The sequence below is a fragment of the Sphaerodactylus townsendi genome, linkage group LG10, assembly GCF_021028975.2.
Source record: "Sphaerodactylus townsendi isolate TG3544 linkage group LG10, MPM_Stown_v2.3, whole genome shotgun sequence".
NCBI classification, from domain to species: domain Eukaryota; kingdom Metazoa; phylum Chordata; class Lepidosauria; order Squamata; family Sphaerodactylidae; genus Sphaerodactylus; species Sphaerodactylus townsendi.
In genome coordinates, this window is record NC_059434.1 from 48415605 (window position 1) to 48483456 (window position 67852).

Genomic DNA, 67852 nt, shown 5'->3' on the forward strand with positions numbered 1-67852 from the left:
TTCTGATTTGGTATCTTCTTCATCTATTCAAAATAATTTTGTGGAGATACTTTTTTCCAGTTATAGAAATATGCACACATTTACTGCATGACATTTGTTACTGTGGGGTGTTTGAGGTAATTTTACTCATCAGAACCAGAATGGAGTTTGGGCTACAATGCTAATTGCCCTAGGAATTAGATTTTATAAAGACGAGAGGAATGGCACTATTTTTTTAAAGCATATTAATGATAGCAGAAAAACATATTTCTATGACATGCTCAGTCTCAGTTGAAAGATTATACTTATGACGATCCCAAAGGTTCAACTTCCCATTTCAAGGTATATAAAATAAATCCTGTTCCCAATTCATAAACTGGGTTCCAACAGTCAAGCTATGTTCAAATAAACCTACCTAGTCAAACATTCCCAGAGCTTTTTGTTTAGCACTCCCAGATGTACTCATAAAGATTCATTCATTGCTCTGTATAATACATAGCCCCAAAAGAGAACCAAATAAAACATTTTTTACAATCTACACTGAACAATTTTGTATAATAAAAGCAGAAGACCCTCTGCATTAATTCATCTAGAAACCCTGAAAATCATGCATTTAGTATTTTTTTTTTACACAGATTATATCTGGAGAATTTGACTAGTAAGTGAGTCAAATGGTTGTGGTTGCATTGTCTTTCTACACCTGTGTCATGAGATTTCAACTGTCATTTTGCTGTTTGCCTAGCAATCTCATAAATATTGTTGAGATTGCCAACAGCCGCCAAAGTTGCAACATGGGCATGTGGAAATGGCAGCATAGGAAGACGGGCAAGTGAAGCTACAGCAGGGAAGGAGAGTGTCAGGGCAAGAGGGAATGAGATGAGAATAGAGCAGTGACCAGGCACATTGGTGGGGAAGGGAGGTATCAGTACAGACAGCATGGGGGAGTGAGGCAGTGGTGCTAAAGGTAGCTGGGATGGAAAGGAGGCCAGTGGAACAAAGGCAGCAAAGAAGCCGGTGGCTGAAGCACAGACCAGCAACGGTGTGGGATTTCATCTCCTCCTATGTCTGCTTCTGATCGTAAATATTGTTACTATTTTGTCTCATTTCTTTTTTTCCCCTTGTTTGTTCCCTATGCCTAACAAATTACACGTCTTTACTGTTAAACTCCAGGCATCATAACTGATAAATCTGCCATCTAGCTTGTACCTATCCATTTCAGGGACAATCTGTGTTGCTGTCCTGATCACATCTCTTCAGTTCTCTTCATCCTCCTGTAAAAGGTGTTCAGTTACTGAAAGAGCTGCATTGCGTTAGGCCAGTTCTGGCGAACCTTTGGCACTCCAGATGTTATGGACTACAATTCCCATCAGCCGCTGCCAATTGGCCATGCTGGCAGGGGCTGATGGCAGGGGCTGATGGGAATTGTAGTCCATAACATCTGGAGTGCCAAAGGTTCGCCACCACGGCGTTAGGCTATGGGAGCAAATCCTGCCATGTTGTCCTTACCTTTTTAATTAGCTGGTATTTGGCTTCTAATTATTCTGTTCTGAACTACAACCGGGACAATACGAATTCTAACAGTTCTGTAAATCTTTGGCTTCCATTATTTACCTCTATATTTTAGCCTGTTTAACTGATATGAATATTCCTGTCATAATTTAAGGGTGCAAACATGAGAAATTGGATATTTATTAATTTTCAGTAAAAAAATGACATAGGAGGTAGATTCTGATTTAATCAGGAGGGCATTAATCCCTTTCTCCCATGCATTTTCCCTAATCTAAGATGCTGTTTAGCTTGCTAGTAAAAAGGCTAAATATTTGGCAGTAAATATATTAAATGGCAGACTTAATCAGTTTACAAATATTTAGTTGGATCCAGACTGAATTTTCCAGTACTCTACAGAGTACTGATCTCTATAAAATGCTACTCCTGGGCAATTGGGTGGCCTGAGGAATGACATGCAGGAATGTAGCAGGTAGGAAGAATTGGTGGAAACATAGGTCTAGTGAGGGTGACCAGAGAGGACAGGAGCCCCAAATGCCACTCCTGAGGGTCAAGTGAGGGTACTTTAGGCTGCCCTCCCTCCCCCCAGAAGTGAGACAAGGAGTAGGGGCTGCTACTACTAGGCTGAGGCTCACCCCCAACCAGAGGACGGAAGCAGAAGAATGCCCCTGGGTGACTGGGCTTGCCCTTTATGAAGCAGCTTGCAAGCAAAGATTCAGGGCTCAGTTGGGAGGTCTGGGGCCCTGGCAGAGAGAGCCCCCAATGGGCAAGGGAGAGCCCCATGGGCAGCCCCAATGGAGGGTGCAGCTAGGCCACAAATACCCATAGCAGCGGCATGCCCCCAGCCCTTCCCCCCTCTCTCCTGGCAAACCCACTCCACCCCTGGTCTGACTTGCAGGCTGAGGCACATAACAAGCTGCTGCTCTGGTCTGATAAGATTCGGGGAAGTCTGCATTACTTTCTTCACCTTAGAGTGATCCAGAGTGCATGCAAAGTGCAGCATTGAATCTCCCCATGAAGCAATGGGGAGGGGAAAACAACTTCAGGCACCCCTCAGTTCCATAAGGTTCCCCTTTACTTATTTACTTAATTTATATTCCACTTTTCTCTCCAGTGGAGCCCGAAGTGACTTACATCATTCTCTAATTTATCTGCACAACTTTATGAAGTAGGTTAGGTTGAGATTGTGCAACTGGCCCAAGACCACTCAGCGAGCTTTTGGGGCGGGGGCTTTACAGGGGTTTCTGAAACAGTCATTAGTGAGGTGTTTTTTTAAACCCCAATCCTAAAAGAGGAAGAAACGGACACTAAAACTCCTCACATTGTAACCAACTGTTGATGAGATCTCGGAGTGGTATATAAAAAAAATTCTAAGTGCTAAAGTCTTTAGAAACAGGAAAAGAAATAACATCTTGCAATGCTTATTGCTTATAATGGAAATGTTTATAATATCTGTCAAAATCTATAGAAAAGAATCATATTCTGAACAAAGTTGCTATAGTATATTATTTTGTTTAATGTCTGCATAAAGAAGAAGAAGAAGAAGAAGAAGAAGAAGAAGAGTTGGATTTATATCCCCCATTTCTCTCCTGTAAGGAGACTCAAACTCCTTTCCCTTCCCCCCTCATAACAAACATCCTGTGAAGTAGGTGGAGCTGAGAGAGCTCAGAAGAACTGTGACTAGCCCAAGGTGACTCAGCTGGCGTGTGTTGAAGTGCACAGGCTAATCTGAATTCCCCAGATAAGCCTCCTCAGCTCAAGCGGCAGAGCGGGGAATCAAACCCGGTTCCTCCAGATTAGTGTACACCTGCTCTTAACCACTATGCCACTGCTGCTCCTTGAATCTTGAATGGGCTACATTATAGTGTGTCATATTCAGCAGAATTATATTTGTGTGGCAACAATCTGATGTCCCAAAGAAGAGCAAATGTCATTCCAGTATTTAAAAATTGCTAGGAATTTCCATTTCTCACATCTGTGATATACATTCCCTTCAAATGAAAGAAACCATTGCATTTTTATTATAAAAGGTATTGAGAAATTACTTCCCACTAGTCTTTACCTAAAAAAAAACAGTTGATGGATAATTTTTACCATTTTTCCATGATGCTTCAAGGAAAGAGTTACTTTTGCATATTCACTTTTAATTAGATTTTAGGGGGCAGACGGGATCCTTGTGGTTAGCAAGTAAGAGCCCGACATTTGTTTTTAAAAGAATTTAGCTGACAGTAAAGCCAGTTTAAATATTTGAAAACCACACAAATTGATCTTTCTAATGACACTAAAAATGAGGATGAATGAGCATAGAACTATTGGATTGCTTTCAAAATAATTCTCAATTTACATGTTATTATTTTACAGGACTGCTGTAATCATATGCATACTTGCTTGAGAATAAGTGGCACAGAGGCAACATCTCTCTGTGCAGTTGTGTGATCATCTAGCATACATATAGTCTAATCGGATCTATATTTACTCGAAAGTAAATCCTGCTAATTTCAGTAGGATTTTTTCCTAAATAACAACTTTAGAAGGAAGAGAAGTGCCATTGAACTCAGAGGGTTTATCCAAATGAAAATGTGTGCGTGGCCAAGAAAAGAGTTTGCCCCATTGAATAGACTTCTGAGACAGTGGAGTCAAGATGAGGGGAGGGGGTTCCATTTTCTGTAGCTACACCCCTGGGTGGAAATTGCCAGTTCAGTCTGGACCCAACTCATTAGTTTTAAAAACAACAGCCCTGTGTTTTTTTGAAGCAGCTTCTCATAGCTTATCACACTACCCAGCCTTTTACATTACAGGATCAACTTTTGGCAATACAGGGTGGGAAAAGCACAGTTAATGGAATAATAGCCTGCAAGGTTTAGCTAAATTAAATACGAATATAATCAACATTTGCGATGACTCTTCAAAAGTAATCCCTTTAGCTTTCAAGAAAGAAAAGCTACATGAAGGAAATCTCTGTAGACTCCACTGAAACAATATTGCCTTCATATTTCCATGGTAGGTTTGTCACTCACTGTGAAGTTTAAATTTAAGGTAATGTCCACAGTATATTCATATAAGCTGAGAGCAGTATCTTTGATTTGTTGAAGTGTTACATTAGCTACTGAGGGTCTATGCCGTAAACTTTGACACATCCTTTATGAACATAATACTGCTGACTCTTTTCTGAATAGAATATGCTGGAGAAAGTGGTTTGCACAGTCAAATTCTACCCATTCATTAATCTTAATTTTAATCAAACTACCAAATAAACCTACCACAGTTTCCAGACAGACATTCCAGATAAATAAATCGAACCAGCAACATTTGACGAGATTTTAAGACATTATGTTACTACCGATTAGGTGAAATACAAAAGCAGAAAAACCAGAAAAACGTATAAGCACAGAATATGACTCTTTGCAAGTTCTGACGCCCAAGGTCCATTGAAATGGGTAGGAACTGTACTCCTTCCGTTCATTTCCTTAGGGCTTCTTTCTGAGGTTCCTGGAGGGAGGTGGTGCTTATTGGTGACTGTGGTACTTTGCTCCTGTTATATTTTTATTTTGTTTTGCTAAAGCTGCCTACACACAAAAATACGACAGTTCAAAAATGAAAGCCAGCTTCAAAAGAGAATAGTGAAATGGGTCTTGTCATCTAAATTGTGCCAAATTGAAGGTACAGCATATGCTGTCAAATCCTGGTCAAGTTTTATAAAATGTATGTTACTATGGAAATAGCATGTATATGGTTCACACTTAGACATATTGAAGTGATAACTCACACACTGACAAATAATAGAGTTTACATTGCAACAAATGGAATTATGTAAAATGAACATGAACATCTTGCAGATCTAAGCAACTTTGCGCAACACCACTTGAGTTTTATTTTATGTATTATATTTGGATATTTGAAGTATAGCAAACACAATAAAAGTACTTTAGCTATTGATTTAATTTTCACTGAAAGCTCTTTGTTGCCAGGAACTTTTTATCTGTTACCTTGTGAACATCCAGGCTGATATATACAATTTGGAAATTTTGTATTTTACTAGAGTGTTACAGAAAGACAAATTAATGGGCAAATTAATCAGAAAAATATATTAATTTAGACCACTTAAAGCACCAGTTTATCAGGATGTTCAATTGTTACTTAATCATTAGATTGACGTTAATTGACCATATGGTGGCATCTCCGTGTATGGAGTTTTATGCAGTAACAATAAGAGACCAACGCCTGACAAGGATTTTGCTATCTAAAATTAGACATAGATAATTTGAAAAACATTAGAAGGAAGATGAAGGCAAATACTTTTTTAAAAGAATGTGTTAGATTAGTAAATCTCCTTCTTAGATTGAATTCATACATGGCTACTACATGTTACTTAAATCTTTTTGAGCCGTTCTCCCACTTGGTGAGCACAATCCTGATGGCTACATGGCAAAGGTGGCTGGCACAACAGCAGAATCACTGATCTGATCTCTAAGGATAAATTACAAAAGCTGGGGACCAGGGAAATGCTTATATATACATATACATATACATACACATACATACATACACACACACACACACACACACACACACACACACACACACACACGTATACGTATACATATTATATGTATATATATAGTGAGCCAGAGACAGTACCTTATTAAAAGAAAGGAAAAGAACCTGTCTGGCTCTAGTGCGAAATATACAACTCTATTTTAATGAAAATAATTCAAACATCTACCTACCAGAACAACTCTTAATCAACAACATATTGTATACAACAACAACAACAACAAAACAATGAACAATATACACATAGAGGATCCCAAATATAATAATAGGCAAATGCCCCTGCAGTGGGATTTCACAGGCAATGAATTTGCTGGCATCCACATCAGTCACACCCACAAAACATCACAGGGGCACAATGGTGTGATGACGACAAGGGAGGGAACCAATCAACCACAGCGGAACCCCAGGAAGTCTGCACTGGAGACACATGAGAAGAAGGATTGAGGGGGGCAGTCCCTCATAGCACACAGGCCATGCCTGCAGCTCCCACCTCTTAAAGGCATAGGCCTCTGCCAAAAAGAACAGAGTCTGCAGAACAAAAAGGGAAGGGGACCCTTCCACACACCAATATCCAAAATACATGTGTAAACCCAGGGCCCAGTCAAACACAGATCACCACACATAGTACCAGGAACACAGAGTAATCCCAGCTGCTGCCACTGCTGAAATAGGAGGAGGGTCGCTGCGGCAGGGGTCAGTACAAGATCATGGAATGTCACCAGCATGTCTTCAAGTCATCCCTCAATGCATGCCTGCTGTCCCTCCATGTCCCCACCAACAGCCACCATCTGCTCAAAGAGAAAATGAAATCAGGAAATGATTAAACTTTTAATTTAATGATGATTTGCTGAGCTGATCCCATTTACTATGGGTGAGAGGCAAGCAGGGTGTTTGATTACCACAAGAATCCAGAATCTCAACACAGAAATGTGTGCTGCAAATAGTTCATTGCTGAATCACAGATTATTCTATGACACTTTTCCTACTTTTTTTTTACCTCAGCAGTGGGATACACCCTCCTTCTTTTCTCCCATCTCTACGTGACAGTTGCAGTGCAGGCACAGAGAAGAAGGGATCCCTTAGATTTGTTCTGCTAATGATGGAGAATAAATTTACATTAATGCAGCTTAGGTTTTAACGATATTTTGCAGTTTTTAAAGATATTTTGGTTCTGGTATGTTACTGCAATAAGAAATGAAAAAATATTAAATATGACTTAGTTTTATGTTAAATTCCTTTCATTATATCAAAATGGCACCCATGCTGAGGTTTTGGTTGTATACAAGTTTATTTCATTTTACTTGATTAACTGGTTAAATCACAGACAATTAATCAATCAACGATTTCGTAGTCAGTTCAGCTAGAGTGCTAACAGGTGCCACAGGGCCAGCCATTCTAAAAATGGTGCTCCTATTTTCAGTCATTTCTTTAAAGACAAGTGGAGTCTTTCATAATGTTTATATGAATGAACCTTAATCTCAGACACTATCAATGGATTTTAGTATTGTTGTCAATGCTTAGAAATCAACAACAGCATCTCTATTCTGCTTGTTTTATAGGGGAGTCGGGTACAGCTGCCCTTCCAGAAATAAGCAGTGGTAAGTAACAGAACTATTAGTATCTATTTGCCTTTTTCAGCTGTTGAATAACAAGATAGAGATGGTATATACTACTAGTCTTTTGTATGTCAGTTCATCTTCCACCTTCAGTGCAGCCCTCATTTGGACTGCACATGTGCAGGCCGGCCACAGAATAGTAGTTTCTAGTTACTGAGGAACCATTGGGAATATCCCTTTTCTCTAGAGACTGCACAACATTTTTTCCCGCCCAAACCAACATATGCTCTGGAGAAGTAGTGTCCCCTTCCCTCAGTTCTTTTCTTACCACCACTGGGATGGGAGCTTCTTCTCTTACCTCTAGCCATTTTTTCCATTGCTTTTTCTCTGTAAGAAAAGGAAAACAAAGTGAAGGAGTGTGCCGTATCAAGTTCTTTATACCAGTTACTACTTACATGCCCATTGGTTGAAGCAGCTGACGCTGACCAACCCACTTTTTAATCCAAAGGCCAACAAATCTCAATTTATCTGTGAGGTTGCCCCCCCCCATCCCTGCTGACCATCTTCACAGGGCCCAGAATGTCAGTCAAGGCCTTGATCAAAAACTGCACGTCATATGGCACAAAAATGACTCATAGCAATGAGCATGGCCTCTGTCTCAGGCGTCTGGGGGAGCCTCACAATGTTCCCAACTATAAGATGCACCAGAAATTACCCTGCAAAGCGAGAGGTGGCAAAGCCTTTAGGTTAAAATCTGCATTATGGTAGAGAGCTCTCACCTTCTCCAGTACTAGGAAGTCAACCTTGGGATCTGAGCCGCAACCAAAGTCATCCTTGGTCCAGAGGTGGAATCCAACCAGTTCTCACCACTTCTCTAGAAGTGGTTATTAATTTTTTCTGAGTGCCGAGAAGGGGTTACTAAAGCAACCTCCCTGCCCAATAGGGACTGGAGGTGCGTGTGTGCGGTGGCGCCACTGTTTGAATCCCACCACCATTGGAACCTGTTATTCAAAATTTTGGATCCCACCACTGCCTTGGTCCAATCAGTTCCGTTGCTTCCAGGCCCTGAGCACCAGTCTAAACCACCATATGCCAGATCAGTTCCAAGCACAGAGCAGCAGTGCCAACCTCTGTCAGTGAGATGTCAGTTCCATCTGTTCTGATCTCAGGCTCTAGGCAACCTCACTCTCTAGCTCCATCACATTCAGTTCTCCATCTTGTGAGGAAGTTTATAGATCTTTTTGGTGCGCTGAAAATGCAGGGCCGGGTGCAAGTATGTCCCAGTCAAACCTATCAGAAACTGGCAAGATGGGGCAATTCTCTAGGAATAAGATGCAGCCTCCAATTTTCCTTACTTCACAGTCATAGAAGTATACATGGGACTGCATTATTGCGAGTTAAACTGGTCCATGTAATTCAGGTACCATGCTCAGCCTCCATAAATAAGTCACCCTGGATAAGTGGCCCACTTACATAGGGAGAAATCTTGAGCAGCTCTGCTCAGAGCTTTACTCAGGTCTTTCAGTGCCGCTTACTCCCAAGAAAGGATTCTTAGGATTGCATTGTTGATTATACTAGCAGTATCTTAGCATTTTACTTCAATGTGGATTTGCTGTGTGTGTCATAAACAAACTTTGGTCTTTGGCTTCAGTACATTCCTGTCAGCAAAAGTATTTTCAAGAAGGTAGTTAGAAGAGAGCTCAACCAATTCCATTTAATGCAAATCCAGTTTGCCTGTGGGTTGCTAAATCGCTTCTGCAATGGGGTGATTATAATGCTTGTGTGAAGTTACATTTGTGTGTAATAGGTGCACGCTTCAAATGCTTCACAAAATGTATGTTTATTAGAACCATTTTAAATCAGTTCTAGAAAAATGGGCTGGATAATTAAATAAGTTGCCTTCTGAATGCACTTTTTATCCCAGCCAGAGCAATGTGCAGAGTAAGCCGTCTTGTGCATCATCTTTTAAGCATTAAGCATTCTCCAGCCCACAGTTGATGCTGTTACTGCATTCACCAGAAGTAGCAGTGTGTCAGTGACCTTGGTAAAAAGCAGATCTTTGGATGTTTCATCATAAGGTGCCAGAGGCTTGTTTTGAAGATTTTCTGGTAGAGTGTGCAGGGGGTGGTAGTATCTTGGGCAGCAGGGGAAGGTTATAATGGCATGCCCAGCTCTCTGTGTACAGATCAAGCAGGATTGCGCTTTATGATAGTTGTTTATGCTACAGTGAGTACTTCAGTATATATCTTTCACAGATGCCAAGGAAGAAGCCGCCATTACACAAACATCATGAAAGTTATCTGCTTTTGAAGAAACTGTGTGGTACATTTTTAAAGTTTTATGCATGGCATACATTTTTCAGTGTATACTGATGTCAACAAAGGCAGTTTAACGTGCCCTTCAACATACTTTTAATCTGTGTTTTACTCCCTCCAAATAGATTTCTGTTCCTCATGAAACTAGTAAAGACACATAAGCATTTAATCACATTTAAAATATAATAGTTTTTTTCACAAGTATCAAGATCATTTCACTTTGGTTTCCATTCCAGAGAGTTACGCCAGATTCTGAAGCAGAGATGTGAGTGAGGGAAGATCCTTGTTAGAAAAAAGACATTGCAAATCTGAATTTCAGCTTGGAATGCGAATAGGTTGCACAAAATTATCACATGTCCAGACTATTCAAACACATTTTATATGTATAATGGTCAGCATAAACCACAGACTTGCTAAATAAAGTGTATGGTATGTTTATATTTGACACCATGTACTACAAGACATCAGTACCATTAAAATGAATGAAATTCAATACCTTCTAGGACTGCTGTCTGAAGGTCTGTTATATAATTGAGTCCTCCTTTGCGTCTTATTTGTCTAACAAGATGCTTCAAAGAGATTAAACATTTTCTCATGTGTATCAGATAATTACTTTGTATTTTAGAAACACAAATATTTGCAATCTTGCAGCAGGGGCACAGCACTTCTGATGCGCCTGATGACATTAGAGCCAGTGCAGGGCTGCATGAGAGCCAAAATCACCCAATGAATTTGTCGATCCCACAAGGTTGCAGCCGTTGTCACTGTAGCATGACCAGATCATGCTGTAGCATGAGGACCAGATCACAGAAGTACATATAAATTCATTCTGAATATGTACAATCCAAATTTTAAAATTCTGTTCAACTGTGGGGGAGCCAGCATGGCATTGTGGTTAGGAGTAGTGGGACTCTAATCTGGAAAAGAGGTGACATGATAATCATAGTTAGATATTTGGAGGGATATCATGTTGGTGAGGGTGCAAGCTTGTTTTCTGCTGCTCCAGACACTAGGACCAAGAGTAATGGGTTCAAGGTGAAGGAAAAGAGATTCCACCTGAACATAGCAGGAAAAGCTTCCTGACAGTAAGGGCTGTCTGACAGTGGAATGCACTACCTCGGAGTTTGGTGGAGTTTCCTTCTTTGAAAGTTTTTAAAGAGTTGCTGGATGGCTATATTTCAGATATGTTTTGATTATGTGTTCCTGCATTGCAGTGGGTTGGACTTGATGGGCCTTTAGATCTCTTTCAACTCTATGATTCTAAGACAATTCATTCTGCAGTATTTCCCAGTACTAAGTATATGGGGCGGGGGGGGGGGGGCTGCTTTTCTGTCATGCCTCTGCTTGTGATGCTATCTTGAGAAACAATAATATAATTTGTAAAGTATCTAGCAGTAAAGCCCATTTTAAAATGAAATAAAATGGGTTCTAGACAGGGAGGTGGATGGCCCCCCCTCCCCCGTCACAGCCACTGTTGCTGCCGCCTTGTTTCCTAAGCCCTGCACGGTTTTGGAAACAGGGAAGGATCTCCAATCCTCCCATGTAGGGTTCAGAAAGCTGAGCCTTCATGGAGGATCAGGCTGTTTCTCTCCCCCCCCCCCTTCATTGTTTCCCAAGCCCTGTGCAGCTTGGGAAACAGGAAATGGCCCCGATCCTCCATGCAGGGCTCAGCTAGAGAATCAGGTTCTTTCCCCCGCCCTCCATGTTTCCCAAGTTCTGTGCAGCTTGGGAAACAGGGAAGGAAGGTGGGGGTCCGATCCTCTGTGCTGCACTCAGGACGCTCCCCCCCCCCAACCTCTCTTACCAAGGCCTGCAGACCTTAGGAAGGGACGTGGCGATGGCTGGAATATGAGGGACCCACTTTCAACAAATGGCTGCACAGGACACACTTTGTGTGAGTCCTGTATGCCCATTGGCTGGGGGTTCATTGTCAGACATTCCAAACCCTTAGCAAATTATAAGGATGATTTATTTATTAATTCATGTAATTTTTATCATGACATTGCTCTAAGGAGATCAGGGCAATGCCCTACTCATGTCACCCCAACTCTGGAAATAGGTTTTCTGGCCCTTGTTCAGTGGTGGGTTTCAAATAATTTAACAACCAGTTCAGTTGAGCAGGGGGTCCCCCCTCATTCAACCAGAACCAGCTTCTGCCCCTCCCCCCTCTCTGGATCAACCTGGTGACTCATTTGACTGGCAAGTTTGGTGCCACCTTCCTTCCTTTGACAGCCAAACAAGTCCCCACATGTTGAGGGGGGAGGTGAGGCTACGACTTGTTGCCAGCTGCTTCCTCTTCCTTCTCAAACTCCATCGGCAATGGCCCTGCTGCCTCTGAAGACTAGGTAGCAAGGCCACCACTGATGGAGTTGGAGCCGGGGCAGCAGCCGCTGGCTGCAAGCCATGGGCCCACCCCCTGGCTGCTGCGGGGCTCCACAGCTCAAGTGAGCCACGGGGGGCAAGGGCCAGGGGGGCAGTGGTGGAATTAGCTACCGATTCCACCGAACTGGTGTGAACCGGCTGAATACCACCAGTGCCCTAGTCCATCCCATTAGCTTCATGGAACTGTGTGTGTTTGAACTCTGTCATATTTTAATGTATGCTTAAATAGCACTTAAAGAGTTCAAAGTGCTTCATATAGTAGGATTATTATTCACATTTTGTGTATATGGGCAGTAGTAATGCTGAAGAAACAGTGGTTTGCCTAAGGCTGTTTGGTGAATTTACAGTAGTGGCACTGCTGAACCAGAAACTTCTGGTTTTTGTTCAGTATTATCGCCAGCGTGAGAGTCACCAACTCTCATTACCATCTCCTCCCTTATTATCTCATTGACTAATGTTATTGATACAATGTGATGGAGCCACAGAGGAAAGGACCCTTATTAGTCCACCCTTAATTCTTCCAAAGCCTTTATACCATTTACAAATTTTGATGAACTTTTACTTTGCGTCTCCCAAAATCCATTTTAAGAAAGTAGTGTGTTCAAAATCTTATAAAACACTAGCGGCCCTGGCCACGCTTTGCTGTGGCTTTAGAGGGGGGGTTGGGACAGAGGAGGAAGGAGAGAGCTGTACCAGGTTTTTCCCACAGCTTGGCTGGGGACATCCTCCTTGGTCTCCCGGGGTCCGGCAGCAGGGGGTTTGTCGGCGTGAATGCGCACGCCACGGCAAAGGCGGGCAAGCCATGCCCACCCCGGAACGGCGGGCCCTCATTGGGCCAGCGGAGGTCTGGGGAAATGGGCAGTTTATGGGGCTCAGGTGTGACCTGGGACCCCAGTGAAGGGTGCATTACCTGCTTGCCACGGGAAGGGACGTCACGTGAAAATTTGGGGGCAATCTGTCCAGCCGTTTCCACGTTAGACAGTCACCAACAAATGGACGGTTAGCTTTTTATATATATAGATTTGGTGGTGACAGCTAAAGAAATGCCTGAGGCGGTAACATCAAAGCAGAATTGGGGCAAGATTTATGACTTCTAAAACTCCTCCCGGCAGGTTGCAATTGTAGAAGAACTCTGAGCTAGCACACACTAAATGTTCTGAGAAGGATGTAAATACTTGCTCATGCACATTTTTCAGCAATATTATTATGAACTACATTCTCATATCAAGTGGAAGATAGGCAGATTTTTGATAATTTCTAAAGTATAAACATTTATATGTAAACTGCAGAGCTTTCCATAATAGCAATAAATAGATCTCTAACAGATTAATAGTTTTCAGAAATTTGTGGGCTCCATAACTTCCTAATCTGCTATCCTGAAGACTGTCTGGACATTTTATAATACAGACCCCAATTTTGTCAGTAAGCCATCCATCAATGATCAACAATCACACCAGCAAATTGGCGTACAATGCCAAGAACATTTTGGAAGGTATTGGGGACAATATTAAATCTTAGGAATGTCATCCTAAGCAGTCTAGCATTTAAGACTTAAGTTCAGCAGTCTAGATTTAAGACTGTAGGCTTAAAAGGGTATAATTCTGCTTAGGATGGCACTACAATACACTTGTTGATGGAGGACCAAATCAAAACAATGTACTGTGTCATGAAGATGATGAAACCTCATGGGGAGTTCACAGGGAACAATTTTATTCGCTAATTTGAACTTCCTTTATTCACTGATTTATTCACTAATTGGAACTTTCTTTATTCACTAACTTGAACTTCCTTCCTTCTTGAAACTGATTGGCATTCTCAATAGCAAACAGCTGTTGAGCAGTGGCGTATCTGCCTAGGGACAAGAGGGAGTCAAATGTCCCCAAGCGCCCCCTTGTGGGGGGCACAAAAATTGCAGGTTTGTTTGTGCGTGTTTTGGATTTTTTGTGTTTTTTTCAGTGTTTTGCCTGCAGGGGGCGCTGTTGTTGTTGTTTTTGCTAGCAGCACCAAAATTTCAGGGATTTTTCAGCAGACTCTCCTGATGATACCACCCAGGTTTGGTGAAGTTTGGTTCAGGGAGTCCAAAGTAATGGGCTCCCAAATGGGGTACCCCATACCCCATTGTTTCCAATGGGAGCTAATAGGGGATGGAGACTACACCTTTGAGGGTCCATAACTTTGGATCCCCTGAACCAAACTTCACCAAACCTAGGTGGTATCATCAAGAGAGTCTCCTAAAAATACCTCTGACAGCAGGCCCCCCCAAAATTTCTCCAGATTCTCCTTTTAAATCCACCCCCTTCAGAATGGGTTTAAAGGGAGAATCTGAGGTCCCCAGTTTAAACATTAAAAGTGATGTTGTTTCAGGGTGGGGGAGAATCTACCCCAAAACAGCATCACTTTCAATGTTGTTTTAACTAGGGACCCCAGATTCTCCCTTAAAGGTGGATTTAAAAGAAGAACCTGGGCTCCCTAGTTTAAACACCATTGAAAGTGATGCTGTTGGGGTGGATTCCACTGGAGGTGTTTTGTGAGAGATGATGCTGACATTTGTTTGGTAAATGTTTTGCTGGGGTGATTTGTGAGAGATTTACATGCTTAATACCCACTTGCACTGGCTTGGAGCTGTTTCTCAGGCTAACAACGTACCTCATAGGGTTGGTGTGAGGTCAGAATTAGGAAAGAGAGTTGGTGGGGAGAGAGCCATGTATGTTTTGCTGGGGGTGGGGGGTGATTTGTGAGATATGATGCTGACAAATCACCCCCCACCCCCAGAAAAACATACGGCTGTCTCCCCACCAACTCTCTTTCCTAATTACCAAATTATGTAGGGTGGTGAGAACCGCAAAGGATTGTGAAGAGCTCCAAGCAGACCTTGATAGATTAGGTGAGTGGACTAAGAAATGGCAAATGCAGTTCAATGTAGCAAAATGTAAAGTGATGCACATAGGGGCAAAAAATCCAAACTTCACATACACACTACAGGGGTAAGTGCTATCAGTCACAGACCAGGAAAGGGATTTTGGGGTCTTTGTTGATAGTTCCATGGGAATGTCGACTCAATGCATGGCAGGTGTGAAAAAGGCAAACTCTGTGCTGGGGATAATTAGGAAAGGAATTGATGATAAAACTGCAAAGATTGTCATGCCCAAGAAGAAGAAGAAGAAGAAGAAGAAGAAGAAGAAGAAGAAGAAGAAGAAGAAGAAGAAGAAGAAGAAGAAGAAGAAGAAGAAGAAGAAGAAGAAGAAGAAGAAGAAGAAGAAGAAGAAGAAGAAGAAGAAGAAGAAGAAGAAGAAGAAGAAGAAGAAGAAGAAGAAGAAGAAGAAGAAGAAGAAGAAGAAGAAGAGGAGGAGCAGGAGGAGGAGGAGGAGGAGGAGGAGGAGGAGGAGGAGCAGGAGCAGGAGGAGGAGGAGGAGGAGGAGGAGGAGGAGGAGGAGCAGGAGCAGGAGCAGGAGCAGGAGCAGGAGGAGGAGGAGGAGGAGGAGGAGGGGTTTGGATTTATATCCCCCCTTTCTCTCCTGTAGGAGACTCAAAGGGGCTCACAATCTCCTTGCCCTTCCCCCTCACAACAAACACCCTGTGAGGTAGGTGGGGCTGAGAGAGCTCCGAAAAGCTGTGACTAGCCAAAGGTCACCCAGCTGGCATGTGTCGGAGTGTACAGGCTAAACTGAATTCCCCAGATAAGCCTCCACAGCTCAGGCAGCAGAGTGGAGAATCAAACCCGGTTCCTCCGGATTAGATAACACGAGCTCTTAACCTCCTACGCCACTGCTGCTCATAAAGCAATGGTGTGACCGCACTCTGGTCCCCACATCTCAAAAAGGATATCAAAGAGATAGAAAAAGTCCATAGAAGGGCAACGAGGATGATTGAGGGATTGGAGCACCTTCTTTATGAGGAGAGCTGCAGCATTTGGGACTCTTTAGTTTGGAGAGGAGATGTCTCAGAGGGGATATGATTGGAGTGCCATCTACTCTCAAGCTTATAGTTTCTTACCCAGTGGTAAAGGAGCCATGATACCTTCTAAGTTCATAAGGAAAGAAGAGGGGGCAATTTCACACTTGTACCACACCAAGCCCCTTGTACTGCTGAAGGTTGAAAAGTTGGCAATTTTATGTGATTTATGTGCATTCATGTGTCACCTTTGTTGAGAAAAGAATGTGCACTGTCATGTGTGATTAATGTAACCAATTCTGCACCTCAGTAAGCAAAATATTACATTTGACTACCAGTTAAAGGTATGCAAATTTTCCTATGTAGAACAGCATTAGAACAGTGGGAAAACCATCATGTGTGAAGTGGCTCCTAGCAGAACCAACTTCAGTACTTAATTTGAGGAAGGCTTTGACTTGTATTTTGAAACCAAGCACTGATCCTGGAAACAGTGTCTAATTCACACAGTAGTTGGTATTTTTATTACCCTGCAGATACATATTGTTTAAGAATCACATAAGATGTGTCCCGATTGTTTCCATTGCAAGTTTCTTAGAATCTTAGAGGAAATTAAAGGAAGATGAAGAAGAGGGTGGTTGAAGGCTGGAATGTAACCTCCACATATAAAGGTTGTATGCTTCAAAACGCTACTTGCTTGGAGTTCGTAATGAGGGCAGCTCTACCTTTTGTGTATTGTTTACTTCTCAAATATATCTGGTTGGCCACCATACAAAATGGGCTGCTGAAGTAGGTGGGCACCAAAATCAGAGTTTTTCTATGATGCCAAAAAACCTTGAGTCAGTCCTGAATGAGTCTCTATACCAAGTAAATTTGGATTTTTGGGGTTACCATGCAAAAAAAAAAGTTGGGATCCAGTAGTTTGTACAATCAGATCAGAGTATTAGCTGTTATCTCACTAAGATCAAATTCAGAGTGAAAACAATGTTTCCTATATGAATTCCATGAGTAATTCTAATTAAGCATGTTTTATAAATGATCAAGGATCCCATATAAATGTAATGTTTTTTGTGGCCTGGAAATCACTGGAAAAGCGGAGAGCCAGCATGGTGTAGTGGTTGCTTACAGACTCTTATCTGAGAACCAGGTTGGTTCCTCCCTCCTCTTCCACATATTAGGCCTGCCGGGTGAGCTTGGGCCAGTCACAGTTCTCTCAGAACTCTTTCAACCCAACTCACTGCTTTCAAGGTGCCTGTTGTCAGTGGAGGAGGGAGGAGAGTTGCAGTTGTCAGCCACTTTGATATTACCTCTTTGGGCAGAGGAAGAAGGTGGCATAAAACCCGCTCTTCTCTCTTTTGATGTGACTGAGATTTTCATGTAATGGAGCTACTTTTGCTGCACTTGATGTGTTTGCCTTAAGTTGTAAAACAACACCATACAGATTACATTGAATCAGATACTTGGTCCATCGGAGATCAGTATTCTCTGCTGAGTTCCGGCAGTGGCTTTCTGTGGGTTCAGGCAGAGGTCATTCACATCACCTTACTGTGCGGATCCTCTACCTGAAGTTGTTGAGGATTAAACCCAGGTGACCTCCTGCATGTCAAGCAGATGCTCCACTGCAGCTGACCCGTGAGGCTGCTTCCCGTTCAGCAAATGAGAGCTAATAACATTTCCAGAACTGCTCTTCTTTTTTTTCACCTCAGTCTCTGTTGTGAAGGTGCGCCTCCTTCCTAAGCTATTAATAATTTTAGAGTCTGCCAATGATACAATATTGTTGGATAATTTTAAATATTGTATCATAGTGTATGGATCATTTCTGCATCTCTTTCTATGATATAGTTTTCAGTGAAAATCTAGTGAGAGAAATTCTAGTGAAATGACTTGGAGTGAACATGATCTGTAAAAGGTAGACATTGTAAAGAAGACATACATCATGGAAGCAAATTGTGAGGGAATATTTTTTAGTCTCCTGAACCAGAGTGTCACCCACCAAATGTATAGAATATAATCCAAATATGGTTTCAAGGTGACAGTTTTATATATGTTGGCTGAACCCAAGGAAGTACTCAGCAATGACTCCTCTTCATGCTGGAGAGAAATGACTAGTGGGGTGCCAAAGGGTCCTGGTGTCCTGGGCTCAGTGCAATTCAATATTTTTTTATCCAGTTGACTTGGATGATGGAATAGTAAGTATACTGATCAAATTTGCATATGACAATCAAATTAGAGAGAGTAGCTAATATCCCAGAGGACAGGATCAAAATTCAAAATGACCTGGACAGCTTAGAGAGCTGGATCTCAAAACTAAATAACAACATGAATTTCAACAGAGATAAATGTAAATACTAAATTCTAGGGCAAAAAGTTGAAATGCATAGATATAGAATGGGTGACACTTTACTTGACAACAGCACTATGCGGTGCTGGCATGGAGTCTTAGTAGACCACAAACTGAACCATGAGTCCCAGCAGTGTGTGATGCGGTGGCCAAGAGAAGCCAATGCAATTCTGGAGCTGCATCAGTAGGAGTATAATGTCTAGGATCTAGGGGCTGACGATAGTACTTCTCTTGTTCTGTGACATTAATTAGAGCCTCACCTGCAATAATAGTAGCCAGTTCTGGGCACCACAATTTCAAAAGGATATTGATGAGCTGGAACAGGTCCAGAGGAGGGGACCAAAAATGATATACAAGATGCGCCCTTGCTGAGCCAATCCATGGGTCAAGTTGGTTAGTATGATCTTCAGAACAGATTATCAGTTTCCAGCGCCCTTTTACAACCAAATCTTGTTAGCTTAGTGTTATTCAAATATTTTTCCTCCATCTCATCCACTCTGGAGACCTCGGAGACATCCAGGTACATCCACTTTCAAAAGAAACAGCCAACAGAAGGTGAAGTAATGGCACCAGTTAGGAATAGATATGACTGACATTGCTGATGAAGAAGAAGAAGAAGAAGAAGAAGAAGAAGAAGAAGAGGAAGAGAAAGAAAAGAAGAAGAAGAGAAGAAGAAGAGGAGGAGGAGGAGAGAGGAGGAGGGCAGGAGCAGGGAGCAGGAGCAGGAGCAGGAGGAGGGAGGGAGGGAGGAGGGAGGGAGGAGGAGTTTGGATTTATGTCCCTTTCTCTCTCCTGTAGGAGACTTTCAAAGGGGCTTACAATCTCCTTGCCCTTCCCCTCACAACAAACACCCTGTGAGGTAGGTGGGGCTGAGAGAGCTCCAGCTATGTGACTAGCCAAAGGTCACCCAGCTGGCATGTGTCGGAGTGTACAGGCTAAACTGAATTCCCCAGATAAGCCTCCACAGCTCAGGCAGCAGAGTGGAGAATCAAACCCGGTTCCTCCAGATTAGATAACACGAGCTCTTAACCTCCTACGCCACTGCTGCTCATAAAGCAATGGTGTGACCGCACTCTGGTCCCCACATCTCAAAAAGGATATCAAAGAGATAGAAAAAGTCCATAGAAGGGCAACGAGGATGATTGAGGGATTGGAGCACCTTCTTTATGAGGAGAGCTGTAGCATTTGGGACTCTTTAGTTTGGAGAGGAGATGTCTCAGAGGGGATATGATTGGAGTGCCATCTACTCTCAAGCCTATAGTTTCTTACCCAGTGAAGTAAAAGAGGAGCCATGATACCTTCTAAGTTCCATAAAAGGGAAAGAAGAGGGGGCAAGAATTTCACACTTGTACCACACACCAAATATATGCCACTTATTGCTGCTGAAGGAGGTTAAGAAAAAGAGTTGGCGAATTTTGCTATGTGATTTATGTGCATTCATGTGTCACCTTTGTTGAGAAAAGAATGTGCACTGTCATTGTGTGATTGAAATGTGAAACAGAGAGATTCACTGCACCTCAGTAAAAAAGCAAAATATTACATTTCCCAGACTACCAGTTAAAGGTTATGCAGAATTTTCCCTATGCTGAGAACAGACATTAGAACAGGTGAGAGGAAAACCATCATGTGTGAAGTGGCTCCTAGCAGAACCAACTTCAGTACTTAATTTGAGGAAGGCTTTGACTTGTATTTTGAAACCAAGCACTGATCCTGGAAACAGTGTCTAATTCACACAGTAGTTGGTATTTTTATTACCCTGCAGATACATATTGTTTAAGAATCACATAAGATGTGTCCCGATTGTTTCCATTGCAAGTTTCTTAGAATCTTAGAGGAAATTAAAAAGGGGAGAAAGATGAAAGAAAGAGGGTGGTTAGAAGGGAGGCTGGAATGTAACCTCCACATATAAAAGGTTCAGTATGCTTCCAGCAGCTTCACTTGCTTAGGTTAAGTTCAGTAATGAGGGCAGCTCTACCTTTTGTGTATTGTTTACTTCTCAAATATATCTGGTTGGCCACCATACAAAATGGGCTGCTGAAGTAGGTGGGCACCAAAATCAGAGTTTTTCTATGATGCCAAAAAACCTTGAGTCAGTCCTGAATGAGTCTCTATACCAAGTAAATTTGGATTTTTGGGGTTACCATGCAAAAAAAAAAGTTGGGATCCAGTAGTTTGTACAATCAGATCAGAGTATTAGCTGTTATCTCACTAAGATCAAATTCAGAGTGAAAACAATGTTTCCTATATGAATTCCATGAGTAATTCTAATTAAGCATGTTTTATAAATGATCAAGGATCATATAAGTAATGTTTTTGTGGCCTGGAAATCACTGGAAAAGCGGAGAGCCAGCATGGTGTAGTGGTTAAAAGCAGCAGACTCTTATCTGGAGAACCAGGTTGGTTCCCCCTCTCTTCCACATGAAGCCTGCTGGGTGAGCTTGGGCTAGTCACAGTTCTCTCAGAACTCTTTCAACCCAACCTACCTTTCAAGGTGCCTGTTGTCAGGGGGGTGGGAGGGAGGGATTGCAGTTGTCAGCCACTTTGATACCTCTTTGGGTAGAGAAAAGCAGGGTATAAAAACCTGCTCTTCTCTTTTGATGTGACTGAGATTTTCATGTAATGGGCTACTTTTGTTGCACTTGATGTGTTTGCCTTAAGTTAGAAACAACACATACAGATTACATTGAATCAGATACTTGGTCCATCGGAGTCAGTATTCTCTGCTGAGTCTGGCAGTGGCTTTCTGGGGTTCAGGCAGAGGTCATCCACATCACCTACTGTCGGATCCTCTACCTGAAGTTGCTGAGGATTGAACCTGTGACCTCCTGCATGTCAAGCAGATGCTCTACCGCTGACCCGTAGCTGCTTCCCAAGTTCAGCAATGAGAGCTAACATTTCCAGAACTGCTCTTCTTTTTTCACCAGTCTCTGTTGTGAAGGTGCGCTCCTTCCTGCTTACACAATTTTAGAGCCCGTCAATGATACAATATTGTTGGATAATTTTAAATATTGTATCATAGTGTATGGATCATTTCTGCACTTTTCTATGATATAGTTTTCAGTGAAAATCTAGTGAAATCTAGTGAAATACTGGGAGTGAACATGATCTGTAAGGTAGACATTGTAAAGAAGACATACACCGCGAGCAAATTGTGGGGGAATATTTTTAGTCTCCCAACCAGAGTGTCACCCACCAAATGTATAGAATATAATCCAAATATGGTTTCAGGTGACAGTTTTATATATGTTGGCTGAACCCAAAGGGTACTCAGCAATGACTCATCTTCATGCTGGAGAGAAATGACTACTGGGGTGCCACAGGGTGCTGTCCTGGGCTCAGTGCAATTCAATATTTTTATCAGTTGACTTGGATGATGGAATAGTGGGCATACTGATCAAATTTGCATATGACACCAAATTAGGAGAGGTAGCTAATATCCCAGAGGACAGGATCAAAATTCAAAATGACCTGGACAGCTTAGAGAGCTGGACCAAAACTAACAACATGAATTTCAACAGAGATAAATGTAAAATACTACACTTAGGCAAAAAAAATTGAAATGCATAGATATAGAATGGGTGACACTTGCCTTGACAACAGCACTATGTGAAAGGGCATGGAGTCTTAGTAGACCACAAACTGAACATGAGTCAGCAGTGTGATGCGGTGGCCAAGAAAGCCAATGCAATTCTGGGCTGCATCAGTAGGAGTATAATGTCTAGATCTAGGGACGTGATAGTACTTCTCTGTTCTGCATTAATTAGACCTCACCTGCAATACTGTGTCCAGTTCTGGGCACCACAATTTCAAAAGGATATTGATGAGCTGGAACAGGTCCAGAGGAGGGGGACCAAAATGATATACAAGATGTGCCTTGCTGAGCTAACCATGGGTCAAGTTGGCTAGTATGATCTTCAGAACAGATTATCAGTTTCCAGCTCTTTACAACCAAATCTTGTTAGCTTAGTGTTATTCAAATATTTTTCCCTCCATCTCATCCACTCTGGAGACCTTGGAGAGTTATCCAGGCATATCCACTTTCAAAGAAACAGCCAATAGAGGTGGTAATGGCACCAGTTAGGAATAGATATGACTGACATTGCTTTGATTGTAAACTAATAAGACAGTAACTAAGGAACCTTGAGTTACAATTACTGTTGGAAAGGAGGGCTATATCCAGATGTGAGAAAAGAATGATGAAGGCTATGTGGTTAGAAATAAAGAATAGAAAATCTCATCCAGTCCTTGTTGATGTGTAGAGTCCCCCAAGGAGAAATCCTCCCCCAATCATGTTTAACATCTACAATACATGCACCCTCTTGCCAAGTTGGTTTGGAGCTTTGAATTGGGATGCCATCAATGCTCTGACGACATCCAGCTGTATCAGTTGATAGGTGGCTGACTGGATGCTACCCCGGTTGTGTAGGCCAGTTGCCTGGAGATGTGGTAAAATGGCTAAAGTAGAGCTGGCTGAAACTGAATCCATTGAAGATGGAGGTCCTGTGACTGGGCTGGGGAGGTCCAGCACTCAGACCCTTGACAGTGCACAGTTAACACATTTGCAGGCCTTCAAGAGTCTTACACGTCTCTTTATTCATGGAGGTTCTGGTCAAGAATGAGGTATGCCTGGGATTTTTTTTCCACCTTGTCCAGTAGAAGCAGCTGGTGCCATACCTGTCCCAATCTGATCTAGTCACAGTGATCCATGAAGCAATCACCAACAGACTGGACTGTGTAACTTGCTCTATACAGGGCTGCCCTTGAGGTTGCTCTGGAAGCTTCAGCTGGTGCAAAATGCAGCTGCTCAAGTCTTGCACTCATAAACAACTCCTCCAGGTGGACTACTAGACCCAGGTGGACTACTAGACCCAGTTCAAGGTTCTGGTATTAACCTTCAGAACCCTAAACAGTCTGGGACCATTGTACCAGTAAGACCACCTCTCCCAGTAAATTCCCCAAAGAACAGTTCACTGGTGGTAAACATTGTCCAGTTATCCTCAACCAGGGGGAGGGCCTTTTTAGCTCTGGCTCCAGCCAGCCTGGTGAAATGCTCTGTGGAAGCTATTACAGTTATAACATGGAGTTATTGTTGAGGACTGCAACAAGTGTCCAACTGGCCTCCTTCCCCCTCTTTCCTCCTCCCCTTTTCCATTCCCTTTCCCTCTCTGTTGATGTGGTTTGGTGTTTATTGGCGTGTTATCCCTCAAGTTTTAGAATGGCGCAGAGTTATGTCAGGTATTATTGGTTTTATTGTGTTGGAACATGTTGTAAGCTGCCCTGTGCCCTTGTAGGGAAGGGCAGCCTATAAAACTAATAAACTAAACTAGACAAGAATATAATAAGTAAGGCTCTCAGTTTATATGGCAACAGTTAAAACAGAAATCTATGGGGTTATTTTTAAAAGGCATGTGTGTGTGTGTGTGTGTGTGAGAGAGAGAGAGATCTCCTGGAGGTGTATAGGCACTTTTTAGTTTGCTAGACTCAAGTTCCATGCTAAACCCACATCCATACCAGCAGCTCAGTATTCTCCTGGGCTGTAGCTGTCTCACACATCTTGAAGTGCAGGAAGGATTAGAAACTGAGACACTTCACCTGGAAATGTTTGAACTGAAACAACAAGGCAGCCAAAGCTGTCCTTCCTGTCAGCCAAGGGAGGAAAGCTCTTGTTGCACTCTGTCCACCTGTAGTTTCAGACCCCATCAACACGGAAATATTACAGAGTTGTGCTCTCCAGTGACTTGAGGAGTTGTCATTCAGTAGCAAGAGCATCTTTTTTAAAATCAGAAGGCCCTACATCCTCATTCAATCCCCAGCATCTCCAGTTGAAAGGATCAGGTAACAGATGAAGAGAAAGACTCTGCCTAAGACTCCAGAGAGCCTCTGCCAGGCTGAGTGGATGACGCTGACCTTGATGGACCAATAGTCTACTGCAGTATAAGGCAAAATCCTTATACTGCAGATCGTCTTGGAATCTAGTGTCAATGGAATAAATAGAAAGTATGCTCCTCTCCATGTGATGCCCCCTAGGGGCTAATGGTTTGAAACCCAATAACAGTGGTATGGGTCTGGGAAGCAACAACCAAGATAAGCTATCCTGATTACACCTTTCTAGTTGGGCACCCTCTGCCAACTGGATGTCCCCAAGTACCCACTGGTCTGGCTTGAGTATTGAACTACCTTTTGCAGGCTAGTGATGATACATGTTCTCTCTCCTGATGGATATTTTGCTACTTTATAATTAAAAGAAACCTGGATAGTTAAAGAAAACCCACTACAATCTTATGAAAAAGTGTGTGGGGAAAAACATTTTAAAAGCAGATATGCACAAGAAAAAGAACCATACAAGTCTGTGTCCCTTAACCTGCTAATGTCTTCCCTTCCACCTTATCAGGGCATGGATGAGGCCATTCTGATATACCCTTTCTATTGCTGTTTAACTTCCCTGACTGGGTGTGGAGCAGAGGGTTTCTGGTGGCATGAGGGGGAGGTAGCTGTAAATTTCCTACCTTGTGCAGAGGGTTAGACTAAATGACCCTGAATGTCCCTTCCAAATCTGTGTTTCTGTGCTTCATTGTGCCCCTGGCATATTGTGATTAATATAACTCACCAGGGAAAGATGCTTGGAACACCCAATATATCCACAAGAAGCCCCTAACAAACATTTTAATTTTCACTTGGAATTTTTAATTTTTTTTGTAGAAAATGCAATAAGAATTAAATAATGCAAAGAGTATACGATTCAAATGCTTGCCTTCATTTTTTTAAAAAGGCCTTCTCTGTTCCATAGAAAGCTAGCATGTTTGTTTGCTTGTTTGTTTATATTTTTATACCGCCCTCCCCAGAAGGCTTAAGGCGATGTACAACATTATTAAGTATAAACCCAACAAACAAAACCCATAAAACAATAAATTACGTTCCACAATTCCACAATGTTAGAGAAAGGACTAGTCTGGAACAGGCCCCTTTGAATATATTTCCACGGGCAGAGATTTGTGATGCAGGGGAGCATTCAATGAGGTGACCTGTGTTTTTGAAATGATATTCTGAGAGGATGTGCTTTTTCTAAAACTGTAAAGCAGTCAAGAGCCTCACAGTGTTCTTCTCCACAACGTTTAATACCTTTATTAACTTTTTCTTATTTAGAATTTTCTAAATCTGGCTAAATAGTCTCTTAGACGTCCTATTGACATAATGAACTAAAAGACGAGACTTACATTGTTCAATGTTATCAAGTCCAAGAGTTCTGTTTAGTCAAGGTATCTTTTGTAGATAAAAAATGTTTCTGGGAACAGGGGCAGTTTTTGTTACCAAAAAAAGATATCAACTGTTCTTTGTAGAACCTGACTACCAGTGTTTAGTATCTGTATTCACCCCAAATTCCATTCGATCAAAAAGACCATCAGATAACAGCAACTTCATTTCAGTAGACAGAATTAGAACAGCTGTACCAAAAACTGCTTTGAGTCAAAGATGCTTTACAGGAAAGTGGTATGAGAAATCTCTAGAGAAACATATATCTTTGCCCGAGCACTCTCCATTGTTCAAATAGATCCATAATTGTTTCAGGAACAAAAGAACTGTTACACGGGTGCTGATAGCTTTCTTTTTCTCTTTTTTCTTTCTGAAAAATAAAAGTATGACATCATTATAATTATGTATATTATATTGCTATATGCAATATAATGAGGTGTATATAGCATTATATAGAGAATTTTTGGAGAGTCGTCTCCAGAGGTCGTAGACATTGTTTCTTGGTTAGTGCAGATAGCTTTGGATGTTTTTAGGTAGTGTTGGTATTTAGTCAGTGTAAGTGTTAGTTAGGAAATTTGTTTATTGCTAGTGATTAAAGGTAGTGTTAGGTAAGGGTGGGAAGGGATTGACTAGTTGCTAGCTTTAGTATAATGTATTAGACTAGCACTGTAGTGGAAATTGCTAATCCTAGGTTATGGGGTAGTTGATTAAGTCACCATCTTAATGTGTTATTCATTTGAAATTATGCTAAGCTGTTGTATCATTGTTTCTATGTTTTTATTATAATATTTTGATTGCTCTTGCTGCTGTTATCATAATAGATGTTGTGATGTTATGATATTTTGCCCTGTGATATTGCCCCCTTTGATATTGTTATTATGAAACTGTTATCATGTTTCCTATGCAAATGGTGTTATGTTGGATTAACTTGATGGGAAAGTTAGGTACTGTTAATTTGATTTTGTTAATTTTATTGATACTGTTAATGGGTCTACTGAAATTGTTTACTGTTGTTGGGATAATTAGCTTTGTTATTGCATTATAGTGTTATGTACTGTATTATGTTATGATGTATTATATTTTGATGCTGTCCACCACCCTGAGCCCTTCGGGGGAGGGCGGTATACAAATTAAAATTCACATCAAAATCAAATCAAATTATAAATAAGAAAATGGGCTGGGTCCCATGGACAATTTCCACGTAACCTAACTGGATCTTGCCGTTTAAATCTTGCAGCAGCAGATTCTGTTTAGTTTCTCTGTAGGTCCTTTCTTAAGACTACTGAGGCATAGACCTTGAATTGTTCATTCACATGCCACAAAATGGTTATAATAGGCCAGAGTTGTAGAGCAACCACATTATGAGGAATGGTTAAAATGCTTACGGCTGTTTAGCTTAAAAAAAAGGTGGGTAAATTATGCATGGTGTGGAAAGAGTGGAAAAGGAGAATATTTTCTCCCTCTCTCATGATATTAGAATGCTGGGTCATCTGCTGAAGCTGAAGGGTGAGAGATTCAAAACAGACAAAAGGAAGTAGTTCTTCACACAGAACTCCCTGCCCCAGGATGGGGTGATGGCTGCAACCTGGACGGCTATAAGAGAAGAGTGGACATGTTTATGGAGGATAGAGCTATCCAGAGGCGTAGCAAGGGGGGAAGCGCCCGGTGCACCAGCACGTCCTCCACCCCTGCCCTAGACCGCCCCCGCCATGCTCCCACAGGGATGCGTGCCCCCACCCTGCCACCTTGGACCTACGCCTTTGGATATCTATAGCTACTAGGCGAAAAGGATACTAGCCATGATGCACACCTATTTTCTCCAGTATCAGAGAGCATCCCTGTTATATTAATTGCTGTGGACCTCAGGCAGGATAATGCTGCTGCAGTCGTCTTGCTTGTGGGCTTCCTGGAGGCACCTAGTTGGTCATTGTGCAAACAGACTGCTGGACTTGATGAGCCTTGGTCTGATCCAGCAGGGCTTTTGTTATGTCCTTATTTAACATCCTCCTGGGGCAATTAGCACAAATTTTGAATGTGGTATTTGTAACCAATTAACAGAAGAAAGCTTAGATTTTTCTCTGGTTGTTCTCACCTCCCATGTTGAAAAGAAAAGCTTTGGCTCATTCCGCACATGCAGAATAATGCACTTTCAAGCTGCTTTCAGTGCTCTTTGAAGCTATGCGGAATAGCAAAATCCACTTGCAAACAGTTGTGAAAGTGGTTTCAAAATGCATTATTTTGCGTGTGCGGAAGGGGCCTTTGAAACCTAAAACCGGACTTTAAAACTATAATTAGGAAGGTGATTACAGTGGGTTGAATTGAAGGGCTCTGTGTTGTGTTTTGATAGTTGCAGTTTGTTTTGCATTGTTGATGTTTAGAAATTTGTCCCATTAGGGAGACTGTATGTTACTGGGCATGACTGGAGCCCTCCATACTGAAAAGAAAAAGAAGAGTAAAGGAAGGAAAGAAAGATGGGGGAAATGTAAAACAGGGACTGTACGGATGATAGAAGAATAAAACCTTCTGTTGGGAATCCTGCCTTATGTTGTCTCCTTGTCTCCACCAAACTACCCAACATTCCTTTTTTTCGAAGAGAAGGGGCTTCCATTAATGGAGAAGAACTCCTCAATTAGTGACAGGGAATCCTTGAATCCAACGTGGGGTACCAATCTGCAATTGCCTTATTCTATAAATTTGTGTGGACTCTTTAAAAAAAACCTATGCAATAGCATTACAATTTTTGTAATGTAGGTGTAAACAGTCAATAGGTACTGGAGATTAACAAAGTACATTTGTGATATTATTTGCAAAGGGGGGGTGTCACTGTGATCTTCTTTTGTTACCTAATATTTATTCAGCTTCCACTGGATCTCTGCATGCTAGAAATGGGTTCAGCATCAACTGATTCATTCCGGTGCTCAACTGCCCTGAATTTTCCACACTATCCCATGGATTAGTCACACATTTGCTGTGGGTTGATGAATAATCAGGCTGTGGAGTTCACTTTGAAGACTGTAATCACTATGCTGTCATCTGCATGAGAGAGAGGAAAAAATAGGTGAGACACACATCCATTATGACAGGCAGTTTCAGAGTTACCTGGCTGTATGAGCAATATCAACACAAATTGCCCATTTAGAGCAATTACTTGGTTCCTCATCTTGAAGACCAGAAGTCTGTCACTTAGTCTTTTCCTAGGTCATTTAAGCACAGAGTAATGGTTGTCCTCATTTTGAGTGCTATGAAGAAGCTGCCCATTGAACGAGGTTAGCACCAATAAACAGCCAGATAAAAGGCCACAGAGATTCACTTCTGGTGGTCTTACTCAGCGGTCGCCAACCTTTTCTGAACCTGTGGGCATCTTTGGAAGTCTGACACAGGGTGATGGGCACAATTTCAAAATGGCTGCTTCAGACTGTGGAGCCCATTACAAAATATCAGGGAATAAGTATAACTCTTAACTCTTCAGCATTTCAGGCAGAAGCTCTCTATAACAAGGTGCCTTTTAAAATGAAGATATAATTTCAAAATATTATCTTGCATTCATCTTTGGTCATGAAGAATCTGCTGTTGTGGCAGCTGCTGTCAAAACAACGTCTGAAAAATGTTCCACTTTCTGAAAACCCTTGGCGGGTGCCAGAAAACATGTTAGGGAAACCACAGTGCCCACAAGCACCATGTGGTGAGTTCCTTTATCTTTCCGTTCAGAGAAATAACCCAGGTGTAAAACAAATGAACAACAAAAACCTGGAATCAACAGTGAAACTCTACTCTGAACTGTCAAGGCACAAGCAACATGAATTATACAAGAGTAATCCATTGGAATGCAGGTTGCTTCCATCCAGGGACAACTCACCGTTTTGATGCCATGGGTTCTGCACATGCGGAAGTATTTTGTTTGCAGTGGCAATGGAGCTTCTGTGTTGGGATTTTGCAGAGCTTGGGAGCTAAGCAGGGCCATCCGTGGTAAGTAGTTGTATGAGAGACCTTCCAGGAAGACTGGGGTTGCAGAGGGAGGAATGGCAAATCTGGAGAAAAGCCATATGTGAAGCAAACTCTCCATGCAGAAACACCAATACAAGGATTAGATATATTTTCATTTAAAGAGAAATTGAGATACTACTGATGCTGTTGTGATCTTTCCAGTAAATATCAATACGTTTACTTTCTGAAAACCAAGAGTTAATACAAACAGGAAACAAAGAAGGTTTTTTTAAAAAACAGTCACGTGATATGCCACATTAGCATAAATTGACTCTGATCTTTCTGCTTCAACTGGCAGTAACCGTCCTAGATCTTAGGCAGAGATATTTTCCGCTACTCAAGATCCTGTCAACTGAAGACGCGAAGAACCTTTTCATGCAAAACATGTGCATTGCCACTTTACTATACCCCTTCCCTCCAATAATATTAAAACGAAGTTATGTCATGTAAGAATCAACAGCCTACTGCTAAAAAAACATTCTCAGAAACAAATCTTACTATGTTCAAAGTGCTTCGTCCTTACTCACAGTTAAGTGCGTGTAAGATTAGAACCTAGCTGTACCATCTTAAGTACGGTTATACCCTACTAAGTGCATTGAAGTCAATGGGCTTAGAAGGCCACAACTCAGTTTGGAATGGCATTGATACAGTGCGAACATAAAAACACTTGCGGGCAGGGTCAGCTGTATTGAGTATTCAGTACAATTTTGAATAGATGTGGTTAGAATGGCTCTCTAATCAGAAAATCCTGAACAGAGTTATAACCTTCCATTGAAGGCCACCTCTCTTTATTATTGTACTAACATTTTTATTGAACTAGATTGGAGCAGAGGTTGGGATTGTGTAATTAAGATTTTCAGACTTTCCCTCTTCATTTTACAACTCTTAATACACCAAGAGCCCCAGCCTTACAGATCTTTTGGGAATTTAACATGAAATTTACTAACCCACAGAAGTTTGATAGGATGTCCCAAGTTAGCCATGTAATGCTATTGAAATGCAAGTAGGTAAACATAGCAGTTAAAAAGGACTCTATGGACCTGTGACATTTGGGATAAGGGGTGGGGGGCACAATATTCTGCAGTGGGGCCATGTAGTACTTGTGGCTTCTGTCCAGCTTCCAGCGTCCACATTCAGAACTACACTTTCTGACAGTGCATTGAGCAAATAAGGATCCCATAAGGAGCTGAAGCAGCAGTCAGTCAGTGGCTTGGTAGATGGCCAGATGTCAGGCACATCAGAAGAAAACTGGCAAGTTAGGGATGACCTGATATTGATTTATAACTTCTGGCCATCACAGTTAGCTTGGGGAAAAATGTGTTACATTCCTGGTGTTTTGGGATATGCTAAATTCTTGACAAGTCAGTTTTACTTTTTCTTAGATGTTATTATGGTTCTTCCGTTGTCTTTTTTGTTCTTCCCTCTGGGTGCCCCTTGAAGGGAGGGAGAGAGAGATAGTCCTGGCAGCTTTGGCAGGTCACAGGCAGGGCAAAGAGCACTAATGGATGCTCTGTTGTGCAGACCTTTCCTTTTCCCCCGCAAACAGCAGAGCATCGATTGCTTTCTGCACCAAGCGTACCCGTGCATGGATTCACTCAGAATAACTCAGCCCACGGGCGCGCCATCCCTGCCCCACTGAATTGGGAGAAGAACCTGCCCTTCTAGGCCCAGGACTCTGGAGGGGACCGGCCAACCTTCCTGTCTGGGGCCTTGGGAGGGGGCGGCCGGGCGCCTGGCTGGCTGGCTGGCTGTGCCTAGCCGAGGGGCCTGGGGCGCTGCCTGGCACCGTGTCCTGCTGCCACCACCCGTTCAGCTGTCACCGCCGCCTCGTTCCGCTCGTTAGCAGGCTAATGACGCGCTGCAGGACTTTCGCCCGCAGGAATGGCCTCGGCTGCAGCAGCCTCTGCGGCCACCCCGGCTGCCTCATCCCCCCCCCCCCCCAGATGGCCCCGCAGAAGCTGTCCGGGGGCGAGGGGCGGGTGCCGCAGTGCACCGACTCACGGCCCGGCTCAGTTTGTGAAGGGTCGCCCGTGATTCCTTAAGGGTCCGGGCTGAGAGGCTCCGTGGCCATCATCGTAGGCACTGGTGGCCCCTCAGGACGAGCGATGCCAGCGGAGCCGCCTGGCTTTGCCTGGCTTCGCCTGGGTCCAAGTGGCGCGAAGAGGCAGCAGGAGGGCGCTGTTGGGGGGGGGGGGGCGCCTGGAGTGCAGTGCGAACCGCCCGACCTCCTCCGGCTGCCCACGTCCGAGGCGAGGTCCTTGGGAGCCATTTGGGGTCCGTCCGAGGGGGTGGCCATTCAGAAGCCTTCAGACCTTCGTCTCCAACTGCATCTGTCTGGATTGGGTGGGCAAACGGGTTGCTGTGTCGCTTGCCTGACGGTGACTCTCCCAGGAGGGGGACTCCAGTCGAAGCCCCCCGCCCCGCCTGGAGCCACTCGCTTTGGGACTGCCCTGCTCACCTGCTCCACAGCTGCTTGGGAGGGCCGCGTCGCCCCTTCCCTTAGGCCAGATTAGGAAACCTTCGGAATAGTGCAAGGTTTCGTTTGTGCTCCAAGCTGAGGAAAAGCCCCCCGCCCGCCCTGAGCCGACTGCACCGGGGACTCCCCCCCCCCCCAGCCGCCTCCGGGCTGGCCGCCTGGCCTGTGGCCGCCCCCTGCACGGAGGGGCTGGCGCGGCTAATGGGGAGCCGCGGGGGGGGGGGGGAGCCGGAGGCTGCATGCAGATTGCCCTTATTTATCTGCGCTAGTGAAATGCTTGTTGCAACTCACCGACAATTTAATGCCCCGGCTAATGGGCTTCCCTTTATTATCTTTCACTGGCATAATATCCTCCAGGAAAAAAGGATGACAGAATATATGGATTTCTAGATAAATAACTGGGGTAATTTATTGCCCCTGATGCTCTTCTGATGGAATGGTTGATAGATAATGTAATAATATGTACATAATTAAGCGGGTTTACTGTACCTCCGTCAAATTAGGTGCAGCTGCGCAGGGTGTGCGTTCCCCACACACACACCCGCGCCCTTCCCACACACTCCAGGCCAGGCCAGGCCAGGCCAGGCTAGGGGTGCCCCGGCCAAGCTTCCCCGAGGAGGCCGCTTCATGCTGGAGGCGAGCCTGGACCAGCCGCTCAGCCCGAAACAAAGCCCCTCCCGCCTACGGCCACTGACTCCAGAGGGCGGATCTCCGCCACGGATCGCCCCGTCTGCACAAAGGGGGGCCCGCCGCACCCGGCTCCTGGCTGCGGCTCCGGCACAAAAGAGCTCAGAAGAGGAAGAGCCCAGGGAACAAGCGCGGGGCGGGGGGGGGGGGGGCTGGCAGCACACGCCCCCTGAGCCCACCAGCCCCAGACGCCCCCCCCCGGTCGAAAAACAGGGGTTTGAAGTTCATCCTTTGACAGCTTTCACTGTGGGGGAGGCTCGCTAGCCCAGTCCGGTAAGAGGCAAATGGGGCATCTCCAAAGAAAGGGCAGCAGGATGAATGAATGACCCCATGCAGCGACAAGGATCTCTTGGGAACGCGCACACACACACACTTGGAGAAGCAGGGGTCCTCAAACACACAGACCCTACAAGGAGAAGAAGGAGGAGAGTTTGGATTTATATCCCACTTTCTCTCCTGTTTAGATTTATAGTCCCCCTTTCTCAAAGGGACTGACAATCTGCTTTCCCGCCCCCCCCCCCACAACGAACACCCTGTGAGGTGGGTGGGGCTGAGAGAGCTCCCAAGAACTGTGACTAGTTCAAGGTCACCCAGATGGCGTGTGTTGGAGTGCACAGGCTAATCTGAATTCCCCAGATAAACCTCCACACAGCTCAAGTGGCAGAGCGGGGAATCAAACCAGGTTGTCCAGATTAGAATGCACCTGCTCTTAACCACTACGCCACTGCTGCTCTCTGGGACTGGCCGGGAAGTGACTCTGCAGGAGTGGTTCGAGGGGGCGGGCTGGCAGTGCGCAATGTGCAGCTCCTCCCGCCTGGGCCGGGGACCCTGCAGCCGGCCTCTTGCCTCCCTCCCCTGCTGTCCTCTGTCACCGGGCCAGTTCCCCTCCCTCCCTTCCCGCCCCCCGCCCCCGCAGCGCCCCCTCCCCTTGTCCCCGCCGCTTGTCCAATGAGGGCCTGGCGCACTTGCTCTTCCAAACTCATCTAAATGACATCAATAACGGCGCGCGGTCTTTAATGAGCTCTCAACTTTAAAGACTTGAAGGATATTAACAAGCCGCTTGACAAATGGTGCTTAGAAGCACATTAAAGACGCTGCTAATGGAGCGCATAATGACGGCTAATTTTCGATCAGATATAAATTAGAGCCCCAACAGTTATTTGCCTTAAGGACTTTATGTAAATGATCCTGTTCTGTATAAACTGAGGAGCGGAGCGAGCCCTGCCTGGTGGCGAGCCGGCGCCCGCCGTGATTGATGGAGCCGCAGCCGAACTGGGCAGGCAACTCCTGGCATTTCCAGCTAAAAGTCACGCGGGGGGTGGCGGGGGGGGTGGAGCAGTAAATATCACGGCGAGCGACACCCAGGCAAGGAGAGCGCACGGACGGGGGGAGGGGGAAGAGATTGGCCGAAGGCGAGCAGCGACAGATGGGCCAGGAGAGGACGGGGAGGGCGACCTTCAGCCCAAGGAAACCTCCTTGCCTGCCCCCCTCCCGCTCCATGGCCAACCCAAGGCCGCAAGAGCTGGGATCTGCAGGCTGAGAATTCCCTCGCTGGCCCTGAGCGGGTCCCTCCGCCTCACCCCGGAATCCTTGGGATGCAGCTCAGACCCCTGGGGAGCAGAGAGCGGACTCTGTGCCTTTGGCAGTGATATACCAGCGGGGCACATCCCCTGATTTCTACGGTATACCTTTCCGAGGCGTCCTACTAGTAGCACCTTGGAGAGCGAACACATTTTGGGAGTGTGGGATTTCCACCAGCCAAAGCTCCCTTGGCCAGTTGGAAGGGAGACCTCTGAGGTCCTAAATCTTAGTCAGAAGGAGGGGAGGGCATTGTAAAGGATGCAGCGGTACCATGCACACCACAGTCATCTTGATTAGAGCAGGGGGGATGCTTGGGGGCAGAAAAATAGCATCTTAACTTCCTTATTCAATCCCTGTGGGTCCATTGTTCTGAACCTGTGAATGAACTCCAGTGCTGCAATCTCTGGTTGTAATCTCCCCCTGAAGCTTCTCTTCTTGAGGTCTGATATCTTTCAGATTTGATCAATCTCAGGCAGAAGCCAAGTGAGTGACCCTACAGGGAAGCCCTGCACTACTGATTGCCTTGGAAAAACTGGTACAAGCTGACTCTGCAGTCCAGGATCCACCCAGTCCATCTGCATTCCATCAAGAGTTCCACATCAGTCTTTCCCACCAGTTTGCTCAAGGTTTCGAAGAGGATCGTTGCAAGGCATCCAAAACTCTGGTTCCCTACATGCAAGGGGACCAAGTTCCAAAGCATCTCTAGGAACCTGCCTCCCTTCACCTGTGATTTGATCAAGTCTGTGGCAGACATTCTGGAAGATCAAGCCTCTTCCACCACAGCTCAGGACCCTGGAAAATCTTTGTCATGAAAGGATAAAGAAGGCCCATCAAGGAGGCCAGGGAGATGCCAGTGACTCTCCAGGGAGTAACTGTCAAGGTTTTGTTTGGGAGAGGAAGCAGCCAGTGTGCTCCCCCCGCCCCCCAGGAATGGTGTGTGTATGCGTGAAGGAGTGGGGTGGGGAACATAATAGTTACATACCCATGGTCCCTTCCTCCCCCCCCCCCCGTACCAGAATATATGTATGATAGATTGTATTCTGTTATCTAAGGTAGAGCTTTGGGAGGGGGGGTTGATTTAAAAGTATTCCTGCAAATTCACATTTCTGTTAGAAAAATCGCTTGCCTTCAATATTAACTGCATGTGACTGAAAATACAAATAAGCATTTTGAAAGACTGAGGAGTTCAGAACATAAATTCTCTGCAGACTTCCCACGTCCTGCAGCCTGACTTTTCTCTTCAAAATTTCCTGCCAGTTCCTACCAGTAGTACTACCCCAATCCTCCAAAATATAAATAACATTGACTTATTTGATAGTTAGCAGTCTTTGCATATTGTTAAAAGATTTATACCTCCCCTTTCTCTCCTGCAAGGAAACTCAAGGTAACCTACAAACTCCTTTCCTTTCCTCTCCCCACAACAGACACCTTGTGAGGTAGTTGGATCTGAGAGAGTTCTGAGAAAACTGTGACTAGCTCAAGATTACCCAGCAGACTTCATGTGTAGGAACAGAGAAACAAATCCCCTTCACCAGTTAACAGTCCACTGCTCTTGTGGAGGAATGGGGAACCAAACCCGGTTCTCCAGATTGAAGTCCATCGCTCTTAACCACTACACTACGCTGTCAGGAAACGTTGTGAGACTAATAAGCACTGAGAGATTCCACTCTAAACCCATGCAATTCGATGCACTTAAGCAGGAGTCGCTCTCTATAGGAGGGCCCTGTAAACCTATTGTGTAATACTAACCAATGACTAGCTGGCCAGCTGCTAGACCGGAGGAGGCGCTGGATCTGCCAGCCTTTGATTCTGGTCACAAGGTCAGAGGCCCGCTTGAGGTCAGGGACAGCAGGCTCCTTGTTCCTGAGCGGCGAGTGAGCAGCAAGATGGGTCCGGAGCAGGGGGAAAGGGGGCCCGTTAAATTTACCACCCGATGGTCTAACAATGGATGTGAAATCTGGAATTCATGCTGGTAACAACGGGATTGGATGATGCTTCAAGGAGGTCTCTATAAAGCCACAAACAATGCTAGAAATTCTTCTGGTCTTAACCTATTTAGGAAATGGAACAAACTGATCAAGTTCCAAAGACAGGCCACTAGGGGTGCTCTTCTCCACTTCCTTTACTCACACATCCGTCCCAAAAACTTCCACACAGCGGGTCCCTTTCAACCACGTTGTACAATTCCCACAGGGAAGACCCTTGCTCCCTCTACTGGTCACACAGGGCGCCGCCTGAGGGTCATACCTACGTGGTGCTCGCGTCATTTCCTGCGTAGGCGTGGCTACACCTATCACGAAAGCCCAGACTTCCTTCCCGCTGTCAACTATAGCCGAACTAAATGCCCACAGGTCATTAAAGGGACAGATCTCCACATCCAAAATGGATTTCTAGTTCCGGTGAGGGATGCACTCTGTGGATGTTGGAGGAAATCTGCAGCCGTTATCTTGTAAGTGGCTACAGTGGGGTTCACAATTCCGTCGGGCTCTGGAGACACCAGTAGGCAAGTAGTCCTCAACTCTCCAAGGAAACTGAATCTGCCAGCTAACGGCTGTGCGTACCCATCACGTATGATCAGGGAAACGACCGTGATGGGAAAGAGATTCCGCTCATTGCCATGCGGGAAGTGTTGGACAGGTGTCTGAGAGAGGCTGAGACATAACTGGAGCCCATGGCCTCCCACCAGTGTTCTCGCTGGAGACCTTTAGAGGTTTGTTGCTGGTTACTCCCTAAGTGGAGAAATGCACTCGGAGCTTCTTCATGGGAATTCCCTGTCATTCCCATCTGGCAGATTTTTGGGCTGAATCAGGCAGGTTCTGGTGCTGAACCCGGAAGCCCGCAGAGGTCAAAGAAGGCCCCCTTGTGCTTAGGCAGAAGTTTCCGCTGGAGACCATCACATGCAGGGGTGATGGAAAAGAAGCATCAACTTTCTGTCAGGGTTTGCTCCAGTGGTCCCGATGGCTGGAGAGTCACACTCTTGTGGAGCCCAGCTGCTCAGGAGCAATCCCTGATCTTCCCAGAGGAGGCTGCTGGGGACAGACCCGGCCTCCTCCTCAGCTCCACCCACCGTGAAGGAGGAGGAGGAGTTTGGATTTATATCCCACCTTTCTCTGCTGTAAGGAGACTCAAGGTGGCTTACAAGCTCCTTTCCCTTCCTCTCCCCTTGTGAGGTAGGTGGGGCTGAGAGAGTTTCAAAGAACTGACTAGCAGCCCAAGGTCACCCAAAAGCAGGGGTAGGGAACCTGCGGCTCTCCAGATGTTCAGGAACTACAATTCCCATCAGCCCCTACCAGCATGGCCAATTGGCCAATTGGCCATGCTGACAGAGGCTGATGGGAATTGAAGTTCCTGAACATCTGGAGAGCCGCAGGTTCCCTACCCCTGCCCCAAAGGAATGTAGGAGTGTGGGAACACATCTGGATCACCAGATAAGCCTCTGCCACTCAGGTGGAGGAGTTGGGAATCAAACCTGGTTCTCCGGATTAGTATCCACCTGCTCTTAACTACTACACCAGGCTGGTTGGGAGAATAAGCTCTTGGCCAAGTCTGCAGATGATACTAACAATGCAAAGCGACTCTTGGTACTTGGCTAAAGAGAGCGGTGTTTTGTTTTAAGGGAGGTCGGGCGCGCTAACCACTAGCCCACTTACCCTCTCGGGGGTCTTCGACCTTCCTCCGGCTGGCTGAAGGAAAAGGCGCCCGGGTCTCCCCTAGAGGTGCGGCTCTCGGACAGCAGCGCCTGTGAAAACAAGCAGCAGCAAGGCCAAGTCAGGAGCGCCGCCAGGCGGCCGACAATCCCAGCAGGGCGGGCGGCGGGGAGGGGGCTCTCTGGGGAGGGCGAAGCGGCCGACGAATGAGCCGCAGGTTGGGACTGCTGGGCCCAAAAGGCCTCCGCTCTCGCCAGAGCTCAGACACGTCGGAATGACATGGAGCACTAAAAGCCCTGCGTAGATCAAACAACTGGAAGGGGGGGGGGGGATTTGGAATATTAATAGGAAGAGGAAACCAGAATCCTCCACGCAGTAAATGGAGACCTTCCAAGACGTCCCCCGCCCTCCGTGTGAATAAAATAAGAGAGAGAGACTGCAAAGTGGTCAGCTAGCTATTTGGTCTGTCAACCTCGGTATTGTCTACTCGGACTGGCAGCGGCTCTCTGAGAGCTCAAGTGAAAGTACTTCGTCTGGCTCTTTTGTCACCAGATGCCGGGGATTGAATCCGGGACTTTCAGATCGAAAGGTAGGAGTTGTACCACCGAGCTCCCCTATCGGGTCTTAAATTCAGATTAAAGCTAAAGTGCACCGAACCCGTAACTCCTCGTGGGAGAAAAAGCTAGTAGACCATGACTAATTTCAGGGCTCGCTTTTGCATTGCAGAGATCAAGCCTCGCCGTAAAGAGGGTTGAGCAGCTGTCGTCGGTACGAGACATGAAGAGGGTCAGAAGAGTGAAACAGGATAAATCACAGACCAGCCGCCATGGGCTCTTTGGTTCTCGCCTGTCGATGGGGATTCCGCCACTGACTTGAGCAACTCAGACAAAGGATTTCGGGTTCGCCCTCCCTCTCCCTCTCCCCCCCACCCCCAGGAGCAGGCGTGAATCCAGCAGAAGTCCCCTGGCCGGCAATGCAGGCGCTTGTCTTGACGTACCAGGGACGTCATACAGTTGCTGGGTGCAGGGAAACGAAGCCCCCCCCCCCCCCCGCGCGCCCTGCTTTGGTGCCCCTCAGATCTCTGGGGAAGTGGCAGGCAGGAAGCTCGACTTTTCCCGCCCACGCCCGCCTGCCAGTTTTATTTGACCGTCGTGTTCTCCTCCGTACAAGGATTTTTGAGGTCTGGTGGAACTACAGTGGGAGTTTTCTGGGCGGGGTATTTCCCTGTTGCGCACTGATTGCTTTGCACATCTTTCTGAGAAGTCCTACAGACCAGTTAATTCAGGGGGGTCCAACCTTGCCCCTCCAGATATTAATGGACTACAAGTCCCATCGGCCCCTGCCAGCGCGTGTAGTCCTTGAACATCTGGAGGGGCAAAGTTGGACCCCCCTGAGTTAATTAATCCAAAGCGGGATCCTTCTGTCTAAAGAGCAACCGTCCCAGGCAACAGCCAGGATAAGATTCCATGTTATTTTGCTGTGGTGACAGATGGCTTCTAGTTCCGCGGTGGCAGAGCTTTCGGTCACCGGTTTTCCATTTCTGTATGACCGGAGTATTTCAAAAGCAAAAATCAGAGGCAATATAACCACTGCCCTCTTTCCGTGGGTTCCTTGTCTACGATGTCGCCTTCCACCTTTCTTAAAGAGCAGGCGAATGCCTCAATCGGCAACCCCGGCCACACCTGAGTCCCACCTGCGGCAAAATGACAAGAGAGGTAGAATGGACTGTTCCCCTGCAGACCGCAGGTGGGAATAGGACTCTCTGCAGACAGGAAAAGGGCTCTGCTAGACCTTGGCTTGCTACTGATCTACCTGCAGGCGGAGGGATTCAGACCCCTGGGGCCTGGATTACCTGCTGGTTGCTTGTGGAGATTCGCTGTAAGAACTCCAGGGCATCCTGGGCAGTCAGGGCAGTCAGCTCGTGCTGGGAAGGACAACAGTGGCCGGCCCCGGGCTAGTGGACCGGACAGGCCTCTCTGCCTGCTCCTCCCCTCCCACACACACACACTTCCCCGGAGGCCCTAGAAGATCCTTCTTTAGGCTGCTTGATCCTAGACTTATTTATTTGAAATGCAGGTTTCCTCTGAAGTAATTGGACTGACTTTCATTGCCCTGACTCCCAAGAGAGCGTGCAGGGAAATGTCAGCTTCTCTAAAGACGATCCTTTTCTGCCTCTGGCAGAGCTGTGATAATTTCATGGTCTCACCGGTTGCTGAATGGAGCAGAATGGAGCCCCTCCATTCCTGCGGTGATGACAAGCGAACTAAGATTCCTCTCCCCCCCCCACCCCCACCCTGCCATCCGGTAAATTGTACGTGTGAATGCACCTACCTTCAAGTTGCAATCGACCAAAGGGAACCCCAACGAGGGGCTCTCAAAACAAGAGAGAAGCAGAGGGGATGTGACATTTGTCTTCCTCTGCAGAGCCTGCCTTGGTGGTCTCCCTTTTCCAAGTAGGGACCCGAGACCCCGCTTAACTGTCACGATCTGACCAGATTGGGCTACATCAGACCTCCTTCCCCACCCCTTCTTGAGTGGGGATGGAGTTCAGAGTCGGATGCCAATTGCCTGTGCCCACATCAACCACAGAGGGTTTTTTTGTTTTGTAAACTACTGTTTTAAAAGCTCTATCATCTCCCTAGTAATGTATGTATGTGAAGAATCTAAGCCTTACCAAGTTAACAAAAGGAAGCAGGAAATGACAAAAGAGATTACATTCCACAAGGAACACGATTTCCATCTAATTTTACTGTAACCCACTAATTTTACTGTAAACCCACTAAATCTTCACTCCTAAATATGCCGTTCTGAACCCACTGTAGCCAACCTCAAGGCGTTTGGGCCCCCTTCTACACATGCAGAATAATGCATTTTCAATCCACTTCCACAATTGTTTGCAAGCCGATGTTGCTATTTCGCCCAGTAAAATCCAGCTTCAAAGTCCATTGAAAGTGGATTGCATTATTCTGCATGTGCGGAAGGCGCCTTGGACAGCCAGCAAGCACAGATAGTATTTGCGTGGGGGATCTTAAAAGACAAAATAGTGTTCTCAAATGTTTACTTCTAGAGTAGACCAACTGACTCCCGTAGAGTCACCCCTGAGTCACTCTACTCCTGTAGAGTCACTCCCGAGGTTTGAGGGGAGTGATCTGATTTCACTTTATGGAGAAGCAAACAAATGAGAGGCAGCGTGGTGCAGGCGTTAGAGGGATGGATTAGGGTATGAGAAAGCAAGGTGAAAATCCCCACTCTGCCACGGAAGCTGGGTGACTTTGGGCCAGTGGTACATTCTAACCTACTTCACAGGGTTGTTGTGACGATTAACAAACAATGCAAGCATTGGGTCCTCACGTGGAGTATAAATGAAAGGAATACGGGAGTTCTCCTGGGGGAGTTCTTTTACCACTCTTTGGACGTCACTTCCCGTCGACATTCTACTACGGCGACATGCTGTTGATGTCAGCGAGCGGAATGAGGCGCTGCCCCTGGTCCTGAATTATGCAGTAACACACAGTACTGATTCCTATAGCTGAAGCTCCGTCCTACAGCCCAAAAACTACAGCCCAAAAACAGTCAAAAGAAAAAGAGCCTCTGCCCCGAAGACCTTCAGCATTTCGAAAGAATCTGAGAAGAGCTTTATCTGGCTGATTGACATCCAAAGGGCCGCTCCTCTTCTCATGAAATCAGATTCGTTGGTTTAGTAGGGCTGGACGGGGGTGTGGGTGGTACCTGCTGGTGTCCAGAAATATATGAGGGAATTTAAAATATGAGGGGAATGCTAAGAACCAATATTCTGTGTTGGGGGACTGGGGGCTATTGAAAGGCAAAAGGCTGGTTCCTGTGGCCTGCGGCAGGGTAGGGTAGCTGGGGGGAAAAACAGAAATGTTTACCTGCTCTTTACACGCTGGGTTGTTGCTTTACACTACAGTGTTCCGACGCTTGCCTGTAGCACCTCCTCTCCAGGGCTGAGGGTTTCTTTGTAGACCAGCCCAGACGGGCAGAAATCAAGCTCTTCCAATGACTTCCTGAGTCGCCTCGGGGGACAGAAATCTGTCAATTAAGAGGCAAGAGGAGGATCACTCGTCCCAACTTGCACCCACGACACAAACTCGAGCCCACCTTTCCAAAGAACAAACAGGCCACAGCAGGAGCCTCTGAAACCCGGCCCGGCAGAGAAACAAAACTGGGGGGGGGGGGGCGGGGGGGAGGGACCTGATGAGCGTCGACCCCAACTATCCGAGGGAGCCGCGTGCAAATGAAGCCCAAGAATACAGAAGCCTCCTGCATCTTGGGTTTAAAAAAAAGAATAATTGATGTATTCGGCTATCTGGCGCGTTTTCTTGGGAAACGGTTGGGCCCGCATTAGAGTTTAAATAGCCGCGATTATTAAAACACCACAGGCTTAAAATAGCCCTTAATTCTGGATGACTGATTTGGGAAGTTAAGGGCCAGAGTCTCTGGCGGAGGGAGAGGCATTTGTCTGCCAGAGCGCAGCGCCAGGCCAGGCGGCGGCGCGCATAGTAAAGCCGTGCGGTGGTTTGAGGGGGGGGGGGGCTTCTGGCGACGCCTTCTTCCCAGCTCGGGGGCTGCGCTTTCCCCAGCGGCGGGGACGTTTTGCTGTGATTAATGTTGAGGAACAGAGCAAAGCCTGGCGAGGCGCCCCTTCCCTCCTCCCCCCCCCCTCCACCTCCAGTGCATTATTATTAGCAGAGCAGCTACAGGCCAAGACAGTCGCCCCCCTCTTTCTACCTGCCCACGCTAGCGTCCAGTTTTAAAAAAAGATACAAAGAAAACCACACAAAACAAAAAAAAGTACACACAAGCAGAACTGACACTCTTACTCACCCAAAGCTCAAGGAGCCTTTGGAAACCCGACTGCACCGCAAGGAGAAAGGTAGTCTTTGCTCTTCCCATCCCCAGCCGCCATCGATTTGTTCCTGAAAAACCCTGCGCCTTCTTATAACAGCCGCCAGTGATTAATATTGCATTAGCCTGTTTTTTTCTTTCAAAAAAAAAATCCAAAAGCACCAAATCCCGTACCCCATCAAAGCCATGCATTATTTACGCAAATGTAATTGGAGATTTGAGATGTGTGTGCTGTTCTTGGGCAAGGAAAGGAAACACACTGGTGACAGTACTGTGGGAAGGAAGGGAAAAGAACCGAGAGGGCGTCTAATATTTAATTTCAGGTCTGTGGTTTTTCTAATTCGAGATTAAAAGCAGTCACGTCTTTGAAGCCAGACACTTGGCGTAAATGTACAGTTAAAATATTCTCTTCCGGCGTCCCCAGACAAGGGCTCCCCCTCGTCCCAGCCGTCATTAAATTTTAATTATCATCCCGGGCTCCAGCAAGGAAAGGGGAGAAAGACTGTCCACCTAATTACTATAGATAAAAAAAAGAACCCTTTAGATTTGTCTTCTTCTTTTCCAATATGTGATTATCAGTTTCCCCCGTGTGCTCTGTGTTTCAATGTAGAGAGAATGCCACCCAGTTTACACTATAGATTTGCCCTGTGCGAAGATCCAAGAACATTACAATAAAAAACCAGACGTCCTGTCGAATGGTGGGGCGGGTGGGGTGGGGAGAACGACGACGACCAGGCTTGACATTCGCTCTGGGCGAGATTTGGCGAAAGATCAACAGAAGAGGCACCGCTTCCTAATTAAGGTCCTGCAGTTAAGAGAGGGATGCTTTTATTGTCTCCAAAACAAAGCACCCCTGGTTGCCTGAAAACCCCCTCCGCCCTCCCCCTTCTGGAAACTGGTCTCTTTGGCAGTAGGAAAGGAGAGCGCCTTTCCTTGGGCTCGGCTTCTGGCGCCTCCTTTTTCCTCCTTTAATATGTGATTCAAAATCTGTAGGAAACAGATTCCGAGATCTTCCCTGGTTGTGCTATAATTTGTGGGTATAGATATAGATGGAAAGGTCTCTAGGGGGTTGTTTAAGGAGTAAATGTTCGTTCCTTCCTTCCTTCCTTCCTTCCTTCCTTCCTTCCTTCCTTCCTTCCTTCCTTCCTTCCTTCCTTCCTTCCTTCCTTCCTTCCTTCCTTCCTTCCTTCCTTCCTTCCTTCCTTCCTTCCTTCCCGCCCGTCCGCCTCACCGTTTTGATTTTCTAAGCAGCTTTCCCCCCCCCCCCACTTAATTTTATTTCCATTCTCTCCAAGTTAAATGGGAAGCTCGGCTCACAGGGGAGATGCCATGCGCCTACAGACTAGGGATGTCAAGCGCAGCCTCGCTGTGGCAAAGTTAATTTCAATTCCCGAGGAGGGTTTCACATTCCAGCTCACTGTGACCCGCAGTAATTAGCTGAGATAACGAATGATTACTTACTTATTCCTTGTAATTATCTGGATTTAATAATTCGCTGTGTAATTTATTAATTCGCCCATAATAGCCTTTAAGTGAATGGCTCATTCAAGAGGGGCGAGAGGAAGCGCCGCAGCAGCCCACAAGATTCCCCGCCTCTCCTGACAGTAGTTCCTGAAGGGTTTTTCAGCGCATGCTTTTTTCAGGGACTCGGAAATGCCCGGCCCAGTCCGCACTGGCCTTTAGCTGTTGGCCTTATTGCTCTGACCTCAGCCGCGTTTGCTTTTCTCTTCTCTCACTATGGGCTACATTAATAACTTCCAAACCCACCCTAGTCGCGTGATTTCCGTAAACACTGGAGAGTCAGCAATAGCGGGGGTGAAGACCCCCTTTGTCCATAAGCGAAAGGGTTAACAGGGCTTGTTTTGAACATAGATTGAAAGCTGTTAAGTATCCCTTTCTGTTGAACGCTTATCTTAATAAGCACGTGTTGCTTCGTTGACCATTCCTGGAAATCTACCATAATTATTAGTTAATGGTCTGAGGTTGTTCTTCCTGTACTTTAGTTCAAAGTATTTTTTTTTAAATCCTCGGCATTTGTAAACATTACTTCTCCACCAGATCATCACGGAACCTCACCCTCCACACATTTAAAGGAGTTAAAAACAAATCTAACATCAATGTTTGGATTTCAGGTTCTGAGTTTTAGGCACGGAGGATCCAGGCTGAAATTCTCCTTTCCTCGGCGGCGACTCCACGCCCCCAAGTTTCCTTCCCTGGGTCTGATCGGCGTGATGGGAAAACCGAGAGAAAGGAAACCTCATCACAGAAGCAACGTACCAATAGCACCCAACCTTTAGAACACTTAATCCAAAACAACACGCGGAAAGTGGGCTGGGGGTGGGGAAAAGGCCCGGCCTATATAGTCTGTGGTTCTTTCTTCCATTATTTCTTCAACCCTTAACAACCACCCTGAGCCGCGACAGCTCCACAGTACCGAGAAATATGTCTCAGCAAATGAGACACAACCATCCGGTCTGTTTTTATTGATGTACTAGTCACTAGTGGCATCCAGTTAATATCTGACTCCGGACTGGGTTGCAGGGGAAGGGGGGGATGGTTAGCTGCTCCAAGATATTCATAATCGGTACTGGTAAGAACAGATAGCTATAGCGGGGGGCGTTATAAAGACCCTCTTTTTAAAGATCCAGATGCCGCTGTCTTTTACGAAATCGAGATAACTAGCTATCTGGCAAATTCATCTTTTTGGTTCGTACTCACTTTATCCAACCAGAAGCATGCTTTCATTAAAGACAATAAGATAGCCAGAAACAAACAATTCCTTTGAATGCATTTATGGTTCAAGACCTGCCCTTAATGCTGAATTCCTACCTAGAAAGCAACTGTAAAGGGGAAATATACATCATGCTTTGAACACAGAGTGAGCAGGAGACGAAGGAAAATGTAGTGACCGATTGATGGTGAAAAGGCCGCTCTGTGATCTTTTTAGCAAGCGGCGAGATTAACCCTTCTGCAGGGTCCCCCTTCTGTTCTAATATCTGGCTCCTGAGCTGTTATGTCAGTTAAAAAAAATTAAGACATTTTCTTGTCATGCTCGTCTTTGGATCCTTTCCTCCCTTCCGTCTTGCTATTTTGTTGTGCTAAACGCATTTGTAGTAAATTCACACGAGCATCTTTTCTGAGATCAAATGATATTTCGATAAGATTGCGGAGTCCCTATAGCAAAAACCTGCCATGTTCATCTCCTTCTGTCTCGGTCCCCCCACCCCACTCCACCCCACCCTCCTATTCCCCCCCCCTCCCCAGTTCACTCCGCCTCTTTCAGTTCTCTCTCTCTCTGTCTGCCCCTCCGAGTGAGGGAAGAGACCGCCTCTGGCGAAGTGGCAAGATTGAACTGAGAGCGGGAGAGCGCCGAGGAGCTGTCCTTAGTGCTGAAAAGCACTGGCGGCGGTGATCATATAAGCTGCCGCCGCCGCAATATCGCCATTGTCGCAGAAAATCAAAGGGGATAAAGTGGAAAGGGAGGGGCGGGAGGGTATTTCAACACGCTCCCTTTCCTTTGTAAACGCACCGCACAGCCGTTTTACTTTCACGCTTTCCTTACGCTCTTCACAGCCCACTACCTCAGAGTTTAAAACCGCGTTTTACAAGCTGACCTGCCTTGCTAACTTAAACCTGTTCAGGAGGAACTGTGAAGAAACCTGCCAGCCCCTTTCTAGAAGAAGAAACAGCCCCTCTGTTCAGTATCGCTACATCAAAGGTTTGATCTCCTTGGGCAACGAGGTTACCTATTTACACATAGCGGTTTGATCCTGGAGGAGAAATGATGTACCAGGCGCAAACGTCTCTACTAGTACTAGTTCTTCCCTGTGCAAGAGACAGCACGGTTTCTGGAGGGTGTTTACACGGTTCCTTCAGGCCTATCTTTTGATCGCATGGCATCATTTTAATGTAGCTCTGAATCCGGGGCAATCGGGGCCTTTTATGAAATACAAGAAGGGTAATTCTAGCGGATTGGGGAGGGTGGAGGGACTGCCGTTTTCTCTGATCTTTCCCTGAGGCTCCTTTGCTCTTTTTTAAAAAATGGAAGCAAGTCTTGCCAAATTTATAAGAACATGGAAGTTTTCCCATCTATACATTTTTTTACAATTGAATCTAGGAACTTTTCTCTGGAAACCTTACAATTCCCTTCTGATTAGTTACAGTTGTTTGGGCGTAAAGTTGTGTCATAGCAATTCAATTTCTAATTTCTCATGAGCGCTCAAACTCTTCAGTAAAACAACAGGACATGTAAGCTGGCAGGTCTTTCTTTCTCTTCTCCTCCCCCCCTTCTGATTTTTTTTCCTGTCTCTTGATCTTGCTGTTTATGCGCCTGGCACTACGGACACCACAGTGTTCGTGCTGAGCTCCTGGGATTCAACCTGTCCTAGTCATCATGCCCATCTAGGAAGACGGACTAATTGAATAGCTCCCAACCTGAATAGCTCCCTTCCAAGGTTTCTGAGCTCCTGCGCCACTTTCTGTGTCCTGGGCTGACAATCTGGCCTCCCAAACTGATGCTTAGTTCGAAGATGTCATTCCTCACCTGACTGAGTCTAAATCGCAGGATTGGGGAGGAATAATTTCCACTTACCCCTCCTTCCCCTTGCTGACCCCTCTCTGAATCCCCCCCCCCATTATTTTGAGATCAGTGAGCTGAAGTAAGGAGAGGGGCAGAAAAGTTCAGTCGCCAGAGAACTTAGACAACATCCAACCCATTGACCAAAAACAATCCTGCATGAAATTCACCCTCATCCCGTAAAATAACAGCTCAGATAATCCAGCTGTCTCTAGCTTGCATTTGAAGTTCTTTAGTGAAAAGAAAGATCTACAAAGAAAAGATTCACTGAATGGTTTATACAACCAACCGCCTAAGCATATGGAACTGGAAGGAAGTATTCTTGGTTTCTATGAAATCCCCTTTAAACATGTGTTTTAAGGATTACAATCTATATAAGATCTTGGTTCCAATTCATGAACTTTTTAATAGATAGGAGAAACAAAGGAACCCAAGGAAACATGTTTGTCAATAAAACGTTAAAATCTTTTTTTAATGAAACACGACCAAACAACATTTTAAATAACTGAATACATTACCATAATAAATAAACTTTCTATTAACAAAAACAAAGAAATTGCTTTAATAATGTACAGAAGTAAGGCTTCAAATAGCCTTCGAACATAAACAGCAATACAGCGAAATCTGTAAGAATATAACTATATGTGCGTCAATTATGAATTATTTACAACACACAGCGGTACCGCAATCTAAGTACCTTGGAGGGGAGGGGTAGAGGGGGTTGTTCCAAAAGAATTGTACCGAACAACGTGGATTTACAAACAGTGCACTATCTCTCTTGCACAGGTCGCTCTCTTTCTCTCATTCTCTTTCCCTCTAGTATATAATTTTGGCTTTTGTACAAATAAACCTCCAGAATAATGCAAACCTATAGCAGTCAAAGAAAATGAAGACTAAGTAGCAGAGCTGAACACAGATGAGAAATTCTGTTAAAATCTAGGAAAGACAATATTTTAATAAAGAAATGCTAAAGCAACAAGCCCACCACACCGTCACCTATTCAAGTGCATCTTCTTAAAGTAGCATGTGGTGGGGACAATCTGGGGATCCCCATTAAATATGTAACCAGTCAACAACTACCTCCTTGGACAAGTGAGTCAGTCTACACAAACAACGCAGGACAGCCACTATAGAGCAAGAACTCCTTACAAATAAGAAAAATTGCTAGAGAAATAGTTCAATTTCAGGTGGCAATATACAGATGGTCAAAAACAAGGATTTCTCTGGTGGGGAGGGTTTTAAGAAGGGGGAAAGTTCAAGTTCATAAACTGTACTCACCAACACAAAATAATTAATTTACAAGAACCATACTTTTCTTTTACTTTTGTCTAGACTTTGATGAAAGAGGTGCAATTAATTCAGATTGGCACAAAATGAAGTTATTAGAGATATAAATTAATAATTTACAGGGGGTTGTTTGGCAGTAATCTAATAATAGCTCTCAAGATCTGTGAACACAGCAAAATCAGCTCTTTCCTTCAGTGTAATCACTTCAGAGAAGAAAAGGGTAGTAACCACAGTAAAAATATAGATATATATATATAGATTTATATGCAGTTTAATCCCAGAAAACCTGCCATCTTTTTTCTTTAAAAAACCAAAATACTTTTGAGATGCTTCACTTAACAGTATTCAACTATAAGTTTAAAGTTTCAATCCCTAGTTAGTTTATGATTTCTTTTCTGAAAAATAGCTGCAAAGTGTACTCTTACATCTGAATAAAGGTGATGTCTTTAAGAATAAAAACAGCTCTTACTTGATACTCTTCTGTCCTCTATAAAGATTTCATAACTGCCTTCACAAAACCAGTCTGTGTCTGGGGCAACAGCTCATGCAGGAGCCTTCAGGGCAGCCAACTTTCTGAAACTTGAGGCTTCCCCATCCACAGTCTGTGAATATGTCTCACCTCTGACGGTCATTTTGAACGCTGTTCTTTCCTTTTTTTCTCTCTCTCCCAGAAGTCTTGTAATTCTTAGTGTCAGGAGCTTGTTTGCTTTAAAGCAGACAGGATCCCCAAACGCTTTAAATCCCCGCGGAATATTTCATCCGCTTCTGTTTTTGTCTCTGGTTGCAGAACCAGACCCGGACCACGTTCTTTTTGAGGTCCAGTTTCTCCGCGATGGCCGCTATTTTTTCCGAGGAAGGGCGCGGCTGGATGGCGAAATAGGCTTCCAGAGACCTCTTCTCGGGCGCCGCGATGGAGGTACGTTTCCTTTTCTTCTCCGCCCCGTTGAAGAGCTCGGGCTTGGTGAGCTTTTCCCGGTGTGATTTCTCCGCCTCTTCCAGCCAGGCTTGCAAGATGGGCTTCAGGGCGATCATGTTGTTGTGGGACAAAGTGAGCGACTCGAATCTGCAGATGGTGCTTTGGCTTAGGGATCCCACCCCGGGGATCTTGAGGTTGGCCAGGGCGGATCCCACGTCCGCTTGGGTCACCCCCAGCTTGATCCTCCTCTGCTTGAAGCGCTCGGCGAAGGCTTCGAGGTCGCGCGGGTCGGCGTCCACGTCGCTCATGCAGCCCATGTGCGAAGGCAGCCCGTGGGCGTGCGCCATGCTGAGAGCCGCCTGGTGCATAGGGTTCATGCTGGCCATGTGGGGAGCGTGGCCCGGCGTGGAGACCACCGAGCCGTCGGGGCCCGTCATGGCGCCCAGCGCCAGCCCCGGGGTGATGTGTTCCAAGAGCTCCCCCTCCAGCGCCTGGTGAGGCTGGTGGTGGTGGTGATGGTGGTGGTGGTGGTGGTGGGAGCCGGAGAGGGCGGACGGGTGCGAGATGGGCACGGAGGACGAGGAGGCGGCCGAGGTGCAGGGGATGGTGTTCATGGTGTGGTAGGTGGCGTCCGGCTTGAAGGGGCTGTGGTGCGGCGGGTGGTGGTGGTGGTGGTTCTTGCCGGGGGAGACGATGTCCACGGCGGCCAGGGCTTCGGCGCGGGCCAACAGGCTCTCGTCCAGACCGCCGAAGATGTTGCTCTGCAACGGCAAATAGAAGGCACACATTATTGCTGCCAAGAGGGAATTCGCCTCCTTCCTCCTCCTCCTCGGGGTGCCATCCGAGCGAGCCCAGCCCTGTTCGGAAAGAGAGCCGGGGGGGGGGGGAGAGAGAGAGAGGAGCAGACACAGAGAGGCAAAGGGGAGCGGGGGAGCAAGGAAGAGGGGAACGGAAGAAAGTGGGCAGGCAGGAGGGCGGGTGGCTCCCCCCTCTCTGGCACCCGCCGCAGCCCAGGTCGTCAACTTTCAGGAGCGCCTAAGCGGGCTTTGGGGAGGGTTTTGGGGAGCGGGCAGCTTCTCCGCCGGCCCCTCGAACCCACGACCGCGGGCGATGCCACGGCGCGGTGCTGGAGGCGCGACCTACCGGTGGGGTGGGCAGGCAGGCGCGGCGCAGGGCCTCGGAGGTGCTGGTGCTGCTGCTGGGGGCGCCGCTGGTGTTGGGGGCGCTGCTCCGTGCGCTGGCGCCGCTGCCGGCGTTGGTGCTGCTGGGCGAGCTGGCCGAGGGCGCGGCGGCCGAGGAGGTGCAGGGCGAGGCCGAGTGCAGCGCCGAGTACTTGGGCTCGTGGAGGCTGCCCCCGCCGCCGCCGCCCGGGTGGGCCATGCCGAAGGGCTGCTTGCTGTTGAGGGACATCATCATCATCGCGGCCGGCGGAGGGGGCGCCCACGAGGGGAACCAGCCGCTCGCCAAAGTGGCCTCAGCCGCTGCCTGCCTGAGGGCGCCCGCCTGACTTGCCGCCGCCGCCGCTCTGCCTGCCGCCCCCCGACTGGCCCTGCCGCCGCCGCCGCTTTTGACCGACCCCCGCCCCTCCGGGCCGCCCCAGCCCCGACTCGGGCGGGAAACGGAGCGACACGCCTCGCCCTGGAGTGCTTTTTCGCTGCCCGCGTCCTGCCTCCCCCTGGCGCGCCCCTCCTCCCGCGTTGCCCCTGCCGCGCCTCAGGTGCCCCCCCGGCCGCCTTCGCCAGCCGCCGCCGCTCCGCCCTGCCCTGCCCCGGGCGCCCCTTCTGCGCCTGGCGCCGCCACCGCCGCGCTCCGCCTCCTCCTCCTCGGCCCGGCCGCCCGGTGCCTCCGCCCGCCCGCCCGCCCGCCAGCAAGACCGGCGACTGACTGAGCGGGCTGCGCGGGGCTTTCTGGCTGCCTCTGCTGCGGCTGCTCGGCGCCCATTGGACGGCGCGGGGCCGGGGCTGAGACCGGGAGGCGCATGCGTCCTGTCAGAGCGCGCGGGGCGGCGCGGGGACCCGGGGGCGGGGCGGGGCGCGCGGCAAAGAGAGTGCGGGGCGGGCCGGGGAGCCGGCGAGGAGGCGGGGCCCGGAGCAGGAGGGGGCGCAGCGCAGGGACCCGGGCAGGGGCGGCTGCCAGGACCGAGCCACGGAGAGGCCGGAGGTGCCCGGGGGGCTGGCTGGGCTTCGGCAGCAGCGCCTCGGCCCGCGCCTGCAGGCGGCCTGCCTTGCCTCGCGGAGCTCTGAAGCGCGCGGGCGGCGGCGGCGGCGGCGGCGGCGGGGTGTCCGGACCGCGGGCTTTTCTACGCGGGCTCTGGGGAAGGAGGGCCGAGCTCTCGGGGGAACGGGGCAGCCCTCTCTGCGAGGCGGAGGGAAGGAGCGGCGGAGAACTGGAGGAGCCCTTCGCCCCGCGCGACTCTCCGGGGGCACCAACAGCCTCTGGGGGGAGGCGAGTGTGGACGCCCAGGGAGGCCTCATTGCGCAGGTGCAGCCTGAGGGTGCCCACCCTCCCCCACCCCCCAAGACCGGCGGGCTCGAGTCCTCTTCGGCTACGCGGCCTCTTGGGTGCTCGCCGCCGCCGCCGCCGCCGCTCTCTGAAGTGGGGTCGAGCCAGAGGGGGCCGCCGCCGCCTTCTGCCTGCCTCGCAGAGTCACCTTTGTTTGTGGCTTTCTTTCTGCGCTGTCCGTATTTGGAGCTGAATGCCTCCGGGGCGGCCGCAGCGGGAAGATAAGGAATGGCGGAAAGGTTCTGGGATCTCGCAGGGCTTCCCGGGGGGTCACCTACAAAGAGGGGGCTTTTCAGCGGTGCAGTGGGGAAAACTGAGTGTCAAGTGTTTGGGTCACTGTCTCCTTCCTTCTCCAGATTCCACCAAAAGCCACCTGGTAGGCTCAGGTTAGGCTCTGTGGATTTTAATACTCCCCCATGTTTACGGTTCTATCCAGGTTTTAGATTGACATTTCAATACCATCAAGTCCTCTTTTTGTGCTTCAAGTTTACACGAGGGCGCTTCGATAAGTGCTTAGGTGTTTAATTTCTCTCTCACACACACACACCAACCAGTGTGCTTCGTAATTTTCAGGGAAATAAAACAAAAATCCATTGTATCAGCTCTCACTGTCGCCAGCTCAAAGAAATGAAATAAATCAAAGTTAAAAGCTTGAGTATCATTTAATTATTGTGCGAACAGCGCTTGGAAAGGAGCGGAACAACATCTCTAAACAAATTATGGCCGGGCCAGGAAGGAATTATTAGATTGAAATTTCATTTAGGCTCGAGAGACACGGCGCTTCAATATGTAATCTGTTATGCCTCATCTGATTTGTATGCTTAATTCAGCTTGACGAATTTATTAGTTTTCATAATAGTAAAAAAATGAAGCGGCACTTGGGCGAATGCATTGTGTGTACTATAAATTGTATGTAACCGTCGAAAGGCTGAAGTCTATAGAAATCTTTTATTAATGACAATGTGGGGGAGGGGAAGCAGGTTCTCGCAAGCCTTTAAGGGGTTCACGCCAGCCCTCCTCGCGGGGCTGTCTCGGTAGCCCATTAACATATCGTCATACTAATTAGGCTACTTCATCAGTGATATAATTTCAAACTTTAAATTATGTTCTAATTAACAAGGGTTGTCCAATTTGCTTAATCTTCAAAAGGCTTTCGGCTTGTCTAATTAGTCTAAACTATTGAGCATCTCAAACGCCTAATAAAAAATCCATAGATAATATATTTGTAATTTCTCTGAATTATGTCGAGTGAAGTTTACAAAAAAAGAACTGAAGGCCAAGTAGGGAAAACAGGCTGACTGGCTGGCTGGCTGGCTGGAGCCCCGCTACCTCGAGTTCAACCCACTATCCTCCAGGTTTGTGTTTTATGTCTGGCATTCCAAGCAAACAATAATTGTTTATACTTTATTTCAAGAGGATATTGAGAATTAAAAACCAAAGGCCGAGGTAAGATTGCCTTTCACCCGAATAGATTTAAAATCAGATTACCACCCAATGTTTCAAATGAAACAGGATTAACTGAACTTAATTCCTAACTCTCAGTGAAAATTGCGTTTAAAACTCTCTTTTAAAAATATTTAACCCCCTGTATAGGGTTTAATTACTTGCACTAGTTGTTTTAATGTATGCTGTCACATGGGAGAACAGAGAATGCATATCGTTAATATGAATTAATCTTGATTTTAATAGCAACTGACAACTGATCTCCAAAATGCTAAACACTTGTCAACACTTCCTATGGTAAATAAGGGTTTTAATATATTCATGAAATAAACAGAACACTGCTGAAATAAGTGAGCAAACTTTGTTTGGTGCTACATTCAGCAAATATTTTTAAACAATGCACTCGCCAAGGCCTTTTGAACCAAAGATTTGTGCCAGGGGGAGGTTGCTATATTTAACTTATTAATGCAAATTGGCTATCCACTTCAACAAAACTCTCTCTCCTAAAAAGTGTAGTAACTTGTACACAGAATGGATTTAAAAAGGTGAATAGAGTTTAAGATTACAAGCTTTACAATTGAATAGGAGCTGTCTTTTTAAAAAAACGATTCCCAATTATTTAAATGCATTAAGATCTTTCCTGGGAAGAAAACACATACAGCCCTTAGTGTACACCTCCTCTGTCATGGTCACGTGCCCAAAGACACACAAAATGGCTAATGTAAACAAAGTCTTCCTAAGGTGTTGAAGAACCAAGCCTTTTAGGATGAATTAGAAACATAATGTTCAGTATTTTCCCCCAAAATAAGACTCTTTATAATAATACTGGCGTAATTTGATTGTATTCCTACTATATTCTAAAAGACAGAGGGGGGTCTTGCCCCCACTACAATCAAAAGGAAACTAGCCATTGGCTTCACAGCAATCAAGATATTAATGCTTCCTGGGGATTTGCTCAGAAAATCACAGGGAAAACAAAGCTGGGTGGAATTCCGAGGGAGAAAGCAGGAGCCCACAATCACAGGCCTGACTGAGACTTTATTCATGTGGCATTAATGAGACAGTTGTCTTTTAATGATATTGCATCACTGTGTGCACTGGTGGTGTTAGAAGAGCAAGTGAAAAAAGTAGGCCAGATCCACCCCTGACAAAGGTCTTCCATGGCTCTTGGACCTGGCAGCCCCTTTGTTTGCCTGCAGACTGCTCCACTGGACTGACCTGAGGCAGTGGTGAGATGCAGCTGTCCCAAAGCTCTGGCAAGCCTTCCAGGACCAGTGCAGAACCGCCTCTGCAAGCCTTCCAAAGCCATTAGTCTTTCTGCAGTCTCGGCACACAAATGGACTTCCCTAAATAAAATTAGAGTTCCCCTTTCATTTCCTGACCTATGGAGACATCAGGGGAGAAATCACTGTCGCCTCTCATGTATCCCTGCTCTGATTTATGATTAAAATTTAAAGCAACGCATTCATATTTTACTGAACCTAATGCACTGGATGAAAATTTAATCCATTAAGATGCAGGCTATACTTTTAGGAAGCCTTGCCTTTGTTTTTCAGCAAGGAGTCGAGTTCAGTTACGGCTACGACAGTTATTTATCTAAAATGCAGCAGTTCGATCCCCTCCCTGTTTTATATTAATGAGCTCACATTGGTTAGCACATTCCTTTTATTTTATTTTAGCACGCAGCAATGTTGACCCACATTCCACCCTCCCCCCCCCCTCCGGTTCCCAGTCAACGAGCCTGCTCTGATATGATTTATTCAAATAATTCACTCCCTTTCTTTGCCTAACACTGAAAACCCTATTGGGAAAAACGGTACGTGGTGAGTGTTCCAGGTGGTGACAGGTCGGAGCTGGTGAGTGAAATGAGCAAAGAAACGCGCTGAACTGTTGGTTTGATGTGATGAAGAACTTTGGAAGAAGTCAGGACCCTGGACAGCGAAGAGCCACCGGCGTTGCTCCCTTCCTATTGGTGGAGGGGAAAGGAGAGAAATAGGCGCGGCATCTTTCTGCAAACCTGAAATACCTACACACTACTCTCACACACACACCAGCAATCAATGGCTACACCTCAGGCAAATACGGCCGACTCTAGCCAATTCACGTTGAGGTCAGTATCCTCTCAAACTGCTGTTACTTTATGAAGCTCCTATTATACTTCCGCGGGGCGCACCTCTTTTAGATCAAGAGCCCTCCTGCGCGAAGCCAAAGCATGAACAGAGAAACTTGCGGTCCACACCGGCCATCCTGCCCAGAAATAGGCACAGTAATTCAGAGGCCTCCCTCTTTCCCGCTTGAGGACAAACATCTAGTCCGCAGACGCCGACGGATCTGGAAGATCTGCATGCAAACCTATAGCTGAGCAATGGCCCTGGGCAAGTTATTGGATGCCCCACCCCCCCGCATGTCATCCGCGCCCAGCCCCGTTTAACAAGGGCAGTCCTGACGACCGGCCCCACAGAATGACTGCGAAGAATGGCAGAAAGTAATTGTTTTATATTTATACAGTCAAAATGATGTATTGGTGAGCTCCACTGAATACAACTTTTCCTTGTCAGCACCGTCAGTAAAGCCAGTGCAACTTCATATGGATATAGGAAAAGGATCAGGCGAACACAAATGGGATTCTCTGATCCTTAGAGCATGTCGAGCATCCAAAAGCCAGTCGTTTGGCCTTCTGTTCAGGAATGCGACTCCTCGCCCCTGCTTTCTCATCATGTGGAGTTAATATCACTTGAAAAGTCTGCTGCTAGGGAGTCATGGCAAGAAGCTCGGTCTAGAAGGACTAGCAAAGTTTTCTCCCCACCGCAGCCACACACAGTAGCAGAGGCGATGATGGGGGGAGGTCTTGCTGCAGCAGTGTAGTTTACAAAGAGGCTCTTTTTCAGGCTGACTCTCTCTCTCTCTGAAGTTTAAGAGGCACTGACTAACAGGAACCTCATTGGCCGCCCCGCCCGGCCGCGCAGCTGTGAATGGACCAGGCAGTCTGCGATCCAATAGATCGCCCCTCATCCACTCGCTCACACCTCTTGCAAAGTTTCAGGAGCTGGATCTGTCGATATGGGAGTGCGCTCCCGATAGCTCAGTCCATCCTTTGTGGGATTGGTTGGTCGTTGGTGAGACAAGTTCTTTCCTCTGTTTCCACCCTCCCTTGGAAAATTGTGGTCCCAGCAAAAAGGAAACGAAGGGCCATAGGATTCTTCACCGAGAGGAAGTCTGGGCTCTGTTCGGGTATGAGCTTTCTGAGCGGCCCTGGGCAAGGAGGCTCAACCAGCCATCCTGGGCAGAGTTGCGCCCTTCAAGGTCCGTCGAAGTCCGCCTCCTCTCTGGCTAAGAGAAGAGACTGGTGGAGACAGACCTGCCTTGTAGATTTGGTACCGGTAGAGCACTTCGCACAGAAACAGCCGAATCTTGTGCAAGTTTACTCGGGTTTAGCTTTACCCTCAAATTCAGTGCGACCAACGCACGGGCTAAGGGTGACTAGCTAGGGTTGCAGTCAAAGACATTAAGATATCCCACTGCGCTTAGTGGAGTCCACTTCTGAGTACTACTGTTCAAATGTTGGAGGGAGTTTTGGCGCTAACGATAGGCTGTCAGTGCTGAAGCCCCTCAGAGCTCCCTCCTTCTCACTCACAGACGCTCAGGAATGGTCGAGACCAGTCCTGCCAGCTCTACATACTGGAGACTTATCTCAGTCAACCCTTAGGTTAGTTTAACCCCAGGTGCAGATATGAAGATTGCCTCTGGGCAGACATCCTGGCCGTGTGTTTACAGACCCATAGCTGGACCTCCTTGTGAAGTGGGCGCAGGATGGCAGCCCACCCAGGGGCCAGCGCTCTCCCCAAACATCAGGCAGCCACAGCGGAGGCCTCTTGGGCTGGGACTTGGACGGCTCTCCCCCGGCCGCCGAAATTTACCTCTCCTCAAGTTAAGTCAAGTCACGAAATCAAACTTCAAGTCTGGAACAATCGATGAAGCTTTTTTGCAGCCCGTGGCGCCCGGAGTTTCCTGGCACTCACCGAAATGCAAGAAATCGAAACTTAATTACTTGAAAGAAATCCAGAAATCCCTCTGCATAATTTATGCAGGAGTTCGGGGGCGAACGTGTTGAATGCGGGCATTTAAACTCTGCACGTTTTGACCAGACCCCCCCCCCCTCCCCACTTCCTCCTCTCTCTGCACTGGCCGCATTTGCCATTGCAGGATCTCTTGGGTTTAGAAACTCATAAGATTTCAGAAGAGCCCCTTTTTGTAAAGGGGAGGGGAGGGGCGCTTGACGCTGTTTGAAAGAACTCCGGTGCCTTAAATATATATAAGGCCATCCATACTTATGCTTATGCTTTTTTTGTGCTTGCGTTGAAAGAGTAGCTATCCGCCCCACCCACCCTCCAAAATAGTGTCTCTGCGTTGGGATGTTCGTCCGTTTCCTCAGTTCTGGGCAGCTTCCTCCTCCTTTGGACAGCGGTTGCGCTGGCGGCAATTTCGGAAGAAAATGTGAAACAGTCTCTCCTTCAGAGATCCGTGCCGGATCCCAAAGACACTGACGGGTTCAAAGCACGCGTTGCCAGCGCGGCAATTTCATGGGCGCACTTTGAGAACTCTTCTTGAGGAGGAAAGAAGGAGCTCTGTTAGACCAGGCAACTGGCTACCGTGGGTTCATCTTTCTGCGATTGCAGAAATCCCTTCAAGTTTCCTTAAAAATCGTGCAGCTCTCAAGACTTGCAGGAGAGCCAAGTGAATCTTTGCTTGAGTGACATTTCCTCTCTGTGGAGGGAGACACCCCCAACCAGAGTGAGAACTGGAATTTAGAAATGGGGACGGGAGGATCTTCTCAACAGCACCCGAATCTAATCGGCCCTGTTCCCTGCCGCACTCATTAGCACCACTTGGGGGGGGGGGGGGCAGCAGCTCAGCAGCTAACTTTATGCTCAGCTGCTCTCAGAATTTGAACTAATGTTATGAAAGAATGAAAAATGCATCGGGGAGCTCCCCGGGAACCCAAGTACATTTTTATTTAAGGCACATTAGCAAAAATATAATGTAAAAAGTGAAGGGATCTAACAAAACCATTAATAATTAAAAAATAATTACAGATAGTCTGTCCTTACTATTCATAACCATCCAGTACCTCAGACAAAGAAAATGGAATATGCTTAGTGTGAGAGGGATGTGAGCCCACTGCTAATCAGAAATCAGCCGCAGACAATAATTGCCCTGTTGGTCTAAGAGAATAAAAATGAAGCCAAGATAAAGTGCATCTTTTAGTGGGCATGTTTGCGGTGGCAAAAGTTAGGTAGACCTTAGAACAATCGATGGTAGACCTACCCCCCCCCCCCCAGTTAGGTAGACCTTAGAACCAGCGTGGTGAAGTGGTTAAGAGCAGCAGACTCTAATCTGGAGAACTGGGTTTGTTTTCTCACTCCTCCACATGAAGCCTGCTGGGTGCCCGTGGGGCAGTCACAGTTTTCTCAAAATGCCTTCAGCCCCACCTGCAGTGGTGGGATTCAGCAGGTTCGCACCACTTTGGCAGAACTGGTTGTTAAAATGGTGCTTGTAAACAACCAGTTGTTAAGTTATTTGAATCCCACCTGCCTCACAAAGTGGGGGCAGCAGGAGGCAGTTGTTAGCCACTTTGAGAATCCTTACAGTAGAGAAAGTGGGATATAAAAACCAACTCATCTTCCTCCGCCCATGAGGTACAATGCCTCATGGTATATATTTAAAAGTTTAATTATTGATCTAGGTGTTTGACCACTTCAGGCAGAGAATGGCTGCATGCTTGCAAACCACTTAGCACTTCAGAAACACCCATAAAACAAAAACAAAAAAATACCTACTGTAAGTTGGCCTGCTGCCACTGCTGCTACTCCCCACTCAAAGCCATCATCTGAATTTAGCAAGGCTTATGATGAACTTCTCAGGGTGTCTTTCAGAACTGTTGGATAGCTTTTGTTTTAAGGCATCCTGTAAAATGAAACAAGAAAGATGTTGGGGTGGGAATGCTCACCTGCAGGAGGCAACCTGGGTTTTGAGAAGGGGTCTTCAGAGAGAACCTTCCTGCCTTTGTGGCTGGTCACCAGAGAGAGAAAAAACAGATGTTGCAAAGAAGAGGCTGCATAGCCCTTCTGCCTGCTCAGGCCTTCATGGCCATTTGGATTCAGTTCTCATCTGTCTGTGATTTCAGCAGATGGTTTCATTTTATCTACAGAGTCCACTTACCGTAGATTAGGTACTCTCCACATGCTGCTCACAAACTCCTGCATTTCCCACCCTCATATACTTTTGCATTAAACATTAGAAAGCCTCAAAGCTTCAGGTGATGCTTGCATGTTCCCTGAAGTCCCTTGAGGGGCACAAAGTGCTCCACCCAACCCTATTATCTTCATGGGGCATCTCAGAGGGGGAGCAGGATCAACTTTTCACTTTGAGTGGGTTGGCAGGAATCAAGTGAGATTTGCAGCTTCTGCATTGGGTTGGGCATCGGGTGCAATGTTAAGAGATCATTTTGCCCTGAAAAATCCTGGGAAGGAGCTCAATCCCTTCCTTTGACTTGGCATCTGGGAAGAGGACAGGCAGTGGCTGTTTCTGTTGTGCTGCTTCCTGCCTCCTCTGGACATTCTGAACTGAGTGACAATTACAGTGAAGCTGTCCTTTTGCTGGACACTCTCTGGCCCCCAAGGAAGTCTCAACATTACTAATCTCAGACTCTGTCTCTAATGACATGTGAGGTTTTTTTTGCAACAATTAAAGTTTTAGAACTTTGAAGCACACTGTAAAAAGAAATTGAACACCTCTGGTTATCAAGTCATTAATACACATTGACTGTGATCCAAAGAAACTGTTAGTGTGTGCATGAAGGAATGAAGGAAACACCCAGCCTTTCTTTGCAACCTTTGCTCCTCCAACTCTGAAAGCCAATGAACAAAATACTGTTCAGTTTTCCATAAACAGAGTTGCTGAAGCAGAAAACACCAATACAGCTGGTTGCTCAAAGCATTTTCTGATGTACACATGAATAGTTCCTTTGCCCCAATCCAGCCTTTTCTTAAATTGATATACAATTTTTACCCATAAAGCTTTTCGCATTCGTTGACATGGAGAATGAAGATCTCTGTGTGTTTTCCTTTATGTACAGAGATAATCTCTAGTCTTGGGTTACAGGCTAGAGATTATCTCTGTACATAAAGGAAAACACACAGAGATCTTCAATTGAAATTGAAGATCTCTGTGTGTTTTCCTTTATGTACAGAGATAATCTCTAGCCTGTAACCCAAGAGCCAACAGTTCCCCTTCCTGTGCTCTTAGAAGATCTGTCCCAGAGACCAAATTACCAAGACCCACTTGCCAAAGATATTAGAGGGGTGTTGCAGGAGATCCTGAGCACTGCTGAACAGAAGGCTGTGAACACAAGTTTAGAGATACTCCTCATTCTGTAGCATTGTAGGGCCTACACACTATAAAGGAGCTCAATATAAATCGTCAGAGCTGTTCTGGGTCATGTAGCTAGGAAGTTGCCCAGCCAGGTCCCCTGCTACTTGTTCCCAGCACATACACCCACTACTCTACAGGCTGAAACATACTTGACGGTGCCCTACAACATGCTGGTTTCTGCAAGAACTTGACTCCTAGTCAGGATAGGAGGATGGCCTCAAAAAGAAGATAGTAGTAGTGATGGATGAGCTTTACTGTACTTGTTTAGGATTGGTTTATTAACTGTCAACCACCTTGACAAGAAAAAGAAGAGGAAAAGGAAGAGGAGGAGGAGGAGGAGGATGGATACATATTCCACCTTTCTCTCCTGTAAGGAGACTCAAGGAGGCTTACAAACTCCTTTCCCTTCTTCTCCCCACAACAGACATCTTGTGAGGTAGGTGGGGCTGAAGGAGCCCCAAAGAACTGCGTGTAGCCCAAGGTCACCCAGCAGGACTGTAGGAGCGGGGAAACAAATCTGGTTCATCAGATAAGAGTCCGCCACTCAGGAGTGGAGAATCAAACCTAGTTCTTTACAGCAGAGTCCACTTGCTCTTAACCACTACAACATGTCTGAATTAGGAAAATCCAACTGTTTTCAGTATGCTGCTGCTGCTGTGCATATATACATACAGTGATATTGTTTATATATACATATAGTGGTAATGTTCTCTCAAGAATTTTTCCTGAGAGTCATAGTTCCTAGCACCAGAATCAAAAAGGGGTCTCTGGCTACATTCATTTCCTTGTCTCTTCTAAAATGCACACGCATCTGGAATCAAAAAGGGGGAAAGCAGTGACCTCATCAAATGGTTGCAAGAAACTACTGAGAAGCATGAATGTACTCATAAAGTTCCCTTCTGCTAAGTCAGGCTGTTGTCTATCAAGGTCAGTATTGCCTTCTCTGACTAGCAACAGCTCTCAGGATCTCAGAAAGATCTTTCACATCACACATTAACAGCTCTTTTTAACAGGGGTTTATTTTATTTAAAATATTTATTTACCTGCCTTCCTCCTAGGTATCCGGGGAGCCAAGGTGGATGATGCTGCTGCTTGAACCTGAGACCTTCAAAACTGACTCAGACAGAGAAAACTTTCATATTAATAAATGGGATTAGTTAACAGGAGTTTCAGTGAGTACAACGGCTTCAGCATACAGAAATTCTGCACCTTCACATCGCCTCTACATACCTCCTTTGTAGATGATGCAGTAAGGGAATTAACTTAAAATAAAAGCTTTTATACATGTACCTACAAAGCAGTTAGCTGCAGAGGGTTTGAACTGTGAAAGGCTCACCCCTAACGGGAAGAATGTGGGTTAATATTCCCAGCTGGGAAGTAACTGTTGCTTTGATTTGTAACACAGAGAAGTATTAGGAGCTGGACACATTTGTCTTTTAGATAAGGGATTGTGAAAATTTGGTTACACCCAGTGGCATAGCAAGGGGGAAAGCGCCCGGTGCACTGGTGCATCCTCAACCCCGCCATGCCACACTACGCCCCGCCACTCCCCCGCCATGCCCCCAAAGGGGCACACACCTAGTGCATTGCGTACCCTCCCCCCATCCCCTTGGAGCTACGCCTCTGGTTACACCGCTAAGTAAAAAACAAAAAGGAAAGACAAAGATGATCAGGGGTAGAAAATTCTGTTTATGAGTAATTGTTATCAAAGCTTGCGTATGGATAAAGTGCTATTAAGCCTTAGCCGATTTATGACAACCCCATCAAGGGGGTTTCAAGGCAAGAGAGAAGCAGAGGTGGTTTGCCATTACCTTCCTCTGCAGAGTGTTCTTTGGTGGTCTCTTTTCAAGCACTGGCCCTGATTAGCTTCCAGGATCTGATGAGATCAGGTCGTACCAGGTTGCCTTTCCTGGGCATGACAAAGCTGAGGAGGGAGAAAAGAAAAAAGAATACACCTCTGTGATACACCTCTGAAGATGCCAGCCACAGATGCAGGCGAAACATTAGGAACAAGATCTACCAGACCACGGCCACACAGCCTGAAAACCCACCGCAACCAGAAAAAAGAATACATTGGAAAACCATGGTAGAAATCAATTATTTATCTTGTACTGTGATACTAGAACACATTCACACTATCATTCTGACAAATGTTTGATTGGAAGGCACCCCTACCAGTTTCTTCCCACATGCCTTGTTAAACCACTACCTCTGCCTGAGTCTTTCAAAACGCAACTACACAAACCGCTTTAATTCCCAGGTAAAACATCTTTTGTTTTGAAACCAAGATGGCATCATGTGAATTGTGAAATCACTAACTTATTCCTCTGTTGATAATGTGTGCGTGGCCTTATTTATGGATTATGGCAATATTTTTATTGGGTTAGGACTCTACACCCCTCAGGGAAGAACTTCAAGTGTACAATTTGTTTGTATTTCTCAGTTGAAAGATGGGAGAAACAAAGCACATCCAGACAGATGAAAACAACTGCACACAGCTGCACGGAGAGTACATAATGTTACTGGAGAGACAAGTAGTGTCTTACCTGTATTCATTAAAATGCCTCTGAAGTATCTGCTATCAAGCACTCTAATCCAATTACATGTTTCTCTGTTGGCAAAAAGAATACTTTAATTGCCACAGGGAAACAGATGAGGGTTCCTTTGAATGCATCTAGTACAACAATCCCTCTTAGTTAAGACTGGCCTGGGGAGTATCCTGGGACAAGGGAAGCAAGGAAGAACAGGGAGGAATGTTGTGTGATAAGACAGGCCTTGGACATGTTCCATTTTTGATTGTCACACATAGGTCAGGTCAATGTGCACTCCCACAATACAAACCCACCCAGTTCCATTGTATCAGATCACGACTCTCTTTAAAACAGCATCTTTTTTCCAATAATGGCTAGCCAGATGCTTTTAGGAGACCTATATGCAAGGAACAAAGGTTGCAGCCTTCTGCCATGGTTTGTTTTCCTCAGTGCAATCCTGTACAGCCTATTGAAATCAATTACCAATGACCGGAGCAATTTGGCATAGGATTGCACTATAAGTAACCTGTATTCTCACTTCACATTTCTTTCTGGCTTGGCTCACTCCAGATAATAGGCACTTTGCACTAGAGATTACGTTGAGCATTGAGGGAGGGGGTGTATACGGTACAGCTTACATGATAAGGTAGATTTTCTAAGTTCTTGCCCCTTTTTGAAATACACCAATCTCCTTTAGTCCTGTTTAGTGTGTGAGCAGAGCAGTTAGCAGCCAATCAGCATCCCTGGAAGGGCTGGAGGAACCAGATGAGAGGGTGGAGGAAAGAGGAAACCAGTTACACAGCTTAAGTAGAAAGCATAAAAGAAAGCACCTTGAGAGAAAGAAAGAGTGGGCTGCCTCAGAGCTGGACTTGTGAATATAGGGTTTGTGTCTCCAATCTGGGAGAGAACTTGTCTCAGGAACCTTTGGAAGTCTCAGAATCTGTCTCAGAAGATAAAGCAGGCTATCTTGAGGAAAAGACTGAAGCTGTCTCAAAGCCCCAGGCTCATTCCGCACACACAGAATAATGCACTTTCAAGCTGCTTTCAGGGCTCTTTGAAGCTGTGCGGAATGACAAAAACGGTTGTGAAAGCAGCTTGAAAGTGCATTATTTTGCGTGTGCGGAATGAGCCCCAGTTTCTGAGGGAAATTTGTGAGAGAAACTTGTGAGAGGACTTCACATTTACATAATGAGAGTCCTGAGGCTGAGGGAAGGTTTTACCTCAAGGACACACATTTCAGTAAAAACTGCTCTCTACTCCCTTACATTATAACCCTATTATACCAGTAAATATTTTCCATTCTCTTTTCTGAATCTCTATCTTGGAAGCAAATAAAAGTTACTATTGTTTTTCAGTTTCCCTCTCAGGTGCTTAACTTATTTTGTTCAGAAACCACTTGGATTAAATCTGTCAAGTGGACAGCTCAGGTAGAGACCACACTAGTCAAAGTTTATATCATGCTACATTTAAGACTCCAATGTTCACACATGAGTAGGGAGATTTTTACTTGACTATGCTTTAAAAAAAGATATGCCTTCTGAAATGGCATTGGCTTGTGGAAGGGCATAGTATGTGCCCTCTGGATGTCTCAATTGTATCTTATAAAATACATTTTAAAAGAATTCACAGCCTAGTTCTGAAGCACACAAGAGTTTAGATGGAGGCATAATAAATCAGTGAAAGATTAGAAATCACAACATTATTTAGCCTTCCAAGGACAGTACTCTGGGACTGGAAGCATACACACTAAAACAAGTCTTTACTAATGAGGGGGGATAATGCAGAGGGGCTCTCGCAAGTACTATTGGTCTTTGTCTTGCAGTCTTTCCCAGCTATTTGGCATCACATCCTTTTTCAAGAACTCTTTGCCCATAATCAGATATGACATAAAGCGTCATATAATGAAATGTTTATGAATACACACAGTCCACTGAGCAGTTACAGAGCCTGTTTCCACAAAGGTGGCAAGGAACAGGGGTTCTTTCCAGAGCTGACGGCAAGACTCCTTTGCAGGCCTCAACTTTAGCATCTTTCTTTCAAGTCTGGCCCTTCCATCTCTTGTCAGCATCCTGATATTGCAGGCCAAAAGTGTCAGCCTTGGACTTAAAAACTCACCACTTGTCCCTGCCTACAGAGCATAGCCACCCAAGCAGGGGAAACAATTAATATAATGTGCATAACCGCCCCCTCCAACTCTGGTTTTTAATGAATGAAACATTATTAAATTTTGATGAATATTAGCATAATTAAATGAAAGCAGAGAATAATTTTGAAAATTATGGAAACCTCTCATATCAGAAGGATCCAAACTTAATTATACAACATTACAACGATATTATTGCAAGGTGATTATGTTCCTTTAGAAAGTAAGTGCTTGAGACATCATAGGCTCCTGCAAGCAGGTCTCTTGCTTCACTTGGTTGCCCAGGAAAACCACTTGCTTCTATGCTGCAGTTTCAAAACTATTCTGGAGTCATCTTTCTTGCTTGACTCTGGGACCCATGGCATCACTGGCTGAATGCCTAATTACTAAGGAGTCATAGATAGACACAAGGTCACAAGCGTTGTTTTCACTTTGTCTCCCAGCCTAGATGTATTGGTTCCAAATATTCACAATCCTATACCCTGTCTCATCAAAAGAAACAAATCAAGATGGTAACTTCATTTACACATGCTGGTTTTAGAATGCTCTGTTTGGGTCCAAGTTCTGTTAGGCAGACACTAGCAGCCAAATTGAGCATTCTAAAACAAAGGCGGCCCAGAATGCTCTGAATGAAGTTACATTTTTTTTTCTTTTGGTGTGACAGAGTATAGTGCATTAGTTACTGATTGCGCCAATTGGTTGATTGTATTGACTTACTTTGTGTAATCCACTTTGAATCTGTGTGAAAAAGGCAGACTGTACATAATGTAAACCAATCAATCTATCAGTCAAAGTAAGCCAGCTGCGGACAGGGCCACTGTACCAATGAAAACCTCCTGTAAACATAAACAATGTGTTTATATTTATTTATACACCACCTGTTTCCTCAGCGGAGACCCAAAGTTAGTCAAAAGTAATCATTTTCCTCTCCTCCATTTTAACTTCACAGTAAACTTGTGGGGTGAGTTAGGTTGATTGCTGTCACTGGTTCGAGGTCCCCCAGCAAGCTTCCACGATAGAATCCTGTACAGAAGGAGCAGTCAAGTCATGTTAAAGTAGAATCAGAATAAATAACACATCAGGACAAATTATCAACTAGAATAAGCTACCAAGAAGGTTAACAATAATAAAAATAAGATAGAGGGCATTATAGAGTTGCCAGCTCCATGTTGAGAAATACCTGGAGATTTTGAGGGTGGAACCTGAAGAGTTCAATAAATGAATCAGTACTTTGAAAGCAACATTCTTTTTTATTGATTGCAAGCATAGAAAAGTTCTTGACCTATACTGTCAGAACCGAGTAAATAAGAACAGGCAAAGCATTATATTCCACAGCATAGATACGTCAGGCCCACAACCACCACCTGTTACTTTCCCTGTGGTGAAACTGTCACACACTCACACACTCCTCACTCAGACAATGAGAACTGGAATGAAGATACTCAGTCTTAACCCCTATGCTGCAGAATTAGATAGGGGCAGACTGGCACAGGGAGAGATGAAAGGTAAACATTCTCAAGGCTGCTTAAGCATTAAGCATTCGGTAGAAAGAAATATGGCAGGACCCAGGCTAAGATGGGTCATGATGCCACCTTCCAAAGCAGCCATCTTTTCCATATGAACTGATCTCTGTTGCCTCAACATTGGTTGTAATCCCAGGAGGTCTCCAGCCATCACATGAAGAATGGCAATTCTAATGGTATGTAGGATATATCTCAGGTGAAGAAAAACAAGCAATCTCTAAATGAGACCCAGAAAATATGCCATATTAAACTCTTGCTAACTGTGGGCAAAGAAAGGTAATTCTGGCCCGAGTTAACCCCATCTGCTATTATAAATTATATCACCAATATAGTCTTGATCAATCTGAATGGCCTGTCCAAAATAATTAGAGCAAAAGGGAATACAGCCACATCATACAAGACTTTACAAGAGGATATTCTCTAAGAAAGTTTTTTCTATTCTCTTTTTTTTTTACTGCTAGGAAAAATAAACCGCCCCTTTCAATAA

General features: G+C 45.9%; 2 protein-coding genes and 1 long non-coding RNA gene across 5 annotated transcripts in view; 1 reads left to right on the top strand and 2 right to left on the bottom strand.

Annotated features, from left to right (window-relative positions):
* Nucleotides 1–10412, top strand: part of TTC29 (tetratricopeptide repeat domain 29) — a 143087-nt gene extending 132675 nt beyond the window's left edge. Inside the window, exons 13-15 of one of the 2 annotated variants that reach the window (XM_048508831.1) lie at nucleotides 7599–7637; nucleotides 9851–9917; nucleotides 10147–10412. In XM_048508831.1, coding sequence (XP_048364788.1) covers nucleotides 7599–7637; nucleotides 9851–9888 — 77 coding nt within the window. In that variant the 3' untranslated portion in view covers nucleotides 9889–9917; nucleotides 10147–10412. Of the gene's footprint in view, nucleotides 1–7598; nucleotides 7638–9850 lie in introns of both variants that reach the window. The other variant, XM_048508830.1, reaches the window with a different exon arrangement.
* Nucleotides 10413–25739: 15327 nt separating this feature from the next.
* LOC125440006 lies at nucleotides 25740–43778 on the bottom strand. Of its 2 annotated transcripts, none has more exons than XR_007245616.1 (6): nucleotides 42993–43778; nucleotides 42038–42197; nucleotides 38151–38239; nucleotides 29629–29800; nucleotides 28616–28805; nucleotides 25740–26142 (listed from the first exon to the last, which is right to left on the bottom strand). It is a non-coding gene; the product is annotated as an uncharacterized LOC125440006 (long non-coding RNA). The 2 variants fall into 2 exon arrangements; XR_007245617.1 differs by having other exon boundaries at nucleotides 29629–29759; nucleotides 42993–43777.
* A 4343-nt stretch (nucleotides 43779–48121) lies between these two features.
* POU4F2 (POU class 4 homeobox 2) lies at nucleotides 48122–51694 on the bottom strand. The gene is made up of 2 exons (XM_048509501.1): nucleotides 50936–51694; nucleotides 48122–50553 (listed from the first exon to the last, which is right to left on the bottom strand). Exons 1-2 carry the CDS (start codon nucleotides 51209–51211, stop codon nucleotides 49612–49614), a joined length of 1218 nt encoding a protein of 405 aa, XP_048365458.1. The 5' UTR covers nucleotides 51212–51694; the 3' UTR covers nucleotides 48122–49611.
* Between the last annotated feature and the right edge of the window lie 16158 nt (nucleotides 51695–67852).

What these genes read in the sequence shown, in the direction of transcription:
- POU4F2 (XM_048509501.1), bottom strand. Translation starts at nt 51,211, where the DNA reads ATGATGATGATGTCCCTCAACAGCAAGCAGCCCTTCGGCATGGCCCAC. An exon ending in CCTGCCTGCCCACCCCACCG is followed by an intron (nt 50,554 to 50,935) that starts GTAGGTCGCGCC and finishes TTGCCGTTGCAG; the next exon opens with AGCAACATCTTCGGCGGTCT.